General features: G+C 41.9%; 1 protein-coding gene across 1 annotated transcript; it reads right to left on the reverse strand.

Moving 5' to 3' along the window:
- Positions 1-2,412: 2,412 nt before the first annotated feature.
- On the reverse strand, positions 2,413-46,488 carry HSD11B2 (hydroxysteroid 11-beta dehydrogenase 2). Its single transcript, XM_069965923.1, has 5 exons — positions 46,109-46,488; positions 16,855-17,067; positions 12,669-12,854; positions 9,860-9,997; positions 2,413-7,326 (listed from the first exon to the last, which is right to left on the reverse strand). Exons 1-5 carry the CDS (start codon positions 46,383-46,385, stop codon positions 6,974-6,976), a joined length of 1,167 nt encoding a protein of 388 aa, XP_069822024.1. The 5' UTR covers positions 46,386-46,488; the 3' UTR covers positions 2,413-6,973.
- Positions 46,489-72,089: the final 25,601 nt, after the last annotated feature.

Consider the following 72,089-nt stretch of genomic DNA (forward strand, 5'->3'; position numbering starts at 1 on the left):
CTCTCTAGTTCCAACCAGCAAGTGACACGAATCTCAAATCACTATTCTTTTATTCAGGAGGTCACATGGTTTACCAGCCAATCACAGTTAGAGGTTTTTTTTGTTAAAGTCCTGCCTACTCCTAGTGCCTGTCCCTACCCCCTGCATGTTTATTGGCTGGAAAAAAGCGTCAGGTGATGTGGGAGGGCGACTCAAATTTTAACTGCGTTTTAGCACGAATATTCAACCATGGTCGAATACCTCGAATAGCTGTTCGATCGAATAGTATTTGCTCATCTCTAGTCATCAACACTTGGCCTGTGGTCTCATATATATTATATATTATACTTTGTTACTGCAAAATACAGCAGGTCTCCAACCTCAGCCTTAAAAAGCATTCCCACCATTGTCCTAACAGAGATGTCCCAGAATTGTTATTTCCTGGGGAATACAAGGATTTACTATAACATACAGATCAGGAGAGGTCAAGGGGCCTTTATAAATTCAGTGACTCACAGGTGGTGACTTCTCTCTTTGTAAATGTTATTTCCATTTTATCTCCATTTGGCCCAGACTGCCATGACAACTTCTGATAATTTTAGAGCTTAAAGTGTCACTGTCGTTAAAATTTTTTATTGCAGAAATCAATAGTACAGGCGATTTTAAGAAACTTTGTAATTGGGTTTATTAGCCGGAACATTTATTTTATCATGAAAAAGCAGTTTGAAGCTCTCCCCCCTGTCTTCATGGTTTTCCTATTGAGAAAGTAAAGGCAGCAAAAACAGGACAACAAAGAGTTAATTTACACTCACATTACGGTCTCTCTCCTCTGACAGTCACCACTGAGCTATCTGACCACTAATTAGGGCTCTGAATAGCTCCCCTGCTGTGCAATCCTTTGTTCTCGGCTCTCATCTGCCCGCTAATCTCACTCCTCCCCCCTCCCTACCCTCTTCATAGACCAGACAGATCCGACTGATGAAAAAACTGTCGAGATTTTTTGATTCTGAGGAGTGGATGACAGAAAGGAGAGGAGGGGGGGGACCTGGGAAAAGGCTTTTTACATGCAGATAATGGCAGATTTGGCTAATAAACCCAATTACAAAGTTTCTTAAAATCGCCTGGACTATTGATTTCTGAAATTTTTTTTTTAAAGGGGCAGTGCGGTGCTCAGAAATTAGTCACAGACTAACACACATTACAAAGTTATACAACTTTGTAATGTATGTTATGTCTGTGAATCACCCCGTTTCCCCGTGTCCCACCACCCCCACCCGTGTACCCGGAAGTGTGGTGCATTATACATTACCTGATCCGTGTCGAGGGCCGTCCGCCATTTTGTGCCAAACGTCATCCCTGCCGAATCCCTGCCGCCGCCCCCCCCCTCAGCCGCGTCACAACTGTGCTCAGCCGCGATTGGCTGAGCACAGTTATGCTCAGCCAATCGCGGCTGAGCATCGGATGATGCTGCAGAGGGTGACCGGCATTCGGGACAGTCAGAGCTGTTCGCCGTCCGCCCGAAGAAGACGTCACTCGCTGAAGATCGGAGACGGGTGTCGGCACGTGACAGGTGAGTATAGCGCACCACACTTCCGGGTACACGGGTGGGGGTGGTGGGACATGGGGAAGGGGGCCATTCACAGACATAACATACATTACAAAGTTGTATAACTTTGTAATGTGTGTTAGTCTGTGAATAATTCTTTACCACCACACTACCCCTTTAACGACAGTGACACTTTAATATTAAGGCATTCTTGACATCACGATTTTGCAGCCATCCCTGTGTATGAGCTGTGCAGAGCCTTTTTTTGTTACAAGGTGTCGGTGCAGAGATGGAGGATGCATGGCAAGCACACTTTTGTTTTTCTACTTGTGAAGAATCATTGGACTTTACTGTACAATAATAATACCGACCCATACCAAGTCATATCAGCAGCCAATATGATCTAGGCAATATGACTTCTTAAAGGAGAAGACTGGCCAAAATATTAAAGTATTGTTTTCCCCAAAAAAGTTAAACAAATCACCGATATACACTTATTACAGGAAATGCATATAAAGTGCTTTTTTCCCTGCACTTACTACTGCATCAAGGCTTCACTTCCTGGATAATATGGTGATGTCACAACCCGACTCCCAGAGCTGTGCAGGCTGTGGCTGCTGGAGAGGATGATGGCAGAGGGATGCTCAGTGTCCCTGCAGTGCCCTGTGTCCCTCAGTGTCCCCCTGCCCTCATCCTCTCCAGCAGCAACAGCCCACACAGCTCTGGGAGTCAGGTCGTGACATCACCATTTTATCCAGGAAGTGAAGCCTTTATGCATAGCATGACCATAGCCCTGGTCATATATAAGGCTACAGTATATAATATCAGTCAATGAAATGTAAACCTTTTTAGCCACTCATTAAGAGACAACATTTTGAAAACAAATGTGTGAAAAAATAAAAAAAACTTTATTTTTTTAGAAACTAGACAGACAATTTACAGAGAAAGGCAATACAATGATTTAGAAAAATAATCTCAATATTTGTAAAGCATAATAACAAATGCTACAACACAAACATTATTACATATTACACAAGTGTGATCTATTACCAAACCTATCGATCATTATTTTTGTAGTGAGTGGTTTCGTGCAGCAGTGCTGACATTGTAGATAAAAGAGAGGACATCACATTTATAGACTGGTTTATATGGTAACAGAAGATCTGTTTGTAATTTACAACACTATAAGGTTACTCAACTGGAGCTGTCCAAAAAGGTTTGGTATGATTGGTATGTCTTTATGGGAAAAGATTTAGTATAACTTCTAATTTATTGATTGGAATCTCAGATGTTTTCATGCTAAAAAAAATCCAGTCCATTGAGATACACTGTTTATTGGACTCCTTAAAGCGACTGTACCAGCAGGTACATCACTTTAAGATTTTTACATCAATAGACAGGCGCTGGTGTGGGGATGCCAGTGCCGCACTCCTGTTTTTGTACCGCAGCCCGTTTCCTGCACACGGCGCTGGTCTATTCCTGCTCACCCCCCGCCTGAAGCACTGGAGACGGACCTAGTGCGACGAAACCCCTCCCCTCTGTGATGCAGCTCCATTAATTCTAAAGGCATTGCATCATAGAAGGGAGGGCAGAACGTCAGGCCAGGCTGGTGCCAGGGAATAGACCGGTGCCGTAAGCAGGAACTAGGCCGCCATTCAAAAAAAAGACTGTGCCACCAGCATCCTTATGCCGGCGCCAGTCTATTGATGTAAAAATCTTAAAGCGATGTACTTGCTGGTACATTCGCTTTAACACAGAACTATCAGGGATTTCTATAAACCTGTTACAAGTTATACTAAATCTGTTCTCACAAAGATATATATCAGTCTGGGCAGTTCTTACTGCTTTATAACATGATGGTGATAGATTAGATAGCACATATCGAAAAGCTATAGGCTAAACTCTCCTGATCTCCCATACACATTCATGCTTGGTTGGGTGTGTGTTCTAAGTGGGGAGAAAGCTACTGCCTTTGGATTGGACCATTAAAATCCACAAATTTGTCCTACACTAATCCATGGTATATTAGGAGAATGGCTGCACAGAATTGCATTGTTCTGTTGAGCATGGCTGTCACCAAGTTATACTGCCCTCACATAGGGCAACAAAAACTTACTGACAGATTCACTTTAAGCCTCCACTATTCTGTTCAGCTCTGTATTGGCAATACTGTATACTAGAAGTATTACTAGGCATTCCCGAACAGAATTTCATATTTCACAGTAGACGGAATGAGGCCTTACCTTTATTTATTGTATGTTACACTGAATAATTATTATCTTTCTGTTTCAATGAAAGCCGTACACAAATATATCAGTACAAATTCCATAATACAATTATAGACAGGCCAGAACTGCCGCCCGAAACCAATTCTTACTAAATCACAGTAAAATTATCTGCTAAGTCTGTGTATAGTATAAATAACATGAATACATCTGATTGGTTGCTGTAATCTTATTGATATCATAACAGTAATATTTACTAAATAATCAGTATTTGCCCATTACCATAATCCAAAAGATAAAAAACAACTTGGACAGTAGAAAAATATACTTCATCATATTCTATTATTCTCATTTAAATTTAAAGGGCACCTATAATTTAAACAAAGTGAGATGTAATGGAAGGTCCAACAGCATCCGAGCGATAGAATCTTCAAGCGACATTTCGGCTCACAATGAGCCTTTGCAAAGATACTTGACAGAGGCTCATTGTCGAAACGTTGTATGTATGCTTGATTGCCCAATACAGACTTCTAACATTCTATAAGATGCTATTTGACCTACCATGACCTGTATCATCACCCACTGTTTGGCATTGTGGGTTTTCCAGCCTGCATTTCCAACCCTGCTCACAGAAGGGATTGATTGGTGCTGTTGGACTTTACCTATTTTTGGCTTCATGTCATAGTAACATGTCAGAGGTTTGTATCGGTAGAGTCTGGGTGCTAAGAACCTAGCCGAATGTTACAACAAAGGGGCAGACGTGCTCAGCAGCGTGTGCTCTGCTCCTTTATCTTCACTCTCTCTTATAAAGTAGCAGTAGACGGAATTATAATGGAGACTAATGAACTTCTGGTAGACGCGATTGCCAGAAGTTCTGTAGACTCCATTATAGTTCCATCCGCTGCTACATTAGGAGTGAGAGTGGAGATCAAGGTGCAGAGCATGCGCTGCTGAGTGCATCTGCCCCTTCATTCTTGCGATCGGTGGGGGTCTCAGCACCAGGACTCTCACTGATACAAACCTCTTACATGTCAGAATTTTGTTTAAATGATAGGTACCCTTGAAAGGGGTACTCCAACGTCAGGTGAAAAAAAAGGTACATAGGCATATAGCATTGCTCACCTCTCTGAGTTCTAAAACATAAAATGTCAACAGTTTTGTGGGTATGGAATCCTTTCCCCTACCATGTCCTTGTCACTACTTTCTGGTTGAACAGCATTCTCAGAACACACTGCTTCATCACAGTCCTCCCACCCTACAGCACTCCTGCCAGTTCCCTGCCCAGAGCTGCAGCATTTCAGAACACAGCAGACTACTGCTCTGCAGTAAGTAAATCTGCAGCACTTGCTGTATCCATTCCCTGTCTGCTTTTCTGCCTGTGGCATTGCTCAGCACAAAACATCACAGTGTGAACACACCTTATTATTCCCGAAATATCATAATAACATCACTTAGGGGATGGGGCTAGAGCTCAGAGACAAGATTTAACAAAGCCTTCTGAGGCATCAGAAAATAATGCCTCCTCTTGGGAGAGAGGAAAGAACCAGGTAACTGTTGAGACAATACCACATTGAAAATGAAAGAACTACACAACTCCCTTTCAGGGCTATTTTAAGCATGTGCATGTAGGCATAACACTATGTTAGTAAGTTAGATGTATTAGGGTAATAGTTGTATTTAAATACAATTTTCTGATACCAGAATACCCCTTTAGCATTCCCTATTCATGTCTGTTGTGGCTGACAGATACACTGTAACATCAGTCGATGGACTTGGGATTTTCTTCTTTAATTTAGTTGTTTTCTCCTACATGGATGATGCTGAGGTATAGGTATCTGACCATCTTAGGGTGGGTTCACATTGAGGAATTCTCACGGATAAACTCAGCGGAATTCCGCTGGCTGTACTTGCTCACGGACGCGCGCCTTTCCGCCGGCTCGATAGACACCATTCTATGGGCCGGATGATTCCGCATTCTGCCGAAAGAACTGACATGTCAATTCTTTTGGCGGAATGAGGAATCAGCCTGCCCATAGAATGGTGTCTATGGAGCCGGCGGAAAGGCGCGCGTCCATGAGCGCGTACAGCCGGCGGAATTCCGCGGAGTTTATCTGCGAGAATTCCTCAATGTGAACCCACCCATAGAAAGTATTAGGCACATTTATCTAACATGGTAATCTTTATCCCTGAAATGTTACATGGCTACTCAATGAAATTGTGCATGGGAAGTGTAGAAGTTCTATGACCTGAAGATTAGGGATGGTCCGAACCTGCCGAGGTTCGGGTTCGTACAAACCCGAGCTCTCAGCAATGATTCCCGCTGTCTTCCTGCTCCGTGGAGAGGGTGGATACAGCGGGAGGACCGCCCGGAAAACTGGCATACAGCCATAGCCATAGGCTGTATCCCAGTTTTCCAGGCGGTCCTCCCGCTGTATCCACCCGCTGTACGGAGCGGCCAGGTTCGGACCATCCTTACTGAAGATAATTCGGTTTTGGCGTTTGTTATGTCGGTTGTACTTAAAATGACTTGCAATTCTGAGAAGGCACTTTAAACTTTGTACACTTGCAATGATAGCCCTACTCATCACACTAAATAAATACAATGTCAGATGTTTAAATATAAAAGAAATATAACAATTATATCATGATTAAAATAGAAAGGCTAAATCTGATGTTAGATGGCCAATAGGATGCATTAACTGCCTATTATCTATGAGGGTTGTTAAATATGTAACAACATCTGAGGGTAAATATAATAGGCCAAGTTGGATTTTTCCAAGTCCAGTTTTATTGTTTCCTCCAAGATGGCTGTTGTTGGGGGCAGCTGACAGGTGCTTCCTCCTACCCTCGCCATACAGATTATAATGCACATTTTGCTTGGCCAAACAAGCATTTAGTGAGGTCAAAGCAGTTCACCACTGGGTAAAAGATCCTTCTACTGACTACCTAGCTTTAGTTGATAGCCGAATCCAGCTGCTTAGAAGCCAGAAATGAAGTAGAAGAGCACAGTACTAGTTATGTAAAAAAAATAAGAAGACAACAGTAAAATAATAACATAAAAATAAAAGAATAGTGGAAATTTTCACTGGAATGAGTAGCACATTGAAGGCAGAAAGGACCAGAGTTCTTCATTGCAAACTTTTTTGTGCTTGATGAAACATCACTGTATTGATTCCCAGAGAAATTATTTAAGAATGGAATTAGGTGGATCATGGAGTCTCTCTCATTCATTATTCTTCTGCTTTTGAAGGGCTCTTGGCATAGTCTTACTTTTTAGGAATATACTTTTAAAGAAGCTGTCACTGATACTGTGCGGTAAGTAAATTCCAATGAAATACAATAGCCATAGCTGTTTTCCAGCATAGTATTTAACTTTTGGGTTCTCGGACAGAACAGCGTCTACAATACTGTCTAATACAGGGCTGAAGTCAGGGCTTGCTGTATTTCCATACTTGAGAAACATATTTTGGGTTTCACAGATATATTCCTCACCATATTCTTGAAGCAATTCACTTGGTAGACTTGCCAGCAGTTTCTTGTGTTGGGTCTCCCAGTGAAGTTTATTGTCGTGAGCGCCTACAAATAACGACACAGACAAATATGTAAAAGTGAAAACAAGATACTGACTTCAAGGGGCATTCACATTTTATCCCGTTGTTCTCGATCCATAGCCCTACCAAACATTTTCAGGTTCAGCCCTCGAAAATGTTCAGCAGCCCCATAGCTCAGGATCAGTGGGGGTCGCAGGGGTAGGACCCCTACCTGTCAACTTGTCATCGCCAATCCAATGAACAGGAGATAACAAATTGAGCTGAGAATACCCCTTTAAATTTACACAACTTTTGTTAAGTCTTTTCTTGTCTCTGTCCTTACTCTCAACCATTAACTCATAATGTGGCTGAATTATACCCAAACATTGTGTCTTATTGAGATGACCTTTATGAAATGACCCTGTTAGTCCTGCTTGCTTGTTATGTTAGCCTGCGGCAGTGAAGTACAAAGCATGTTATTGTACAATATAGTGAAAATACGAGACAGCCAAATTATTGTCATTTCACATAGTAAATGTTTAACCAATTTCACTGCTATTAGATTAACCAGCCCGGTAATGTGGAAAGCAAAATGAGCATAAAGTGGTAAAACGGTACAGCGAATGCTTTATTGGATGCAAAAAAGTTTAAGGGTAGAAAACCGTGTGTTCCTGTCTACTGCCAGCAGTAATCGTGTTGCTGATACAAAAGTATCTCTAAATTTAAACTGATTTATTTTTTTTATATTAACCGGACTTAATAAAAGAGAGCTGTCTCCAAAGGGCATTTTACCTTAAATTACTTATTGTGTCTGGGCTACTGTCATATTTCATAGTCTGCCATCCCAATTAAGGTGTTCTGGGCAAATACAGTTTATTATTTGAGTTTATTGCAAATACAAGTAATAATATATCAAAGTACTGGGAAAACAGACATACAAAAATATGGAAGAAAACAAAAGTTACATGGGGTAACGTCCACATGGTCCTTGGTAAAATAAACAGTCTTCTTGGGATACACACAGAAGTAGTAACTGTATATCTGAGGTGTTTTTCCATCGAGCCCAATCCCTATGGAATGTGCCATTTTGTGAATGTGTTTGTTCTCTTACTATGATTGTAAATGGTATTTTAGACCAGTGGTCAAGTTACAATATTTATTGGTTCCAGGACAACCACTTTATGTTTTCAGTATGGAAAACTGGTAATTGGTCCAGTCATCCAAAAATCCAAGAAAATGTAAAGCTTAAAGAAAAATTAGGTAACTAATATGGAAAAAGTCCTTATATACATCAGTCAGAAAGAGCTACTGGAGACAGTAAAGCACTATGTAGAGGACAGAAGCTTTTTTATGGTCCTGTCTAAAGCTGGCGTCACCTGGTGTCTCCGTAGGAGCAGCTCATCCTGGCACAGGTAAAAAGCAGTAGAGGATATGTAGCATCCAGGGTCGGCGCCAGTAAAGGGCTTACCCGGGCAAGTTCCGGGGCCGGCAGCGCCTCTAGGGGCCCAGAGAGGCAGAGGAGCCCGGTGTTCTAATGTTCAGCCTGCTCACTGTAGTTCAGGGTGAGGGACTGAACATCAGAAGGCACATGACCACAAGGTCCACAACCTTACAAAGAGGAAGAGGGAGAAGACTGAGCTGTGTCTGTGTTAGGCAGTCAGTATCAGTGTCTGAGTGTGTCAGTGTCAGTCAGTGTCTATGTCAGTCATTGTCTGTCAGTCAGTCAGTGTCTGTGTCAGTCAGTGTCTGTGTCAATAATATGTATTTGTGTATGTTAGTGGTCTCTCAAGTGGATGGATGAGGGTCCCACTGAGGCTCTTCCGCCCGAGGGCCCGCAAAAACCTGGAGCCGGCCCTGGTAGTATCACACTGTACTGCAGATAGAAAATACTAAACAACCAATCACCGCATGCACTGCAGTAACACTGGTAAAATTCCCACTTTAGTTGGTGTGATGATCTAGTCATTCACAGATTTAGACTGTCTGTAGCATTGTATGTTGAGTATGATTTCAAGTTACAATGGCTCAGGACAGACAATTGTGTGTTGAAAATATAATCTGAAGCCTTTGTAACTTAAGGACCATTGTGTGGTGTTGTTTGTGTTCATGTGTGTTTATTTCTGTAATGGCTGGCATTCGTGTTTCACTGTGTTTGCACAGTATGTTCTTACTAAAAACCCTTCACTGAATGCCATGCTGCTGTGCTTTGTAGTGCAGTGGCCTGGTTGAGTAGTCCTGTATCATAAAAATTGTGGCCAGGTGCTGCATTTTACATCAGCCCTTGGAGAAACAGATGTAGAGATGACCCTCCTAGTCTTGTCAAGTGTTCACCACCCACCCAACTTCTCAGTCTGGTTACTGCAGCTTATATGTAGGGAGCGATAGTAAAGCAGAATGAGGCTGAGGTTAAACAATCCACCTGGTCCATTTATAGTCAAAGGGTTAAATAAATATAATCAATTGTACAGAAAATTTAGAAAAAAAAAAAGTTTCAGATATATCTGAAACTATGTCCTAAGTCCATTATTTTATGATTTTGGATCTGTATTTCAGAGAATAAGATTTGAATTCCTACATACCTGTTCTGTAGGACGCTGGCTGTATAACACTGACTTTCACTCCCCAGGACATTAGTTCATGACGAAATGTGTCCATGACTCTGCTCAAAGCAGCTTTGGAGGAGCCATAGGCAGCCAAAAATGGAAACGTGTGTTCGCCTAAAAGATCAAGGAGTTTTGAGTATGTCAATGTTATATAATAGTGCATAAAACAATTCACTGATATCAGACGCCTAGCATAATGAGAATATCCACCCCAAGACATTTATCTGACATCTCATAAATTCAGAAGACCACATTGTTGTTTTTTTTTTTAGCTCCGTCTAGTTAAGATTTTCAAAACAAAGTTGCTAGAATTTTCTGACACAGCAATTTAAGGAAATATTTATTGCATTGTCATGGTCATTGCGTAAAATGATGTCAGTTGCCAGCATCCTCAAGTCCTACAGATGGAACAACAACCTCTGCACCCTGTGCCACTGGTTAGTATGACCGACCCTGCTCACTTTAGGTGCAGAATTCTCCTAAGAATGAACTCCAAAAAAAGTCCATTGATTGGAATTATTTCTTAGGTTGGGTTCACACTATGTAAGACACAGGCCGTTCTGTGACTGGGCTGGGTCACAGAACGGCCGGTGTCAGTGAAGAATATCATTTTCACTGAAGATGATCTTCATTTCTATTGAATTGGGATGCTGGCGCTGCACTGTCCATTGTTTGACCTATCAGACTTGTGTGGCCGCTATTCAATGATTAGCGGCCGCACAAAACTAACATGTCAGTTTTCGCTGTGGCCGCCAGGGATCCCAGCTGAAGCGTATACTATGTGTATACGCTCAGGCCGGGATCCTATTGACTGCAGTGCAATATAAGTTTTATATTAATCATGGCCGTTGTTGCAAATCGGCAATAATGGCCGCGATCAATATAAAACTTACGTTATATTGATATTAATAAATATTTATTATATAGCCTTATAGTGTATATGTGTCTGTCTATCTATAATATATATATATATATATATATATATATATATATATATTTTTTTTTTTTTTTTTTTTTTTTTTCCTTTAAGAAATTGGCATGATGAAAGTGCCAGGAACACACAAGGTTCTTATCAAAGTCCAGCTCACATAAGCTGGACTGATAACAGCATGAATGAATGGGCAAAGCCTTAGTTTCCACTTACGGGTATGTTATATTAAAACTTTGCTAGCAATGGCTTTATGTCAATACCATGCATTATAAGGAATGATGACTAACACTGGCAGGCACTACCTGCCTTTCAGGTGTAAACCTTTGACCAGTTCACAAGCATCCATGGAAAACTAAACAAAGCATGTAGAGAGGCAAGTTGTAGGGCTTGTTGTACTGAATGTGCCAGTATGTACAGACAACTTATTAAGTCAAAGGAACTATTGTAATACATTATTTTCATATGAGAATGATAAGACCACATAAAATGCTAAAGGGGAGTTCTACCTAAAATCTCACCCTGACCGGCCATACAAGCATATAAGATAATGGTTCACATTGTTTCCCAGATTAGCCGAAAAGCGTCCTCTTGTATCTCCTGTGTTACTGTACAAGTGAAAAAGAAAAACGACCTAACTGCGTCAGTGAGCGCCGAGATTTTTTCTCACAATCTACTGGAGTATATTCTGCCATAAGCACCACCATGAGCAGAGTGCTGACTACCATGCCTCTAAGGTAGACAGCACTCTGCCTATAAGGGTCCTATTACTTAGGCTGAAGATGGCCTGATCAATACAGTAATGGGTCAAGGTGGGTAGAAAGGTTTGTAGTAAGCAGTCAGGGTCAAACACTGGAGAGGCAATATAGAGCAAGCATGAGTGTGGCTGATATAATAGGTGATTGGAAGGGGAAGCATTTATATGTGTGTTCTGGCCCTTTAAGAATCAGGAAGAGAGCACACATTCAACAGGCAGAGCTAAGCATGACAGTCACAGGAGCAGATGCATTATAGTGGAGAGGAGCACAGACCAGCCAGCATGTAATAAGGTTACCCAGTAGCTGTGCATGCTGGAATCAGTAGTACACCAGTGGGAGCGGACAACTGGAAAGGCAATGGCAATTCCTTCCACAATTGTTTTGTTTTCTACACGTTTTTGAAGACGACATCACGCCAGATTTTGGAACACAGTACATACTCTAAGGGGGAATTGATGAACTCCAGGGAGATGGCGCAGAGGCGTGGCCTCCTCCCGCGACAGACATACCATCATTTACGCCTGTGTGTAGCAGGTCTAGATTTCTGCGCCCACCATACAAGCACTCTGCTCTTCATAAATGTCTCCCTAAAGTTAAACTCCCCAATGCTGACATGTCCTTTGAATACTAAAATGCATCTGTAAGCCCAGTTTTTAACCCAAGTTTGATGTCCCACTTTTTAAAGCTCCCTGTTATGCTGGGTTCAACCTGGGCATAGATGGAACAATTTACGTACAACAATTAATTAACAACAAGTAATTTACGTACATATGAACAGTGTGAGCCAGGCCTTATGATGTAAGGGTATGTTCACACTGAATAAATCAGGCAGAATTCCGCCTGTCTCAGTGTTACACTGCTTGTCTATGAGAGAGCGTGCTCTCCTCCGCTGCCGCCGCTCTCTGCTTAAAGCAATGACATATCACTTTCTTGAGCAGAAAGCGGCGGCAGCAAAGGAGCGCGCGCTCTCCCACAGACAGCCTATGGCACACTGAGACAGGGATTCTGTGGCGGAATTCCGCCTGATTTACTCAGTGTGAACATACCCTAATTGCTGACTATTGCTATAGGTCAAGAAGGATGATGAGGACATAGTTACCTGCAGGGCTGCTAATAGTCACAATCCGTCCTTTGGAGGAACGTAGCATTGGTAATAGTGTTTTGGTAATTTCAAGTGTTCCAAAAAAGTTGACTTCCATACAGCCTCTGTAGGTGGACATGAGTGACAGCTCAGCATCTCCAAAGTGAGCACAGTACCCGGCATTATTCACCAGCGCCCACAGCCCTAAACAGCAAGAAGAAGAAAAAAACACAAACCTTAAAATGCCAGAAACCACAAAGGTTAAAGGGATTAGGAACTAGCAGGCCACAGTGTTTTTCCTTTACACCTGCTGGATAGAACTAGAATCTAAAAAGCATCTGACACTGTGCCATACTAAGTAATTGAATAGAAAAACTATATTAAGTTATAGGACAAGGAGTGATTAATGAATCATTCTCCCAGGGAAGAAATGCTGAAAAACAAGTTAGCAGTCCTGTCCTCGGTCTACCTCCTTAAGAAATGTTTACCCCTAAGGCTATGTTCACACAGAGCAAAAGGGGCGGATTACGCGAGGAAATATTTCTGCCTGAAATCAACTGACGCTGAATTCCGAGCAGAATATAAGCAGAATGTAAGCAGAATCCCTGCGTATTCCGCTAGGAAAGTGTTCAGCTCGTAATCAGCTCTTGACAAATTCAGCGCGGAATACTCGAGGAATCCGCGCTGAATCCGCATGCATTCAGCGCTGAAATTCAGCGAGTATTTGGCGAGTAAACTAGAGAATATATACTGGAATCCTCCTCCCCCCTTTTTCTCCATTTCCGCGCTGATTCAGCGCATAATTTCCGCTTGTATTACGCTTGTATTCCGCGCTGAAGACGCTCGCATTCCGCGCTGAAACTGAAAATCAGAGCCCCATTGGTTTGTATAGGCTTCCGCTAGCGGAAGAATGAACATGTTCATTCTTCTGGCGGACAGCGGATTAGCCGCGGAACGTTCAGTGCGCAAATTCCACCGTGTGAACTGCAGAGCAGAATTTCCATTCAACACAATGGAAATTAGCTTTGCACCTATTTTAACGGCTGAAATTTCATTATTATATCATAATATTTCATTATTATATCATAATATTTTTCTATCTATCTATATTCAGAACAAGCTTTTTTCAGTTACGCATATACAGAAGACAATGGACAAATAAAGAACATGAAGTATCAGTACAAATAGAAATAAAAGAAACCTGTCAATAGTTTCATGCTGCCCAAACCATAGGCAGTGTAAAGCACTGATAGGCTTCCCTATGACTAACATCTATGATTCACTGAGAACAGCTGAGCTAATCATAGTTGTGTCTTGTAGAGTTGTATCGGTGAGGTTCCCAATCATGACGGCATTCCCACCAGGACCGCCCTGATGACTTGGAGTTATGATTATTCTAAAACGTCACAGTCATTCTAAGTGAATCATAGATAATTTAGATAGGGTGACAGGTTCCCTTTAAGCTCTAGTCATTGTGCTATTAACATAAATGTACCATCAGGTATATCGTTGCTACTTTTTTACATTAATCCATCGGCACCAGCGTGGGGATGCCAGTAGCGTGGTCCTTTTTTTGAATTGCCACCAGATTCCCGCGCTTGGCGCCTTTCTTTTCCTGAGCACCCGTCTGCCCTGTAGCACAGAGGGGAGAGGGGTTCGGTGGGGCTCCAGGGAAGGTCAGTGCTTGGGAAAAGACCGACACCAAGCACGGAAACCAGGAAATAGATCAATTTTTAGCATCAGTAATCAGTAAAAGAAAATTTAGGTGACACGTTCCTTTTAAAGGGGTACTCAGGTTCCTAAAAAATTGCATGTTGCAGCACCTACTGTATATAAACCACAATAAAGAGCCTATTCTTCCCTAACCACACTCCCCCAGAGTCCTCATGTAGAGTCTTTTTTTCCCCCGGTGAATGTTTCCACCACCACTTCCTCGATGGACTCACCTTCACTGGCTCAAGCACGACAGCACTGTAGCCAGTGATTGATGGAGTGAGCTGTCACTGCCATGGTTAATTTCTCTCAGAAGCGGCAGTGGAAGTGTTAAGCGTTGGTCCCGAAGACGCTAGAATCTGTATGTTCTATATAAGTGCAGCAATATATAAAAAGGTTTAAAGGGCTGTACCCCTTTAATTTTAGAGGTATAATTATAAAAAAGGTGGACCTTTGCTCTACAAGTCCCCTATGCAATAAGTTGTCCATGCTTTCTTCTGTGATGATACATGACAGTCTGGTCACACAGATAGATAGCAATGTTTGTTCTCAGAATCAGTTCAATGCCCTCTGGGCAAGTCTGTGCATTGTGTAGGGATAGTTTATTAATAAGTAAAATAAATCAGCTGCCATCTCTATTAATGATTAAGAATGACCTGTCTTCTCAGAAGCATCCTGTCCTTTATTGTAAAGAACATGGTCAAATCTGAATGTAATATCTGCCTTGTTTATACTAAAAATAGACTTTGGGCAGCATGCTTGTTAGTACCATATGCTGTTGGGTTCCTACCAAAATAAGCACAACATCTGTATGGAATTCGTATATTCTCCCATTGTTTGTGTAGGTTTCTTCTGAGTAATCTAGTTTCCTCCCACACTTACTGTTAAAGGGGTATTCCAAGAAAAATTAACATTAGCAAGTAAGAGATCACGGGGAGGGGGGGTTCCGACCTCCAACTCCCCGCCCACTGGCAATCTCCGTATCGGCCCCCGGCTTCTGTGATATGAATAAAACCGTGGAACTGGCACAAGACTCGAGGCTCTATTTATTCCAATGGAGAGAGCCAAGTAAGCACTCTTACGGCTTACTCAGCTCTTTCTTATGGAAGTGCCGGAGAGAGACGAGTAAGTGCTCTTCTGGCTTACTTGTCTCTCTCTGGCACCTCCACAGAAATGAATAGAGCCGCAGGTCTCATGCCGTACCCATGGCTCTATTCATTACACAGAAGCCAGGTGCCGATACAGAGAATGCCAGAGGTCAAACCCCTTGTGATCACTTACTTGTCCCCTATTCTGTGGATAGGAGACAAGTTCTTTTTTTCTTTTAATAACTCTTTAAGCTAATTTTGAATTTTGACTATGATCCTTCTTCTATGGAGACTACGGGTCCATGTACAGCTCAGAACCACAAAATTAATAAAAAGAATAAACATTCATAACACATCCTAAAAGGGTCAAGTCCTAAATTTTGTTTGAACTTCCTGAATGTTAGGCGAAGCAAGGATCGAGCATTTTAGATTTCAATGATTGCTGTCATTTCAAACAACTTCCCTCTATTTGATTTAGCCTATGTGAGCCCTTACATTTCTGTAAATCACTACTTTTACCAAAATGATTCCTTACCAGAGCACATTTTGAGCATGCTCGAGTCCGATTGTTTGGCATTTGATTACCAGTGACTGAAGTTGCTGAACGTTAGGACTCGAGCATACTTGAGTTGCACTCATATCTATTCCTTACCCCAAAATAGCTCTAAAGTCTTGGCCATTAGATGTCTACCTTCCATTCAATATGCTGTCCACTGCCCATTGTTAGGTTCAAACATCTCTAGTAACAGAGAGACCAGGACAGAACAGGTTGGTTCAGGTCTTACCATGTGCCAAGTGCAAAACAGGGAGGTAGGGAAAGACTGTGTATCTACAAGCTACAGTATATACACTCTCCAGAGGATTTGTGCTTTCCATGCAAGGGAAATTAAAGTTTCCCTTTAATTCCAATATCAGACGTTTCACTACTTACTGTAATCCTGTCCTTGTTGTGCTGCTGCTGTTTTTTTCATCTGTTCAAACAGCACATTGCAAAAGCAGTGCATCAGTAACTCCTTCTTCCAATAAGCCCCAAATGCCATTAGTGTACTGTGTAAATCATCAGCCGAGCACAGTGCCAACCTCAGGCCACTTTTGCCAGCACTATATTATGGCATGGCAGGGAGGATGTACAAGGCTCCTCTTCCAGCATTGAGTCATGCACTTCTATCAGTCAAGGCAGATAGAGTTGGGGAGGGAGGCAGCTCAGCACAGCTTTTTTGACACTTGAGCTTTAAGCACGAGCTACAGCTGACAGGTTCCCTCCAATGTATTGCCAGTGTAAGTCTAACAGCCTTTTAAAAATGGCCTTGAAAAGTGTGATACAAATTTAAACTGGTCTGCATACATGTGCCAAAAACATTAGCATTGCATGTGTACATGGATGAGTATCCACCTATACATACCAGCTTCAGCTGTTTTCTCCCTTATTACTTGATGGGCTCTTTTTATGTCTTCAGATTTGGTCAAGTCCATTTGAATAATAGTTAACCTCTCTGAGCATCTCTTTTGGAGATCCTGAGCACCTGGGCTTTGCAGGTCCAGCACACTTGCAATCACTTTGAAGCCCATTTGATCCATTTTATAGGCAGCTGCATTTCCGAAACCTGAATCACATCCTGGAAAAATAAAATAATCTGCATAAGAAATGGGAAAGGGCCTAGTCTACTCAAGTTTAATGACAACCTTTACCACACATCTAAGGGGAAATGTGCCACTCCCAGTGCACCAATTCAGCCCCAGTCCGTCTGCTCTGCTGATACTCATTAGAAAGGGTAGGCCAGCCAAGGATTAAACTTCTAAGATTACGGAAATGGCACCAAGGATGAAGGTAAGAACTTACCTCCATCCTCAGCGCCCATGTGCTATAAGGACATAGTAGGTTAGATACTTCTAACCTGCTAATAGTTTTCCTTTATATCTTATTCAATGCATCCTGTGCTATAAATAAGTGTTAAATACTTTAAAAGCGCAAGGCATGTTGGTTGGCATTCCATGCAGATGTAAATGTTTTTAGCACCAGAATAATAAAGAATTGTTTTAGATTACTCATGTTTTGCTGGACTTTGCCATTAGGTGAGTACCAGTAGGCTGGGATCTAACAAATGCAAGTTTTGGTTGTATTTTTTGGGCTCATTTGCAATTAGCTCTGAGCCCAAGCGAAGCTATTGAGGGTCATAAATATGTTTTGGAAAATGTCAGGACTGCCATTGATTGTAGGCTTCAAGCACTGATTCCTTCATACGGTTTTGAATATGAGCGAATTTACAGTAGGAACAAAGCAAAGCGCTTCATTCCTATCTGTATTCCGCTCATTGAGCTGCAGGGCTTTGAAGTCATCTCCACTCCGTGACGCTCCTCCCCAGGTGCTGAAAAAAGATTGATCCAGTTCTTGGAAACTTCTCCCAGTTTTCCAGAACTGGATCTATCTTTTTCCCAGCACATAGGGAGGAACGGCATGGAGCGGAGAAGACTTCAAAGCTCTGCAGCTCAATGAGCGGAATACATTCGCTCATCCCTAGTTTTGAAGTTTGAAGAGAAATGTAACTCAGCTTGCAGAATTTATCATTTTCTTTGTTTCTTCTTTCCAACAAAGTGGACTGCTCTCAGATGACAGTAATATAAGTGCTTTTGATTCTGTAACCTATTGTGATATAGATTAGTAATTATTGTGACTGTGACTCTGGCTTGGCAAACCAAAGGTGTGGTCTAATATGTAAGCCTGCCAGGGCATAGTTCACATAGATGGAGGTTAGCCAGTTCCAGTCCTCCCATCTGGGAGGTATGCTATGCCACTTTTAATCCAACCTACAACACATGTAAATAAAAGACTAAAGAAAAGCTAGGGTTTCTCTGGTAACTACCAATACATGGAGATTAGCAGAATTACCCGCACATCATATTCAGTTCATAAATACCCAATGTCAAATATGAAGAGACAGTAATGTATTTTTCTTGAACAAATACCTTTCATGTGTTGACCTCAAAGTCTTATCTAATACATTCACGTAGTAAATCCTGTTGAAATCAAGTAACCACATAAAGATGCATTTTATTTACTTTCTCAGACATTGGAACCTCACCATAGGGGAAATAGTTGTGACATAGCAGTTTTCTTAGTTAAGCAACTATACTTGGTTGGTTTTAAAACTTTTAAAGGAGTCTAGAAAGTTTCTACTAAAACAGCGCCTCTATTGTGGACTGTTTCTGCTAAACTGCTCATACTGGCCATAGATTAGTTCTGATAAGAATTCACTTCTCACCTATGAGACTCTGGCTATGACCTTTCTTTGACCTTTGTTTTCACTGGAGATTGGTGGAGCATGAATACATGGCAGATGCTTCCCTAATCCAGTGTTGTTGTTCAATGGGTATTTGGACTAACAATAATTGTCTTACAATAATCCTATGTGGCCAGCAAATGTTTATCCAGATGTTTATAGGTATGACAAAATATTAATTTGGGCTGAATACACTGGGAACACTGGTGTATCCTGTCCAGGTAAGCAAACATTATTATATACCTGTTTCACAGCCAGTATTTGAGGTCAGGACGAGACTGAGCTGCAAAATTACATTCAGGGTGCGTTCACACGTACAGGACCCGCAGTATCAATGTAACTAAATTACTGAACACAGCATCATATCTGCACCATTAAATCTGCTGCATATCTGCTGCGGATCCTGTACGTGTGAATACACCCGTAAACAAGAGGGGTGCTGTTCAGGCAGCCATGTTTTTCTAAACCTGATCCTTAGGAGCTCTGCCTGCTATCAGTAAATAGAAATGACATAAGATAATGACATGACCTTTCAGAATTCTGAATATAAAACCTACAGTAACTCTACCTTGATAATCAATTCATACTGTAGCTTCAGTTATCTCCAGGAAATAATTTTACAATGGTATTTTGACAATAAATGTTGAGGCCATAGGTTCATGCTGACAGTTGATACCAAAACCAAGAGTTACCCTTTAACTCCATTGCAAGGCTTTGGCTCTTCGTGACACAAGTAGCTCTAATAAAACCTAACTTTATAACTCCATCTTTGCAGTAAAAAGGGGAATGAACTTCTTTTATCACGTCAGTTTTTCTTTTTCCTTCTAGTTTGTCATGTTTCTAATTTCACCGCCTGATGAACAACCTTGTCCATACAGGCTTGTTCAATGATCAACTATGGTAATAATTCTGTTGCACCTGTACAGGGATAGGGTGGATAGTTTTTAAGTGAGTTTTTTTTTTTTTTTTAAGATTAAAGAGGCACTGATGCAATTTTTTTTATGCAGTTGTGCTCCCTCCCTTCAAAAACAAGACCAAACATGGGAAGCCCCAGTCCTTTGTGTGCTCACAGACATGGCTTGGTACTGATTGACAGTCATTATAGTAATATAATATAATTATATATTAATTGCCCTCAGTTAATATACATCCTACATGATGAACAGGTTTATTTCCTTGCGACAGCGCGCAAAGGACTGGGACTGTGTTTGGTCTCTTTTTGAACAGACCAAAATACCAAAAGACTAAATATCAGCACGGAGGGCGCATGGATTAAAGGGGTACTCCGGCCTGGCGGCTTTTTTTTTTATATGGCCGGGAAGGAGGTGGCTGAGGGCAATGACGTCCACTCACCTCCCTGGTTCCAGCGGCGGGTCCCGTATTGCGGCGCTCTGGTCCCCGCTGCCCGGCCGCTACCTGGTGTCATGGGCTTGAGACGTGACATGGGCTTGAGACGTGACATTTCAAGTCCGCCCAGCCTGTCAGTAACAGAGGCGGTCACTGACTGGTTGAGCCGACTCGAAACGTCACATCTCAAGCCCACGTCAGACACCAGGAAGTGGCCGGGCAGCGGGGACCGGAGCACCGCAATACGGGACCCGCCGCTGGAATGGGAGGTGAGTGGACATCGTTGCCCTCAGCCTCCTCCTCCCCGGCCATATAAAAACAAAGCCCCCAGGCCGGAGTACCCCTTTAAAGTTTGGCTGTATGTATAATATTGTTTTTAACATAGAAAAAAAAATAAATAAATAAATAAAGTGAGTATATTGCAAAACCGCTTGCCATCACCTATTGATTTCTTAAAAAAAAAATTGGCAAAAATGGCTCTTTAAAATCAGAATTACATACAAAATCATATTAACATATTTCCAAACCAACTTAGTCTTCTTTAAAGGGAACTCCTCACCAGGATGGGTGAAATTTAACATTTCCCATTGGCGGGTGAGCTCAAGAATCTTCTTTAGGGTGCCTTCACATATACCGACTCGCAGTTTATTTAGTGCTGCGTGTTTATTGCAATGAAATCTGCTACGATAATGATTACTATGTAACTCAATGGCAATGTATTCCCACAGCAGCGTACTATGTGCATTTATTTGTACCATGCAGATTTTCTGTGGATAATAAACTGTGAGTCGGTACGTGTGAAGGCACCCTAATACTTATTGTTTGTTAATCTTCAAAAGGTATCCTACTCTTGGATTATCTGGACTGGCTAATGGGGATATTTGCTGTGATATATTGTGGCATACTGATACATCCCTATGAGAAGCTACCCAACACTTAATCAGAGCTACCCAATATTGCAATTATGTTACCCATTCTTTGTTTCATAGAAAAGGATCAAACCCTTCTGTTCTGACTGGGTCATCCACACAGAGCAATGGTCTTATAACTGGAGATGCCTAATCCTCTATACGTGTTGTCGAGACATTTCACTTTCTATTATCCCGGTATCCTTGTTCAGACCTCCACTAATCATTAGAATATGCCAGCCACTTCCTGACTTACTGCAATCTTCTTCCACTATCAAGAGACATGCGCCATTGTAAGTCTTTGGGGCTATCCCCTGCAATCGGATGAAGAGCACAGAAAGTCAGGGAATAATGTGTCCAGCTGTATGCATCTCCCACCTTATTTTAGGAATTGGTTAGGGGCTTGAACACTCAGACCTGACTGATCAAAACTTATGATGTCTCCCAACCTGTGGTCAATGTGTCATATTAATAAGAGCTCAGCAGTGTTGTGGTGCAGACTGTTTACCGACTAATGCTATAGTCCTACTATGTGAAAATTGCGGCAGTCTTTGTGGGCGGCCAATGTTTCAGAGATAAAAGACTTACGTCTATTGCTAATGATGGCTGTCTTTTTGCGCTGAAATGATGGCTGTCCGGAAAGATGGCTTTCACGTTGTGGAAACATAGTCCATATGTGACTAATATGTATTATAATAACTGGGTTTCCCAATTGAATAAATATTAGCATACATTCTTGAACGTTTCTACTAAAGTTTCACCGAAGTTTTTTTTTGTGTCCAAGTGGATGGAACCTATGTAGACAATGTAAAGGCTGATGTGAGCCATCAAACTGGCAAGTACTAGTGGGCCTACTAATGCCCCGCAAAGAACCGTAGCTTGATTTTATATATAAGCTGTGGGTATAGTGAAATCTAAAAACATTCCGGTTATAATACTGGGACTGGTTTCATAAAATTATATTCAGGGACAGATTGATGAAGAGAGTACAAGCAGGGTGGTTTGTTGAGAAAAGCAGCAGTGTTGTATGGACTGGAAAGTACAGTGTGTTCTGATCTCCAAGACGACACACAAGTTTTATTGTTAGGGTTCTGCTGCTGTTTAATAGGCTTTATAGCATGGCTAAAGATTAACTGTGATCTAGAGCTGTGTCACACGTGCAGGAGACATTTAAACTCCTTATGGGACAAACTGTAGATTGGTTTCTCAGGAGAGAAAAAATAATTCAGAAAAGATTTGTCTTGAGGGAATGTATCATCAGAAAATGTCCTATTGTTTACACGTATTTTTTAAAACAATTTTTCATAATGTTTTTTCTAACTTTCTATTATACTATACTTATTCTTTATTTTAAAATAATACTGAATACACCAAGCAGAAAATAAAGCTAGTAGATATATAAAACATCTATTGTAAATAGCTGTTCAGAGCTCATCCATTCAACGTTTATGTGAATAGGGTCTAGCATCACTGTGCCTATGCCCATGCTCGAAGAATATCCCTAAATATTGGTAAAACAACTCAGACTTGTATTGACTGTTGCCCTTTTGGCAGCGTATGTGTACATTTACTGACTTTCTATATGTTTCTGTGTATGCAAATTTATTTTTCAATAAAAATGATTAAAAAAAACCCCAGCTCAGACATGATGGCTGCCACAGTAAAAAGATAGGTAAAAAAAATCTAGGTGACACATTTTCTTGAAAACCTTCTTGATGGATCCCTTGACTGACAGGCTATGCCCCAATATCTGAGCCAGCTTGATAATATCCTAACCGACCAACCTTCTTGTTTCCCAGAGAAACAAGAGTCAAATGTGTCTGGTAGTCACTTTTACCCCTGTCATCATAGAATATAGATGCCTGTTCATCTGACCCAGACAAGAATGTTTACTATTTGCTAACTTTAGCATCATAATGACCTCAAGGCAGCAGGAAATCCCAAATTTACAGAAATTCTCAAAGTCATAAGACATCAAGGCTGTTTTCCATCCACTAGGCAAAAGGGGTTGTCCTGGGATGAAATAAAAAGTGATATATGGCTGGGAGTGCCTCATATAAATAATGTAGTAATACCTTCCCATGATTCCCTGCAGCTGTCACCCCAATGCCCTTGGTCCCTACTCACCACTACTTCTTCCTATCCACCAGTTGCTGTGAGGTCAACATTTCACAGGAACGAGGAAGAAATGACAAAAAGGGACCAGGAATATTTGCACTAAAGTTATTGTGGATTTAGGGGGTATTCACCCGTCCGCAATTTTGCGGATATTACAGAGGGAGAAGGTGAGTAATGGATTCATTTCTCACCCAGCATGATGTGTCAATATCATGCCAGCAGCAGGGAAACTCTTTGAATCGCAGTGGCACTGTAATAACAGGCAGGAACAAATCCATTACTCACTGTCCCCATCCGTAACGTCCGCAAAATTGCGGACGTTTGAATCCCCCCTGAGGAGCTGAGTATATATATATATATATATATATATATATATATATATATATATACTGTGTGTGTGTGTGTGTGTAATATGAAAATCTTGGCATTATTGTCAATTACTCAGTGTTTTATTTGGCTACTATAATGTTCTGCAAAATATATTGGTGCAATATGAATAAATTATTATTATTGTAATTATTGTATTGTTTCTATTTTAGAATACTAATGCTAATTGAGGTGTAAACCTGGGCTCACCCTTACACCAATAATGTATCTGCTGAACCTACCTATAACGTCCTTACTTTGTCTTACTATACCTATAATCTTGTCAATAATTCATGTTACTCTTGTTTATTACTAAGTTAAACTATATAATTGTCGTTGACAGTTGCATCTGCTTAAGTCTGTGAAGCATTGTTCCTTAGCAATATGTTGCAATAACAAAGTATGAACATTGTATATCACTGTATAATGTACAAGATTTTACCTTTAAGAGTATGATTAATTGGAGTCACATGTCTTTCTGTCCTATGTTTTGAGGACAGTAACAATAAAAGAATTGGAAATCTTTAACTTGTTTTAAAGGGAATCTTTAACCTCTATACTAGTACCACTTTCCACTGTAATCTTGGCATTAATGATATAAAGTTGATATAGAGATTACTGGTTTTCTCTGAAGTATAGGAAGTATCATCTTATTATTAGGCTTAGTGGCTAGACTAAAAGCTGCAAGATTTAAAGATTATTGTCAGGACAGGTCAGGGTACACATAGGTGATGCAGAGCACTGACACTGTCCCACGCCCACTGTCCATGCCTACTTGCCTCAATGTGTTCTAGGCAACACAGGACAACTTGGAGACTTCCCCTACGCTAATATAGGTGGAACAAGACACAAGACAAATACAAGACAGGGACAAATGTACACAATGGCAGGTAGTCAGGAAACTAGGGTCAAACCAGGACAGGCAAAAACTAATACAAAGACGCTAGGCAATGAAAAGAGTCAATGAGGCAAACAACTTGAAGACGACAATACAGACCAAGTCAGAAGACAATCACGTTGTCAAGAACACAAGCCAAAGTCAGGAAACTAATAAGTCAGGATAGCTAACTCATGATAGGAAGCGAGTCTAGACATGACCTGGTTTACACTCATCCGGCGGTGCGGCTGCACTTCCCTCCGGTGCAGGAGAAAAGCGCCAGAGGGAAACACATCTTTGAACTGATCCCATTGTTTTCGCCAGAGGGAAACGCATCTTTGAACTGATCCCATTGTTTTCAATGGGAAAGTTCAAAGCCTGCAGCGATTAAATAGTACCACCACATCGCCAGACATGTTGTGTGGCAGAAGGTATCTTGCAGTGTCCTGACGCACGGCCGGTCTGGTGTTTTAGTAGTCGCATCCATTGAAGTCTATGGAGCGCCAGAGGCCTGGCTGGTACCAATGCATGCATATATGCACTGTCCAGCTTTTGCCTCCGGCACTCCAAGGAAAGGTGTCCTCAGTCCCCCATTTACCCTTGTGACCCCAACCCTGCAGCAGAGTGCAACACCTTATAGGAGATGTCCCTATGTCCTGCTGCCCACAGTAGAAGGCTCTGATGTGAGTTGTCCAACCCCCTCCCCCCCAATAGTAGTTCACCTGCTCTAATGGCTCTGATGCTGCCTTCTGTAGCAGCTGACCTTATAGTAGATGGCCCCCTGTGAGGTGTACCACTAAAGTAGATAATCTACTTTAGAGGTCCATCTCACAGGGGGCCATCTACTCCTGTGTTGCTGCCCCCTATAATAGATTGCCCCGTATACGGAGGAAAAAACTGACCACAACTGATGTAATAAACTTATGGCAACTGATCACCAAAAGTTCTTAAAAAAATATGTCTGAGCAGCAGATCTAACCTGCTGCTTTTTTTGGGATTACCATAAAGGAAGATTTCTTGGAGCCAATGAGTGCCGCTTGCTTTTCCTTTCTGCTCTGTAAGTTTTGATGCATAAATACTGCCATTACAGTACCTGTCTGTAGTCAGCCCACAGGAATGGGAAACAGAGCTGTTCCGTGTTTCTGCTTTCTATGTTTGGACAAATCAGAATGTAGTTCTGCAGTTGTAGTAGCAGTAAGAACGTACAGATAAATCCACTGTTAGGTTATATTCTGGGTGATCTCATTCTCCACCGAGTCACCCCATTTAAGAGAAATTAGGATGTAACTTAGATTTCATCTAATAGCCTAGAGCCTCGGACTAGCGACTGCCAACTCATTAACTGAGCCATCCACAGGAGGTGAGGGCTGGCAGGACGCTCTGTACCACAGGTGATGGGATAATGCCTAGACAATTGCTGTACAGAGAGTTCTCTTGGCATGACAATTATAAATGGGGCATCCCTCCCTTCCTGATGAGATCAGTAGTTGCGAGGACTCCACCCCAAGCAGGTAAGGCAATATCCTCTTTAATGAAGACCTAAACTGTTACTGCTTGTGATAGAAGGTTTCAGACTAATTTACTGTTTGTCTCCTCTATTGTATTTTAGCGTTCCAGTAACCACGTGTTAGGGAGGTGCATGGGGCAAATTCTGAAGCAATTTATGTAGTAAAGAGTGAATATTATATAGAATTATAAAAGGCAGCACTAACAAGCTGCACTATATTTGTGGCAGAGAATCAGCAGTAGATCGCTGGTATCCTGATAGGGACCATCAACTTAATAATGTTTCAAACACCAGGAATGGGGTATAAAGATAGATCACACTAAAAAAACATGGACAGGTGTGTGGACAATGGGCTTGTCATACTCAGATGCAAAGGGTGGTAGGTCACACCTTAGATTCAGAACATAAGTTTCATTCTTGACACTGCATTGTAATTAAAGGCTTAAAAACAAATAGCTGCCAGGGAATCTGCGCCTTCTCCCTGGCGCAGCCTTCATAGATGTCGCCCATAGTTTATATCTGTTTAGACTTTAAGTGAGGCAAGGAGAGGAGGAGGCATTTCCACCTCCGGTGTTTGATTTATCACGATTTAAGCATAAATCATGGAATGAATGTACACCTGCTGAAGAAAATCTACACCTGCTCAAGAAAAGTCTTAGGCCTTATTCACACGTTCAGTATTGTTTTCAAGTCCATACAGTCCTCCCACTGTCCACCTGTACAATCCACTAAAAATTACAAATTGGGTGTCCGTTATGCATCCATATTTCCGTAAATCTGTTTTTCTTTACTGACTAGACAATACTAGTTAATAAAGTTGAGTAAGTTATACTCACCGCAGGTGATCGGGGTCCCATGGTGCCGCTCAAATCCAGCGCGTGCTCACATCAGCCGCTGCTGTGAATGCATTGAAGCATGTGACTTTCGGCGTTCAATCACAGGAGACAGAAGAAGAGTCACAGCAGCGGCTGACGTGAGCGTGCGCCGGATTTGAATGGCGCCGCATGGCACAGATCACCTGCAGTGAGTAAATGTGCCAAATGGGGGGGGGGGGGGAGTAATACATTTTTTTTGGTAACTGCTTCTTTAATTAATTAATGAATTCATTCATTCATCTCTTTCTGTTTGAAAGCACATGTGCTTCTGCAGTTCCTTCTTCCTGGTTGTGGTTGCTTAGAAACACAACCTTATTTTTTTACGGAAATGCGGAAATACGGATGCCAAACAGATTACAATCCATAAAAAATAGCAGATCCCATTGATTTCTATGAAAGAATGCATTAAAAAATCTGGGTCCGCATTAGGACCTGTCCTTTTCTTTCAGCATTGGTTTGCATCCTTGTAATCTACTGTGTGAATAGCCCAATAGACATCAATGTGCACTAACTCGAATACAGCCTGTAAATAAGGCCTTAGTCTTAACGACTCTTAGTAAATCCAGCGGGGTTTAAGATTGGCGTATGAGTATGCTGGTCTTCATAAATGTTACCCATAATGTGTCAAGCAAGCAGTCCTTTGTTTGTCATGTTTTCACTGTAATGTTTTTTTTACTTTATCCCTATCTGTTCTTTTAGTTAAAAACACAAATCAGAAGAATTTTTTAAGTTAATCATATTCAATGACCCTACAAACATTGAGAATGCTATGAAGTGTGACATCAGTGTTGGCCGCTGACAAGTGTAGTTTAAGTAGCTTCTAGTGGTGGAGGTCATGGAGGTAAGAATCACCAAGCTAGTAACTGTAATGAAAATCTGTGCAACTCCTACACAGTGTAAGAAATACTGTACATTCTGTACTGTCTGAATGACCGGTGAATGACGTTGAATATCTGAGTTGTATTTTAATGGATTATGATTATTATGTGCATAGTACATTATGTAGAAAAAAAATGATTCCGCCTAATTGCTATATTCTAGCCTGCTATTAGGCAATACCTAGAAGTTCTGGGATGTCTTCTCCTCTGTCTTGACAGTGAGTACAAGATTAGACAAGACAGTTTGTAGGTCAGAGATTTTATTATGAGCTGGAAAGGGACTCTCCCAAATAGATTAGTGGATCACTCAATGTAATTCATTCATGTTTCGATGATGTAACGCATAGGACTATCAACTCTAAATTCTTCATCCAAAGTTTAACTCCTAAAGGACCAAAAACTTTGGAGTGTTCATCTACCCATTTTAGAACAAATAGCAGGTTAGGCTGGGTTCACTCTTTGTTTTTGCAATTCATTTTGTTATCAGTTTTTGCAAAAAACACATGGAAAAACGGATGCATTTATGTGCATTTGTTTTGATTCGTTATTCCATTGATATCCATTATAAAAAAGAACGGATCAAAACGCATCTGTTTTTTAACGTACACAAAAATAAAGTCAGCTACGTTTTTGTGTATGTTAAAAAAAGGGATGCCTTTTGATCCTTTTTTTTATAATGGAAGTCAATAGAAAAACGGATAAAAACTGATAAACCCAAATGCAAAAATGGATGGAAAAACATAGTGTGAACCCAGCCTAGGGTCCTATTACACGGAGCGATTTTTAACGACTAACGATAAACGATCGCAAACGAGATTGTTTATCGTTAACCTGAAATCGTTCACCATATTACACAGAACGATGGTCGTTAGATACGATCGTTACTACAATCGTTATTGCGATCGTTACTATAATCGTTTACTCCTGCTGATCCCAGCAAAACAATAAACAATGTGCAATTACACTGAACGATTAGTGAAAAAATGCGGAACTTGAGCGAACGAATGTGGAATTACAGAGAACAATTAGCAAACAATTAACGATAATTTTAGGTTCAGATCTAAATCAACGATCAATGACGTATGAACGATTTTTCTATCGTTGCCTGCAATTACACAGAACGATTATTGTTTAAATTCGAACGATATAGTGATTTTTCGCACGATAATCGTCCAGTGTAATAGAGCCCCTATTCCACGGATCGACTATGAGGAGCAAACGAGCACTAATAGCGCTTGTTTTCTCCTCGTTTCCCCGCTCGCTGTTCCTGCTATTCCACATGGCAGCAGCAAGCGGGTGAGTACAGGGGGGGCCCGTGGGGAGAAGCGGGGGGGGGGGCTGCCTGGGTGATTGCTAGCATAGCATACAGCAGCGGTCTGCTGGGGCCGCTCCAATTCCACAGAGCGACGGCAGCAGATTGTTGCTGTAGGAGTCGTTTGTTTTTCAACATGTTGAAAAACAAACTACCGGAGCGATTAGCTGACATGAACGATGTTAGCTGATGGTTGCCTTCTATTCCACGGGACAATTAGCCACTACAGGAATATGTAGTGGCTAATAGTATTATAAGTGATAACCAGCATGGTTTTACTAAGGACAGAAGCTGTCAAACCAACCTAATATGTTTCTATGAAGAGGTAAGTAGAAGCCTGGATGGCGGCGCGGCTGTGGATATAGTGTACCTGGATTTTGCAAAAGCGTTTGACACAGTTCCTCATGGACGTCTGATGGGTAAGTTAAAGTCTATCGGTTTGGAAAATTTAATGTGTAACTGGATTGAAAACTGGCTTAATAATCGTACCCAGAGAGTGGTGGTCAATGATTCCTACTCCGAATGGTCCCCGGTAATAAGTGGTGTACCCCAAGGGTCAGTACTGGGCCCTCTTCTGTTTAACTTGTTTATTAATGATATTGAGAATGGAATTAACAGCAATGTTTCTATCTTTGCAGATGACACCAAGCTTTGTAGTACAGTACAGTCTATGGAGGATGTGCAGATGTTACAGGATGACTTAGACACACTGAGTGTTTGGGCGTCCACTTGGCAAATGAGGTTCAATGTGGATAAATGTAAAGTTATGCACCTGGGTACTAATAACCCGCATGCATCATATGTCCTGGGGGGAGTTACTCTGGGAGAGTCACTGATGGAGAAGGATCTGGGTGTACTTGTAGATAATAAACTACAGAACAGCACACAATGTCAGTCAGCTGCTTCTAAAGCCAGCAGGATATTGTCATGCATTAAAACCGGCATGGACTCACGGGACAGGGATATAATATTACCGCTTTATAAAGCTTTGGTGCGGCCTCATCTGGAGTATGCCGTCCAGTTTTGGAACCCGATTCATAAAAAGGATGTTCTAGAGCTGGAGAGGGTACAAAGACGGGCAACTAAACTAATAAGGGGAATGGAGCATCTTAGTTATGAGGAGAGATTAAAAGAATTACATTTGTTTAGTCTGGAGAAGAGACGTTTAAGGGGAGATATGATTAACTTATTTAAATATATAAATGGCCCCTACAAGAGATATGGGGAAAAGATGTTCCAGGTAAAACCCCCTCAAAGGACAAGAGGGCACTGCCTCCGCCTGGAGAAAAAAAGGTTCAATCTTCGGAGGCGACAAGCCTTCTTTACAATGAGAACTGTGAATCTGTGGAACAGTCTACCACAGGATCTGGTCACAGCAAAAACAGTAGAGGGCTTCAAAACAGGGCTAGACAAGTTCTTAGACCAAAATAATATAAATGCATATGTATAGAACCTATCACCCCTCCCCCTTCCCTGTATCCATCCCCTCCTTGGTTGAACTTGATGGACATGTGTCTTTTTTCAACCGTATTAACTATGTAACTATGTAACTATGTAATTATCTGCCGAATACTGCCGATAATCATGCCGTGGAATAGGGCCTTTAGATTCCTCTTACCTGTTGTTAGTTTCCCTTTAAAGAGCCGCTCTGGTTAAAGAGGACCTGTCACTCCCCGTGCCGGGGTGACAGGCTCCCGACCCCCCGCTAGAGCCCCCTATAAATACCTGATTGCACACGCTCCTGAGATGAGTCCGATGCCCATAGAGAATGAATGGAGCGTCGGACTCACCATTCATTCTCTATGAGCGTCGGACTCATCTCAGGAGCGCGCGTGCTGGGTTTCGGGCGCTGAAATCTCCGTCACTGGACCGGATCAAGAAGCGGGACCCGGCGCGATCAGGTAAGTATAGGGGGCTCTAGCGGGGAGTCGAGAGCCTGTCACCCCGGCACGGGGGGTGACAGGCTCCCTTTAAGTTTTTTTTTCCCTGGCAGTAATGTACCATGCTTAACTATGCAGGCTAACGCCCCTCTCATTGGGTGGCTTTATCTTTTGCTTTATCTCTCCTACCTGCTCACATAACTCCCTATATCCCACAGCTTTTGCTGTGTGGACCAAAGCGTGCTTTCTAGAATGAGCACACCTCAAGCACACTCGGGCTTGTCCAAACCCATAAGCTCTGCATTTGATTACTGGTGGATGAAGAAGGTGGATGCAGCCCTAAAGGGGTTATCCAGCGCTACAAAAACATGGCCACTTTTCCCCCTACTGTTGTCTCCAGTTCAGGTGCAATTTGCAATTAAGCTCCATTTACTGTAATGGAACTGAGTTTCAACACCCAACCCAATCTGGAGACAACAGTTGGGGGAAAGTGGCCATGTTTTTGTAGCGCTGGATAACCCCTTAAGGAGTCCAGGAAAACATGGCTGCAAGTGACATCCGATCCACTCAACAGCAGCTGTAAGATATGGATAGTCACAAACGTGGTCACATGAGCATGTAGAGGGACTGAAATGGCATTATAGTCTCATAGAAGATAAACAAGGTATGTTACTGCTGTGGAAGGAGAATTTCTCTTTACCTGGTGTGGTCATTAATTTTTTAGATGCTTTTTTAGTACTTTGATTTAACTATTTATTAATATTTACTGGCGTACTAACTTTTAAAAATATGTGCAGACTTTTCTTTAGGGTAAAGTAATAGTAAGTTTAAACAGCCTTTCACAAGAGACAGCTCTGGTGATACACAGAGCCTATACAGCTTTGGATAGTTTAATTCTGTTAATACTCTGCACCATATCTCAGGGCCCCTAAACAGGCAATGGTTTGAGGATCTCTCAGAGAACACTTATGGTGATGCCTAATGCACTGACTATAATTTTAGGCGACAGAAATTCATTCCAGATCTGACCTGGTATAGATTTACCCTACTCTGCTGGTGTAAATTGTAGTAAATTCAGCACACAGGAGACAATGGCCCCTCTATGCCTATTTGCTGAGCACAATGCAGACCCAGCAAAAAGACACTCATTTTTGTGTAAATTACTGTTAGCTCAAAAAGAAGCCATAGAAAACACTACTAAACTGTATGTGACATTGTCCTTATAAAACAGGGTCCCTCCACTACTGCACCCATATGCCTTAGAACAATACAGCACATAGAAAAGGTTGTAAAAAGCAGACTAGAGATGAGCGAACCTTGAGCATGCTCGAGTCTATCCGAACCCGAACATTCGGCATTTGATTAGCGGTGGCTGCTGAAGTTGGATAAAGCCCTAAGGCTATGTGGAAAACATGGATATAGTCATTGGCTGTATCCAGGTTTTCCAGACAACCTTAGAGCTTTATCCAAGTTCAGCAGCCACCGCTAATCAAATCCTGAAAGTTCAGGTTCGGATAAACTCGAACCCGAACCAGGTTCGCTCATCTCTACAGACAACCTCTTAAAGTAATTTCAGACAAACAGGACCCAAACGATGCGTTTCATTACCTTACTACCATTTTATTCCAATTTTTGTAGCACTACCCTTTATAGAAGTGAGCGCTCCATTTTGTCTGATACAAAGCCACAAATCCCCTCCCGTAATAATAGGCATAAGTCATCTTATTGTGTAAAATGAGACTGCATATACATTCATGTAGCCTCTGTTACCTGTGAGATTAGCATTACTCATTGAACAATGTCTTCATTACCTACAGAGCCTGCAGTCACTGGAGAATAAAAGAAGAGTGTGATGGTATTTGGTGCTAAAGGTAATAGCAGTAACATAGAAGTAAATTCTTGGAATCTGTAGCAGCAGCAATTATATTCTCACATCCAGTTCCTAGACAGAATACCCCTTGGAAATGAGCCAAAAACTATCAACAAACACAGCATGTTGGCTGCGGGCCATCATACCATTCCCGACTGAATGAGTATTTACACTTTGCGCTTTCAGACATTTCTACAACCTTGTTGTGGCAAGTTAGCTAAAACCATCGCTTTCTGTCTCGTTATACTGAGGTCTCTATACAGTAACACAGAAGACGGTAGACTAGACTGCAGTCAGGATGCACCAGGAGAGCATGATTCTGCAGGTGCTTTGTACTGAAATTGATCAAAGTTTAATCATACATAATAAATAATCAGATGAGACTGGGACCTTGGTTTCATTCATACAGGCGGCCAACACACAACTCTTAAAGTGCTACATATACACTGGGTACAGAGTGATTGCTGTAAACTTGTGGATATTAAAAGAGCTATCTGAATGATGACTGCCCCATGGAAACAGCATGACAATAAGGGGCAAAGAGCAACAGGGCAAAGAGCAACTAGTGGATTTTGGCCCATTTTCTACATATAAAAATAGCTTTGGGGCTACTTGTGGAATACAAGACACAATTCTCTTGTACACATTGGGGGAGATTTATCAAACAGGTGTAAAGTAGAATTGTCTTAGTTGCCCCTAGCAATCAATCAGATTCCACCTTTAATTTTTTTTTTAAATCTGTATGGAATGAAAGGTGGTATCTGATTGGTTGCTAGGGGCAACTAAGACAATTCTACTTTACACCTGTTTGATAAATCTCCCCTATTATGTCATAATTATACATATGGGGATTGGATAGAATAGCTATCACACCCCTATTTTTACAAAGTCAGTTTGAACTCCTCCTGACACACCTGCCGAATGGTAGCCAAAAAACCATCTTTGCCCTGTTGTCGCTTTTTACATATTGTTGCCTTTTCTTTTTGAATTTGCATTCCACTCTGCAGTAAGATGAGGGGCCTAGTTTTATCTGGCTTTCGACCACAGCTAATTCTGTCTGTAGATGTTTTGCCAGTCTTTTCATATGATATGTGATCAAGGAAACAGTAGACTACAACACACCCATCAACTCAGCAACTCAGGTCACAGATGTCACTGCCAGAAGTGCACCAACAATCATTGGAACTCTGTTATATCATCCTTCAGATTTATGTCAGGTGAGTCTGGAGGTGTCTAACCTGACTATTTAAAAATCGGAGTGTCCTAGTTACTTACAATCCCTGTACAATCCCTGTACAATCCCTCTATTTGCTAGTGACTAATAACCCCTTTAAGACTTTTTTGATAACTCTTCTCCATAGTGTCCTCATGTAAAGAGTCATACTTTTTTGTCAATCTACATGGATGATACTGCAATATAGTCGGATCAACATTGACTTCCAATTTCCTTTTTGCACTATCCTAGACAAAAAGCTCTATAAATTAAAGGGGATCTGAATACACTGTAAATGAAGTTCAGGGTCAATGGCAAATAATAGTGACCGTGGCTTGGAGTATCTGTGCACTAACTTTGCACCACCTCTCCATCCCTCCACCCCACCCTCTTTCCTATTCCTCTGCAGTGAAAACTGCACAGGTGCCTTAACGATCCAGCCCATGTGCCGTGCTGACACAGGTGATGAATAGTAGAAAATCTGCCTGGGGCATTCCTAATGATGAAGAGGGTGGGGAGGAGGGACAGAGAGGTTGTGCCAGCCTAATGCATACACAATCTAGGCCACAGCCGTTGGGCACGAGGCTGCAAGTTTGAAAGTAGTTTTTTAGGACAATAACTGCATCACCTGCCGAACGGACCCCAGGACAGATCTTGGATTAAAAGCTATCTGAAGTGACAAGCGGGTTTTTTTTTTTTTTTGGGGGGGGGGGGGGGGGGGTCAGATTGTGGGTACAGAGTCACTTTAAAGGGTTGTCAGAAATCTAAAAATCTATTCCAAAAGGAAAGACTAGCCATCTGCAGACAGCTGCTTCGAGGTTATTGCCTCTTGTCAGGGTGAGAGGCCTATAAGTGTGGGATCAAAGGGATGATAACTCTCCTTAAGAGAATTTTGGCTTTACATATATCCATAGTCAATGTTCTAAGACTCCTAGATGAAGTGAAGTGCTGACTTGAGGGAACGCCAAATTCCCAAGGCAGTAAGTAAGCTATTTTGCATATCCTTTTTTCCCAGAAGTCCTAGCAGAGCAAGAATGGCCTTTGAATCTCTATACGTTTCTCTGATGCTTTCCATAAGAGATTTAGTATCCCTTTGATTCCTTTTATTCAGAAATGCACTGTCAGGATTTAGGGTAATATTAAGTAACATCTATAATGAGCATAAAACACAGGGTAATAAACTTTAGTTGGCAGCAGTCTCAGATCTACCATGAAACTGCTTACCGGCAGTCATCTAGATATGAAAAATACAACCTTTGTGTTCCAGCAGCGGCAGCAGCACCTTGGTTCGAGTTCAGTTCAGGGCCCAGCTGGAAGCTAAGGTTAATGGGAGAGCATAATGGCTGTGTGCCAACTAGAGCAACAACCTGGGCATGGAATATGATATTTTTATACAGGGTGTGCCAAGCATTACAGCTTTACCAGGAAATGAAACAACTTGATTCAAGGATATAAAAAGTTAAAATGTAGATATTTAAGGGAACCTGTCAGCTAGAAAAGACATCCTAAACTGGCTCCATATGTGGTGAGACTATTAATACCCTTATTGTACTAGTCAGATGCTGCAAAAAAATATGCTTTTATATCTCTGCTCTGAAGTGTCATAGAGGTGTAGTCATAGCACTGGGATGCAAAAAAGTGCCTGGCCACAACTCTATGACATTTTAGAGCAGTGAGAAAAATTATTTTTTTAGGTTATTGCAGCCTTAGACAACTAAAATATAGGTATGGCTGGTCTCACTGCTTTCATAGCTATGTAGCCATTTAAGCAGTCTGGGGCATCTTTTTAGCTGACAGTTTTCCTTTAAAGGGATTGGCCACTTTATATTAAAATAGTTCAGTGTACAGAATTAGGCCCCCTTCACACGTCCGGAAAAACCATCCGGATTTCCTATCAGGAAATCCGGACGGATTTCCGGACCCATAGACTTTAATTGGTCACGGACACCCTTCCGGATTTTTTCCGGAAGGGTGTCCGTTCCGGAAAATATATCCGGAAAAAATAGGACATGTCCTATTTTTGTCCGGAATTCCGTTCCGGACGCCCCCATAGAAGGCTATGGGGGCGCCGGAATCACGGGCACTTTCCTGATGTACATCAGGAAAGTGCCCGTGATTCCGGATGGTTGACAGCCTGCCGGCACCCCCGCTGCCCGAACGCCGCGCCGCCACCACCCAAGGGATCCCTGCACCCGGACATCAGCTGCCGCCGCCTGGTGACCCCGCAGCGCCGCATCGCATCAGCCCGCCGCCGCCGCCGCCCGATGACCCAGCGCCGTATCGCATCACGCCGCCGCCCGCTGACCCCGCATCGCATCACCCCGCCGCCCTCTGACCCCGCATCGCATTACCCCGCCGCGCCGCATCGCCCCGCCGCCCGCTGACCCCGCATCGCATTACCCCTCCGCGCCGCATCGCCCCGCCGCCGTATCGCATCACCCCGCCGCTGCCGCCCGATGACCCCGCCGCCGCATGACATCACCCCGCCGATGACCCCGCCGCATCGCATCATCACCGCCGCCGCCGCCCGATGACCGCGCCGCATCGCATCACCCCGCCGCCACCCCGACCTCTGTTCCCCTCCCTCTCCGAGTCCGCAGCAGCTTGCACCCGCCCGCCCGGGACTCCCACCAGCTGCCGCCGCTGTTCTTCCGCCGCCGACAGGTGAGATACACAGCCCTCTCCCCCCCAATACTAAAACTCCCAACATGTCCTGCTAACAGGCCATGATGGGAGTTGTACTTCTGCAGCCTGTGGCCATCCAGGTTGCAGGAGTACAACTCTCATCATGTCCCTGTTGACAGGTCATGATGGGAGTTGTACTTCTGCAGCCTGTGGCCATCTAGGTTGCAGAAGTACAACTCTCATCATGCCCCTGTTGGAAACACTTTTTTTTTACTCATCAGGAAATCCTGAAGGTTTTTCCTGATGGTTTCCTGATGGTAAAAACGGATTACTGTCAGGAAATCCTGATACTATCCTGATGACATTTGAGGTCTCCTGATCAGGATTTCCTGACAGTAAAAACTGACACGGACGTGTGAATGGGGCCTTAGTAAGTACTCACAGCACTTACTGTCAGGAGCTCCCTATGTACCTCATAGAGCTAACATCAGACTCCCCTCCTCCAGGCTGTGCTGCCATGCTCTGCGGTGAGTCTGTCCATAAGATGGCTTACATGGAGGAGCATGTGACCATGCCCCGCCCCCCAGTGTCCAATGCTGAGCCTGTATATGCCTATGGAGGACACTAGGGGGGGGGCATGGTCACATGCTCCTCCATGTCAGGGAGCTGCTGTCAGTATATACAGTGAGTACACTTACTAATGCTGTACACTGAACTATTTTACTATAAAGTGGCCAATCCCTTTAGGCATTTCAAATTTTAATTAAAATAACCAAATAGCCATGAATCACACATTGTAGTTATACCACCACTGAGTTATCAATGACACATTGCAAATTGTGTTTAAAGAATGTAGATACCATATTCCATTGCAATAAATTAAAAGAAAAAAAAAGAGAGCTGATGGACAGAAATATTATGGGAATAACATGTACAGGAACATTATGGGTACATTATAGCCAGATACGGTTCAGGGAAGAAAAAGAGTGCTGCACCTCACACCTATGGCCGATACTAGTACCTCTCGGCTGCATAAAAAACATCTGAATTCTGTATGTGAATTGATCAAGCCATACTGCCCCATGTACCGCGTGCAGGTATCTGATACACATGGCTCCCTACACTAAGTCCACACTGTGTTGGTCAGCGATCACCACCCCCGCAGGCGTGCACAGTCAGGGAAGGGAGGCCATGGAACGGCCCTGCAACCCCCATGCCACAGGACCAGACCCAAAATTGCCACACCAAAACCCAGCCAGCACCACCGGCGGAGGAAGCTGCCCCCAAACAGCACAAGTCTGGATAAGGTATTGCACTCACCATAGCTATCAAAGATAGAATGGGACAGACAGGAGGGATTAAAACCATGAGCACTCAGGTGTCTCCTGCTAATTACGGTCATGTGGGTCTCACCAGGAGGAGTGCAAAACACAGAGAAAAGAGAGAAACAAAATACGGTTCAGGGTTGGCGGTCGCTGACCGACACGGTGTGGAGTTAGAGTAGGGACCCGTGTGGACCAGAGGACTTGCGCGGTGGTACACGGGGCAATATGGCTTGATCAATTCATATACAGACACTCTGGTGTTGATTTTTAATATAGGCCTAGCGGCATTAGTATCAGCCATAGATGGGATGTGCAGCCGTTCCATTCTCTCCAGTTCGTGTTTCACAGTTCTCCCTCTCTGAACAGCTAGCACTCCTTTATAAGACCCACATGACCAAAATTAGTAGGATATGCCTGTGCTCACATGTCTGGACCTTATGTCTTCCCCATTCTGTGAGAGCAGCAATGGTAAGTGTAATACCATATCCATACTTGTGTCGTTTGGGGGCAGCCTTCCCGCCGGTGGTGCTGGCTGGGTCTTGGTGGGGCTTTTTGGGTCTGGTCCTGTGACATTGGGGTTGCAGGGCCGTTCCATGGCCTCCCTTCCCTGCATGTGCATGCTTTGCGGGGTTGGTGGTCGCTGACCGACACGGTGTGGAGTTAGCGTAGGGACCCGTGTGGACCAGAGGACCTGCGCGGTGGTACACGGGGCAATATGGCTTGATCAATTCATATACAGACACTCTGGTGTTGATTTTTAACCCCTTAAGGTCAAAGCCAATTTTCGTTTTTGCGCTTTAGCTTTTTCCATTTTATGTTTAAAAGTCCATAGCGCTTGCATTTTTTCACCTAGAGACTTATATGAGCGCTTATTTTTTGCGACACCAATTGTACTTTGCAAAGACAGGCATTATTTTTCCATACAATATGCTGCAAAACCGGAAAAAAATCATTTGCGCTGTCAAATTGAAAAAAAAAACGAATTTGTTTTGATTTCGGGGAGTTTTGCATTTACGCCGTTCGTCCTATGGTAAAACTGACTTGTTATGCATGTTCCTCAAGTTGTTACAATTACAACGGTATGTAACATGTATAACCTTTATATTATGATGGCCTGTAAAAAATCCAAACCATTGTTAACAAATATACGTTCCTTAAAATCGCTCCATTCCCAGGCTTATAGCGCTTTTATCCTTTGGTCTATGGGGCTGTGTCAGGTGTCATTTTTTGTGCCATGATGCGTTCTTTCTATTGGTTTCTTGATTGCGCAAATACGACTTTTTGATCACTTTTTATTAAATTTTTTCTGGATTTGATGCGACCAAAAATGCACAATTTTGCACTTTAGAATTTTTTTGCGCTGACGCCGTTTACCGTGCGAGATCAGGAATGTGATTAATTAATAGTTTGGGCGATTACGCGCGCGGCGATACCAAATATGTTTATTTGTTTATTTATTAATTAATATTTATAAAATGGGAAAAGGGGGGTGATTTGGACTTTTATTAGGGGAGGGGATTTTTTATTAATTAAAACACATTTTTACTTTTTTTTTTTTATAAACTAGAAGCCCCCCTGGGGGACTTGTATATAGACAGCACTGATCTCTCATAGAGATCAATGCTGTGTATATACACAGCAAAGATCATTGTAATCGGTGATAGATTGCTATGGCCTGCTGCAGTCCACAGCAATCTATTGCCGAGCCGGGATCAGCGTCATTCCGACGCTGAGACCCGGGCCGGCCAGAAGAACGGGTCTCCCCCGTACGATAGCATCGCGGGGGGGGAGATCCGTCCCACTAGACACCAGGGACGTGCAGTACAAAGCACTTCAATGCAGCTGTCAGGTTTGACAGCTGCATTGAAGTGCTTAATTAGCCGGCGCGGCAACGGGACCCGCGCCGGCTAATAGAGGCACTGCCCGGCTGCAGATTGCAGCCGGGATCGGTGCCGTTCAGAGCGGGGTCCCGGCGGGACCCCGCTCTGAACACCCCCTGCGGCACCATGACGTACCAGGTACGTCATGGGACGCTAAGGGGTTAATATAGGCCTAGCGGCATTAGTATCAGCTATAGATGGGATATGCAGCCGTTCCATTATCTCCAGTTCGTACATTATAGCCAGAGTCAGTATGAAAGCAATATGGACGGGAACAATATAGATGCCCTTAAAGGACAACTCCCACGGGACCCAAAAAAACAAATCACAAACACACACAGACACCATACTCACCATCCCTCCGGTGACGATCGCCACTCGATTCGCCCGCCGTCCGCCTCATCGTCACCTGTGTCCGCCGTCCAGTGATGTCTCTCACTTCCGGGTCCTTGGGAGAGAAAAGGCTGCCAGTGTGCCAATCAGGGCTGAGCAAGCTGGAAGCCATGTGATGTGCTCCAGCCAATGAAAAGGCTGCTGGTGCGCATATGTACCAGCAGCCTTTTCTCTCCCATTCACTTTCCATGAAAACGCCAAGGAGGAAGAAGACCTGGACCGCCCCCCGGCTCTGACGTCGTTGTCACCACATGGCGCCCGGGAGAAGAGGACCGTGACGACCGTAATCGGTAATGTATACATTCTTTAACTTCCGGGGGATGGGGGGGTCGGAAAGTGGGGGAAGGGAGCCAGACCGGTTATTTAACCACATTACAAAGTTATATAACTTTGTAATGTGTGTTAAATAAGCCAAAAAATTTTTTTGTGGGAGTTGTCCTTTAAGATCTACCATAAAACAGATCACCAATGGAGATGAGCGAACCGGGATCGCGTTCGTGTCGATCCGAACCCGAACGTTCAGTATTTGATTAGCAGTGGCTGCTGAACTTGGATAAAGCTCTAAGGTTGTCTGGAAAACATGGATACAGCCAATAACTATATCCATGTTTTCCACATAGCCTTAGGGCTTTATGCAACTTCAGCAGCCACTGCTAATCAAATGCCGAAAGTTTGGGTTCGGATCAAGTCAAGCATGCTCGAGGTTCGCTCATCTCTAATCACCAACCTAGTAGTATATACTGTAACTCTTATGGTGATATATCATGAATATTTCAGATCCCCCAAAGGTTTTTATACAGGGAGTGGCACTGCCTCAGGAAATAGCCTGTACAGTATCAGTTCTCTGCATATAAAACATTACACAGAGCAGGGTTCAGGGAAGTGATAACTTTGGCCGCATCTCTACAGATTTTACAGCCAGATCTCTCACTCTCCATACACCTCCACTGGGAAACATAAATGCCTTGGCTCAATAAGCTTAGCTTGTAGTCAGTTGTTTCTCATGTTATAATATAGAGAATTGTGCACCAGAGACAGATAATAGTTATGTAAAGTTACTGCAATAATGTTGGCGTATTGCCTCTTGATTTTAAAACCAGGCGAATTAGAATCCATCTTATGTATGGATCTATGTAGCTCTGGGGCGAATAGAGTCATGACTGATGAATAGTCCACGGCCAAGTCACTATTTCTTGTAGGTGTCTGAACACTCTTTGCACTTGTGTGGACCAGTTCTCATCCCAACTTTTTTTTTTTTTTACTGAACTGAAAACTGAACCATTAATCTCATTTTGCAATATGCAGTAAGGTAAAATAACAACTTTAGTTGCTGGAGAATAAAATATTTTAAAGTTTTGTAATATTCTTGTACTTTGTATTTAAATTACTTGTTATTAAGACCTTCATGATGTTTAATGCCCATATATTATCTGCAAATAGATAGATAGATCATTGAGTGATAGCCTATCCACAAGGTAATCTATCATTAGTTGGGTAAGCCATGGTGCCCAGATGTAGGCCAAGTGTACAAAGCCAGAAGCCTTTGCTCAAACATTATGTTGAAACCATGCCAGGTTACTGATGCTCAACTTCAAATTACAGTGAATGGGAGTTCGGTTGCAGTAACCCAGCATGGCCACTGCACACTGTATGGAGCTAAGTCACCATGCTTATCAGCTATTGAGGGCCTATCCTAAACTGTACCTCCATATGACTCCAGTTTTATCCAAATCTGACAAAAGAAAAGAAAATCCCTACATGCTCCTTTAGATTCCACATTGCTTCTACTGGATGATATCTCTATACAAGACAGAGGCTGACAGTCTGTGTGGCAGCCTGTATGGGCGGCATATAAGATTCACCACTGCATGGCAGATTATCTTAATCAAAATAATTTTCAGCGTATGGCACCCAATAGAACATTGTGCAGTGGTGCACTGGGGAGACACTACAGCCCTATAGAATGCTGTATCCCCTGCACAAAGCTTGTGTTCATAGTTGGAATCCATTATAAGTTTCTGTATGTAATCAATGGCTGCATTTCCTGCCCAGAATTTGTAATAGGAAATAATTCTGTTTATTTCACATCCGCTGCTAGAATAGTATTACACTTTGATGGTAATAGGTATATTCTGTAAGCTTTCTGTAAACTAAAGCATATGTGAGAATAGAAAAAGCATTGATTTCTGAATACAGAACAATCATTTAATATGCTTGCATATTGGATGGATATGTTACTTGGCTGGAATATAATAACTAAATGATTAAATGCCATTGTATCAGTCATTCCTATGCAGTACATTTCATGCAGTTATGAATAAGAAGCCACCTCTTTGCCTAGTAATTATAATATTGTCTCAACTATTTCTAATCTATTTAAACTTTTAGGCTATGTTCACACATACTATTTCCGTCAGTCTTTTGGTCAATCTTTTTTTTTTAACCAAAATCAGGGGTGGAACAGCCAGGGCAAAATTATAATGGGAACGTTTGCACAGTTTCCGTTATTTCAACCCACTGGTTTTGGTGAAAAAAAAAAAAAAAATACCACACACAATCTGAGGGCAGGTGTGGAGCTGTTTTTGAAAGATAGTAGGCATTTGTTTTTTAAATTAATGCTGGATAACTCCTGTTCGCTTCATATCCGGTACAGAGCTGAAGGTCTTGTAAGACAGGTATTAGGGAGATATCAGTAGTGGATTACAATAGGGGTGTTTCGGGCGGTAGCCCGGGGCCCTGAGCTCCTGGGGGGCCCATGACCACCCAAAAAGACTTATACTTTCAGTGGTGTACTGTCTCCGGGCTACCCTTCCGCCATGATTTGCAAAAAAATCACTGTTTTTTAATGGCAATTTTGCACAAATCAGGACATCATGACATTATCTATACTGTACTATGAACGCAAGGCTAGTGCTTCCATAGTTACAGTGGGGTCGGGGGGGGCCCAGGCTTGGTGAACAGCCCGGGGCCTATGGTAAAGTTAATCCGCCCCTGGGAGATATAAGGAACCTTCCATGCCCCTCATCACCTCTTATAAACTTTAATCATTGTATATGGACCTCATAGATTCTCTTTAAAGGGGTAGTGGGGTGCTAAAAAATTATTCACAGAATAACACACATTACAAAGTTTTGCAACTTTGTAATGTATGTTATGTCTGTGAATCGCCCCCTTCCCCGTGTCCCACCACCTCCGCCCATGTACCCGGAAGTGTGTGGTGCATTATACATTACCTGATCCGTGTCGAGGCCTTTGTAATGTGTGTTATTCTGTGAATAATTTTTTAGCGCCGCACTACCCCTTTAAAGTGTACCTAATGCTTTGGAGCCGCGGCAGGATAGACTGAAAAAATCCTGCAGGTGGGCGGCCCTTCTTCTTCTGCTCTCCTCCTTGTTGTGCTGCCCTTTCTGCTACAGCTTCTACTGAGCTCCAATATTAGTATACCAATGTGGGACAGAATGATGTAGTATTTCACGCTTGTCTGCCCACAAATGGAATGGATACTTTGGTAAAGCTGACCAAACCTAACCACAACTTGACTATGGTCAACTCTCTGTGGTCGCACTATGGGTATGCTAAACTATACTTCACAACACCTTCATGATGGTGCCTCATGGTGCACATGTGGCATATAGCAGTTTTCCGATGGAAACCCGTCCTTTTGTAACCTACTTATTATTACAGGGTAATTTTTATGGGATTTTATGGAAAAGTCTGGCAAAAAGGACAATTTTATCTATTGATATTTAGGGATAAACATAAAAAAATGTTATGATTCTCTTCAGAGCAGCAAAATTGCAATGTATGAAGGGAAAGTGTCCAATATATTAAAAGGCTGTTCTACTCTTGATCTCTTAGAGGACACTTTCTTTAAAAAATGTTGTCCAGCGAAAATCTTTTCCTTTCAAATCAACTCGTGTCAGAAAGTTATATAGATTTGTAATTTATTTCTATTAAAAAATCTCCAGTGTTCCCATACTTATCACCTGCTGTATGTCCTGCGGGAAATATTTTATTTTCAATCTGACACAGTGCTCTCTGCTGACATCTTTGGGCGAGACAGGAACTGTTCAGAGCAGAAGAGGTTTTCTATAGAGATGTCAGCAGAGATCACTGTGTCAGATTGAAAATAAAACAATATTACCTGCAGGACATATAGTAGCTAATTAGTATGTGAAAACTTGAGATTTTTTAATAGAAAGTAAATTACAAATCTGTATAACCCCTTTAATGCCCTATTGAAACATTGAGTGCATGCTCAACACAGCCCATTAAACAACCCTCCAAGCAACTCTAAAGGGCTGTGGATGACTTGCTAGAAGGGATAGCTTGCTGGAAGATATCTAAATATAGTAGAAGTAGTAACCTATTTTCTAATCTTATAACTAATACTATAATACCATCACCTTATTTCTGCTCTGCACTCTGGTCAACAATTATTAACTATTCATTTTGACCAAACTTTAACTTTTAATTATGAAACATTATATGGCTTTTATATAATCCTATGTTGTCCTGACCTGGCCCTTGCAAATGGTAACCACAGCATACATATTAATTCATCTCAAAGTCCATGTTTACATGGAAATATAACAATCACATATTGTTCAACCAGTCGTTAACACCTAAAAAGCAGGACAAATTTCGGAAGGTGCCCAGAACCCTCAGGCTGATAGATTCTGAGCTCTCCTTTGGTCCGTCACACCCCTTACAGTAAAAGTCTCATTGGCCATTATGTACACACAAAGTCATGTGCAGTGTGAGTTTACATGACACCATTCAAACTAAGACGATAGAATAGTCACTGAGAAAGCAATGTGCTCTACCTATTGTCACGTCTTATATAGTATATAAATGCAAACATTCTTCATATAAATAACAGTCTGTGGTAAGAAATTCAGTCATTCTTTTTACAGACATTTGATCATTGGGGGTACATGTGCTGAAACACCCACTGTTCACTTAAACGAAGGGATAAAAGCAGTGAGTTGAGCACTGTGCCCTTCCGTTTCTGCTTAGCCAAGCATGTGGTGTATGGATTTCTAGAAAGTCTTATGGACTTTCTATTAATCTGTACAGTTCACACATCATCCCTCGAAGAGCCAGCCAAGCAGTGGCAAGCAAGATCAAAGGGGCAAAAGCTCAGCAGATCCCTTCTGTGCCTTAGTTTTAGTAATAGTTAGGAGTCTCAGCCCTAGGACCCCCACTAATCAGAACAGATTAGATATTTAGCATTGGTAAGTAATAAACTCTAAGCAAAGTTACCTGACACTTCAACTGTACAAATTCCTATATTGTGCACTTCTACTACATACAGTTTAATCAGGAATCTTAATATAAAGTGTACTGCTTAGTCAAAATAGTACAAGCAAAAATGAGAAACCTAATGATATATCTTATTAGAAAAAAGCAGCTTTTTATCCAATTATTAGACCACTCTCCACCACCCCCTCTGCTTTCTACAGTGACCAGTCACAGGTAAAAATCTTTAGACACAAGGCACATCTTGTAGAGACAAGATGGATATATAGATTTTCAGATTCACTGAAGTATTAGGATACAGCTGCTGCCCATAGAATTCTATAAAGAGGGGAGGTAGAGGAAAGAGCAGCTGCAGAGGAAGATAGTAACACACACAGATGATGCTGCTACTTCTAGTAAGTGTTCCATCTCAACCTAGTGCAGGATTTACAGCTGTACTGCTTAGTACTGTTCCCTCTAGGAGTATAATAAGAAGGGATTTTGTCTAATAAGATATATTCCAAAGTTTCTACTTTTAGCTTATACAGTTGACTTATGAAGAATTGTTTATAAGTAGAGGTGTACTTTAAAGGGTCACTAACCTGGAAGCACTGTACCTTAAAAATATAAAATATTACAATATGGAGACAAGAAGTAGTGATTGGTCAAACATTGTTGCATTCAACTGCACCAAAACTGTAAAGAACATACAGTAGATGTGGCTAAGTTCCAAGAGCTTTTGCACCTTTCCACAGGTGACTTACCTGTAATGAATACAGCCTTGCCTGCTACTGGCAACATTCTCCTTGGAGAGGCAATATTTAGGACATACCAACATGCAGAACTGAGAAGGACTATTCCCAGAATGATTGGTAGATACAAGTGGCAGAACCATTCAAAAATCACCAAAAGGAAGAAATACACCAAGAGAGCAGGGGTAAGAACCATGTCAGAATGGGAAAATTTAAAATAAACCAAAAGGGAGAAAAAGAGCCAGACAGAGCCATATGCCCACAAGGAAGGGGAGGTGGACAGATCCATAGTAGACAGTTGTATGTAGAAGAGAAGAAAGTCTTAAGGGTCTAGCAAGTGTTGAGTTGAGGGACAGAACTTCTGCACCAGGCGTACGGAGAACTGAGTAGTACAGTACACATGCACCACTAGCAGTCTATTTATAAAAGAGCAGCCAGTACAGAAGGGAGGGAGTGGCCAGCTCTAATCTCTACTCCAATGATTTCATGTTAACAAGAATTCACTGGACTCTTTTCCTTTTACCACTTATTTGCAGATACTAACTTCTCGTAGTGTACTTCTAGGGGGAAGGAGGAGGGTTGCATTATAGTATTCCCACACACTCTTCGCACCCATGCCAGAAAACTGCAGCCTTGTACTAAGGAGCTTACTTATGTTCCTGCAATTCTGATAACTGCAGACTGTAAGAGTTCTCGTTGTGTGAAATTCTAGCTAGTTACGTTGTGACTTTGCACTTAGGTGAGTACAATTCAGAGATCACCCAGAAGGATGAGTTCACAGAGAGGCCTTCCAGAAGCAGCGAAAAGCTTACACTAAGTGAACTCCACTAAAAGGACAGGCTGGCTGGCACACATGGTGCGGCTTCATTTGCTTTGTGCAGGTGATGGGGAAACGCTGCTGCTGTCGCTTGCCAGACTTCAGCCAACACGGTACAACAATACTCTACTAGCAGACTTCAGCCAGTGAGATTCCCAGGAGCTGGAGCCAGTTTGAAGGTTTAATTCCAGTTTGGACAGCTGCTGCTGCTGCTTTCTAAGAAGAGACTGAAAATGCTGAGTGTGGAAAGCTGTGAAGTACACAGGATGATGAACTTTACTTTGTGTGATATACTCCAGCTTGTTACCATGTTATAAGATGATATCCTTTAAGAAATGTTTTTATGCTGATATACATCTATATAAATGTATGTGTGCATATGTTTTCCTTTCTGCGTCTATAGGGTTAATATGTGTGGTAACATGTTGGAAGGCAGGTGGGCTGAGGTATGAGTCCGTTCTTATTCCATACACTTAATATACAGCGGGGGTGTAAGCTGACACTATTTTTTGGCTGCTGTGTTAATGTTAATTTTCACATGATTTAGAAACAGATTTAACTTTTACAATTATCTCACCCGGTAAATAGTAAAACCTCTGGAGATGGTTCCATAGTCTGCAGCGTATTTTGTTTAGTTTCATGTGTCCTATTGCAGTTAATGGTATGCTCGGTTCATTGCTGAATTGGTGGATTTTGGACATGGGCTACATCTATGATACTAGGTATTTAGAGGCTATACAGAGAAAGAAGGAAGAAGGTTTAGGCTAAGAATTGAGGATTTGCACTACAGATTCCGTTTTACTCTATAAGACTATGTTCACACTACATAAAAAAACACGGCCGCATTTCATAACAACGGCCATAGTTGAGCAAACAACGGCTGTTATTTGTGAAATAGGGCCGTGTTTTTTTACGTAGTGTGAACATAGCCTAATACTGTGCATTCGGATGGGTTTTTAAATCCTCATCCACATGTAGCTTAAAAATATCTATGCACAAAAGTAAACATGCTTTGGATACTCCCATCCAGTTTGCTGCATATCTTGCGGAAAAGCCACAGATTTTTACCACAAATTTAACCCTTTTACACGCATTGGGGGAAATCCATGGTGAACCCACAATAAAATGTAACATATACAGATGTTGCTGCAGAGATATCACAGATTTGCATCAAGACTTGTGGCAAAGAACTAGAAACCTGTTCTCCACATTTATCCACAACTGTACCATGTATATTATTTATTTTTTCCATCATCATCATATAGTACACAATTACATTTTGCATTAGATACATTGATGATAATATATAGCATCAATATTGTTTAATGTTCTCAATAAAGGCCAATTGTATTTTACTGTATTGTTACATAAACCTAGTATGGAGTAGGTTACAGTCCAATGGAAAACCACCTAGCAGCTCTAACAAATGACAGTAAATCATAGAAATGAATGGCTGACCATGTGATACATGAAAAGGGTCCTCCATGGCAGAAGTTGCTCTTACCTAGTCACTTCCTACTCTGGTAAATCAAAGGGAGGGGGCTGAAGCATAAGCATTCCAAGGAGTCAAGGGGCAATTCATAGCATCACCAGTTACTTTCATGGGCCATACAATAAACAGGGATGCATAACTGTATATAACTGTATAAGAGCAGAGACTCCTTTCAAAATGACAGGAGTTCCTACTGTCTAATGAGGTTCTTCCGAAATAGCAGAAGATGCACCAGCATGTGGTGCAAGTTCTTCTCTTGAGCTGGTGTGGTAACCCAGGGGTGCTAGATAGAACTTGCAAGGGCAGGTGTTGCATTAATGCTCCAGCACTTGTCACAGGGCTCAGAACGATAAATGCCCTCCCTTGATCCCAAAACATTAAGGTGCTGGTGTAGTCTAGAGAAAACACAAAGTCTAGCATGAACTTAAACAGGTTGCAGCTTTTACTGAACTTTTCTTAAAGTACAGTACACTTTATAGTGTCTGTGTTAACAAGGTGCAGATAATAGCTTGGGAGTTCGCTGGCAATATCCTGTTATAATACTATGAACATTGGACTCACTGCTTGTAGGCTATGTTCACATTACGTATCTTTCCGGCCGTAGTGTTAACCCCGAATATACGCACATAGTTTTGAGGTTGATGCGTTTGCTTGAAAGTATACGATATACGCCCGCACAGTGCACACTACGTATGAGCTTACGGCCGGATCATATACGGCGCCTTGAAAAATGAACAAGACCATTGTTTGAGGACGGAAATGTTCTAACTCACGGCCGTGGATTTCCATGCGGTCCCGTACGAAGTACTTATTTTAGCCAAATTGAACTTGATTTTTAAAACCAAAAGGTTCTGTGTGTTTTATTGGGCTGGGCGAAGATTTCCAAGAAAATGACCTGTTTTAGATCGCTTCGAAACAAGCTAGGGAAGCATAACTCTACTACGGGCATATGTTCGCGGTTCGCCCGCATGTTCGCAATCCGGCGCCATGTCTATTTTTCCCATGGCCGTACTTTCAGCCGCACGTGTACGGCTGCATACGAACTACGGCCGGACTCATACGTAGTGTGAACATAGCCTTAACCTAAATATAAAGGTTTTCGGCACAGTCTGTTATTACTTGGAAAAATAGCCTTGACTTGAGAGTTTAGATTTGAAAGACACTGGGCTACCTTAAAGGGGAACTTCACATAAGGAAAACTTGTTTCTATTAAAAGTACAAGTTATACAGATGTGTCTTTATAATGTATTACCATATCTGTACGGTTCTGCCACACTAGTAGCTGTTTGAAATCCAAGAAGTGAAGAAAAATGACCTCTGTGCCAATTCACATTGCCTCCTGCTCTCCCCCTTAGGAGAAAAATCTTCCATGCCTCTGTCTCACACTGTGTGTGTTTGCTAGGCACAGGCTGATGATGCAGACAGGAGGCAGGGAGTGATGTCACAGGAGGCTTGACTGGATCCCCCAATCCCTTGAGTGATTCACCATCTCTGACCGGCCAGAAGCACCTGCTGCACTGATTTAGCAGATTGTGCAGGTCTGCAGTGAAATTAGGGCTGTGTTCACACATGTTGGAGTTTCATTGCAGTACTGCAGCGTATTCACAAAAATGATGCAGTAACACAATTACATGATGCTAAATGGCAGAAAGGATCAGGGCCAGCACTGCCAAACAAACAAGGCATAAACAGTACATCACATGTAAGATAGTATTGGGTAAACTCCTTATTGTTGGGCTCAACTTTAAAGATAAAAGATGCTTGATCATAATATGTGCGCGGAAATGAAAAGAGAAAAAAAATATTCAAAAAGTTCTTTACTTTATTCCAGTATCAGCGTTATAGGTAGTAACAGTGTGCTGTGTGGTGTTATAGGTAGTAACTGTGTGCTGTGTGGTGTTACAGATAGTAACTGTGTGCTGTGTGGGTGGGACCACAATGAAATGATAAAATACTGTAAATAATTCAGTAACACACTGAAACTGCAATGTGTAAACACAGCCTAGATGTTCTGCAACAGATCCGGGTGGGGAATGGGCAGGGAGTTTGGGAGGGAAAGCATTGCAATCTGGAACCAGTACTGCATTCTGGGAACTGCTCAACCAGGAAGTACAGAAACACAATACAGAACAACCCCCCCCCCCCCCCCCCCCCCCCCCCCCAAACAAATGGATTTTTGGTAGTTTCATAACTGGGATAGACAGGTAAGTAATGCTGTATGCTTCTGCAGAAGTTTCATTTTTTAACCTCTACCTGGAGTTCCCCTTTAATTGCAAACCACACCTGAACTGGAGATAAGAGTGGGGCAAAAGTGGCCATGTTTTTGTAGCACCGGATACCCCCTTTAAACTAAGCCTATTGTGCCAGGTGCTTTCTACAATGTCTAATATCTATTCCATAACTACATTGTCTAAAGCAGTGCTTCTCTATTCCAGTCCTCAGGCCTCACCAACAGGCCATGTTTTGAGGATATCCCATACAAAGGACACCTGTGCTAATACCTGATGCACTGAGTATAATTATATCACCTGTGAAATACTAAGGAAATCCTCAAAACATGACCTGTTGGTGAGGCCTGAGGACTGGAATTGAGAAGCACTGGTGTAAAGAAGGGCTTCCCAAATCAAGTCCTAGGGATCCCATCAGGCCATCTTTTCAGGATTTCCCTAGTCTTTCACAGGTGACATACCTATAGTCAATGCATCAGGCATTGACTATAGATATGTCCCCTATCTCTTATATGTATACCACCTTGGATACCACGTCCCTGTGTAGCAGCTTTCTCAGCTGCTACACAGGGACGTTGTATTCAAGGTGGTTTACATTGTATGGATATACTGTATATTTGTTATTAATTAATTATGGTATTGCTCCACATGCCTTATCTCTGTATATAGTCCCACTCTGTTTGTTCATTGAGTACAATTTGTAGTAGTTAGGCAAAATCTGTATTGTAGGCTTTTGCCGCTATTTTGTTTTAGATGTTTTTATCCATGTAGCTGGTTGTCATAAAGCTATACAGTATGCCAAGCGCACCCCAGGACTGCGCTTGACTCACAATATATCCTATATAACTATACTATACTATATTCTTACTTTTTTTTTTTGTATAGGTCTCCACAACTGGACACAGTATTTCAGATGTGGTCTCACTAGAGCGCTATACAGCGGGATCACAATCTCCCTTTTCCTCCTAGTTGAGGGAGATTGAGATCCGCTGTATAGAGCTCTAAATTTTAGGTACAAGTGGCATGCAGGACATCTTACAGTGCAGTACAGTCTGTACTGTATGTTAACTTAACAGGTCTATCTTTTATTGTATTTTTACATAATAAAAAAAAGTACCACTTCAGGGCGCAGGTATTTTGGACACTGAGTGCATAGTGGTTTAAGGACGTATGCACCAGGGCTGTGGAGTCGGAGTTGTGAAGTCGGAACTAGTTTTGGCTGGAGTAGGAGTCAGAAAAAATGTACCGAAACCCACTCCAGCTTAAAAAAAAAAATAGAACAATTTAAAATTGAGTTTTGATGTTTTATATATATTAAGAGCAACATTCTAATAGGACACTGGCCTATTAGGGGGGTCGAGAAAAAGTTGTCAGTCACTATTTGGCAGTTTGTATCTGAGCTGGAAGAGTCCATTGTGTGGGGGAGATCTGTGCTGGTCTCTTCCTGGATGCTGGATGACTGTATATGTGCAGCAGTGTAATATGAAGATATCCTGTGTAATATAGAGGGGAAGGAGAAAACATAAGTAGTGCAGCAGTAACCTCTGTCCTCATTGTGGTGTTTTTCTTCAGTGTTCTATGGCTGCAGCTGTGTGTGTGTGTATATGCTATGGCTGCAGCAGGCTGTGTGTGTGTCTGTGTGTATGCTATGGCTGCAGCAGGCTGTGTGTGGGTGTCTGTGTATGCTGTGGCTCCAGCAGGTTGTGTGTGTGTGGCTGTGTGTGTTTGTGTGCTATGGCTGCAGCAGGCTGTGTGTGGGTGTCTGTGTGTGTGCTATGGCTGCAGCAGGTTGTGTGTGTGTGTGTGTGTGTGTGCGCTTTGGCGTGCCCCACACCCACAGTGAACCCTCTATATCACTGTGTATGACTTCATTATGTCAGTATGTGTGACCCCCTCTATATCACTATGTGTGACTTCTCTATATCACTACAGTATGTGTGACCCTTTCTATATCACTATGGCTGACATCTATATTACAGGTATCTGGCATTGTTAGTAGTGTTTCTGTGTGTATGTTGAATATTTAGTTAGAAACATAGAAGACTGTCAGCAGGAAACGACCACCTGGTCCATCTAGTCTAGTTGTGAGTAGTTCAGGACATGGAGGCTGGAGACTTGCTGTATCCTCTGCACACACAGAAGAATCTGCTTTTTATACAGTATTCCTTTATTCACCCAGAAGTCGCCCCAGGATCATTTAGGACATTAGGGAGAAGCTGCTGAGCCAGTGTGATAAATAACTCCCCTGGTATATGACCGGCCATTTATGAAGGAGCAGAGTCAGAGTCGGGAGTCGGTCCTGATAAAATTCAGGAGTCAGAGTTGGAGTCGGAGCTGCGGCTTATCGACTCCACAGCCCTGGTATTCACAAAGAAAATAAAGAAACTAATAATTCACCCTCAAAATCTTTGCTGAATCCACTGATAAAATTGCATTGATTTGAAAATGAGGAAGTGTTTTTTCTTCCAATTTTTAAGTCACATGTTTAACCCCTAGACGACCAAGGACGTACGGGTACGTCCTGAGCAGAGCGCGCTTCATAGCAGGGGGGGCGGCTGAAATCAGCAGCCAGCACCTCACTGTTAACGACACGCTGCAGCAATCGCGCTGCAGCGTGCCAACAACTCCTTAAACGCTGCGATAGCGGCGCGGCCACGACGTTTAAGTGTAAGTGACAGGGGGAGTCCCCTGTCACTTACCGATCGGGCCCCCAGCAGTGTGACTGCGTGGGTCCCGATAGTTAAAACGTACCACCGGAGGTCTCTTACCTGCCTCCATGCGGTCCGATCAGCTAATTAAAATCACTAATACACTACCCCAAAGCCCCTCCCCCAATAAAAGTTGAAATCACCCCCCTTTCCCATTATATAAATAAAACATATAAAAATAAATAAATAAATATATTATACCGTAGCGTGCGTAATTGTCCGATCTAATAAAATATATACCTATAGAGTAATAGTATCATGTCGCTTTTACCATATAGTGCATTACGTAGACACAGGAACCCCCCAAACGTTACCATATTGCATTCTTTTTTATGATTTTACCTATTTATATCTTCATAAATAATAATTTTGGGGTTCCGTCATACATGTTATGGTAAAATGAATGACGCCATTACACAGTACAACTATTCCTGTACCAAATAAGCCCTTACATGGCCTTGTAGATAGAAAACTGAGAGTGCTAGAGCTCTTAGGGGGGGGGGGGGGGGGGGAACGAAAGCGCAATAAAAAAAATGTGCGCGGTCCACTGGGTTATTTACGGCTTGGTCCTCAAAGGGTTAAAGAGTCACATGTAATATAAGAAAACACAGGCAATAAAAAAAACAGGCATTCAGGCATTTTCAGGCATTCTTTGTGGCTTTTTATTAGACAAAAAACAGCATCCAAAATTTCTGTATAGAGGAACCCTAAGGCTACGTTAACACAACGTAGTTTTCGAGGTCTCAAAATGACAGCTGTCCAAAAATACCACCAAAAAACATTGTGTGAACACAGCCTAAAACTCTTTGAACTTTGCTTAGGTTTAGACACATCATGTAAGGTTGTGCTTGGATTTACAATTGTGGCACATTTCACTTTCTACCCATGACATATTATACACATGCACCTGTTTTTTTTTATGCCTGTGTACATGGGACAGACTTTTGTCAATTTTCAAGCAAAATTGGATTAAACTGCCAGAATGGAAGATTGCGGAATGTTATTTAGCCATGCAACTGGTCTTGTCTTGTCTTATAATTGATACACATATAGAGTGGTACCTCAGTTCTTAAAGGGGAGCTCCAGGTAGAGGTTAAAAAAATGAAACTTCTGCAGAAGCATATAGCATTACTTACCTATCTATCCCAGTTTTGAAACTACCAAAACTCCATTTGTTTTGGGTGTTTTGTTCTCTATTATGTTTTTGTACTTCCTTGTTGAGCAGTTCCCAGAATGCAGTACTGGTTCCAGAATGCAATGTTTTCCCTTAGCTGTTCATCACAGTCCTCCATCCTGCCCATTCCCCGCCCAAAGCTGTTGCAGAACATCTAGGCTGTGTTCACAAATTGCAGTTTCGTTGTGTTACTGAATTATTTGCAGTAATTTATCATTTCATTGTGATCCCAGCCACACAGCACACAGTTACTACCTGTAACACCACACAGCACGCTGTATTCTCTACCTGTAACACCACACAGCACACTGTATTCTCTACCTGTAACACCACACAGCACACAGTTACTACCTGTAACACCACACAGCACGCTGTATTCTCTACCTGTAACACTACACAGCACGCTGTATTCTCTACCTGTAACACCACACAGCACACTGTATTATCTACCTGTAACACCACACAGCACACTGTATTCTCTGCCTGTAACACCACACAGCACTGTATTCTCTACCTGTAACACCACACAGCATGCTGTATTCTCTACCTGTAACACCACACAGCATGCTGTATTCTCTACCAGTAACACCACACAGCACACTGTATTCTCTACCTGTAACAACACACAGCACGCTGTATTCTCTGCCTGTAATACCACACAGCACGCTGTATTCTCTACCTGTAACACCACACAGCACACTGTATTCTCTACCTGTAACACAACACAGCGAACTGTATTCTCTACCTGTAACACCACACAGCACGCTGTATTCTCTACCTGTAACACCACACAGCACACAGTTACTACCTGTAACAACACACAGCACGCTGTATTCTCTGCCTGTAATACCACACAGCGCACTGTATTCTCTGCCTGTAACACCACACAGCACGCTGTATTCTCTGCCTGTAATACCACACAGCACGCTGTATTCTCTGCCTGTAACACCACACAGCATGCTGTATTCTCTACCTGTAACACCACACAGCATGCTGTATTCTCTACCTGTAACACCACACAGTACGCTGTATTCTCTACCTGTAACACCACACAGCACTGTATTCTCTACCTGTAAAACCACACAGCACGCTGTATTCTCTACCTGTAACACCACACAGCACGCTGTATTCTCTACCTGTAAAACCACACAGCACTGTATTCTCTACCTGTAAAACCACACAGCACTGTATTCTCTACCTGTAAAACCACTCAGCACGCTGTATTCTCTACCTGTAACAGTACACAGCACGCTGTATTCTCTACCTGTAACAGTACACAGCACGCTGTATTCTCTACCTGTAACACTACACAGCACGCTGTATTCTCTACCTGTAACAGTACACAGCACGCTGTATTCTCTACCTGTAACACTACACAGCACGCTGTATTCTCTACCTGTAACACAACACAGCAACCTGTATTCTCTATCTGTAACACCACACAGCACACTCTATTCTCTACCTGTAACACCACACAGCAACCTGTATTCTCTACCTGTAAAACCACACAGCACGCTGTATTCTCTACCTGTAACGCTGATATTGGAATAAAGTAAAGAATATTGTGAATTAAAATTATTTCTTTTCTTTTTCACACACATATTATGATCAAGCATCTTTTATCTTTGAAGCTGAACCCCACAATAAGGAGTTTATCCAATACCATCTTAAATGGGATATACTGTTTATGCTTTGTTTTTTCTCCAGGTGGAATTTGCAGTGCCGGCTCTGATCCTCTCTGCCGTTTAGCATCATTTACTTGTGTTACTGCATGATTTTTGTGAATACGCTGCAGTACGGCAGATTTTTGCACAATCAGTGAAATCAGTGCAGCAGCTGCTTCTGGCTGGTCAGAAATGGTGAAACACTCAGGGGATTGGGCAATGCAGCCAAGCCTCCTATAAGATCAGGCCCCTGTCTGCATCATCAGCCTGTGCTCAGCAAACACATACAATGTGAGACAAAGGCATGGGATATTTATCTCCTAAGGTGGGAGAGCAATGGGAGCAGGAGACAATGTGAATTGACACAAAGGCCATGTGTGGCAGAACCGCACAGATATGGTAATACATTGAATAGACACAAATATATAACTTTTAATGCACTTTTAATAGAAAACAAGTTTTCCTTATGTGGAGTTCCCCTTTAAGCTCCATTTACTTTAAGGGAACTGAGTTTCAAACCCCACCCAATATGGAGACAAGAGCGGGGCAAAAGTTGCCATGTTTTTGTAGCGCTGGATAACCCCTTTAATGTGTCTTCATAAAAACAGATAGAATATTGTGAATGCTATTCACATCTGTGGATTTACAACTTTTGGCTGGGTTCACACTACATATATTTCAGTCAGTATTGTGGTCCTCATATTGCAACCAAAACCAGGAGTGGATTAAAAACACAGAAAGGCTCTGTCCACACAATGTTGAAATTGAGTGGATGGCCGCCATATAACAGTAAATAACTGCCATTATTTCAATATAACAGCCGTTGTTTTAAAATAACAGCAAATATTTGCCATTATATGGCGGCCATCCACTCAATTTCAACATTGTGTGGACAGATCCTTTCTGTGTTTTCAATCCACTCCTGGTTTTGGTTGCAATATGAGGACCACAATACTGATTGAAATATACGTAGTGTGAACCCAGCCATACAGTGGATAATTGTTGCCTAAAATAAGCACACGGAGGATGTAAATGTAATATTGTTACACCCAAGTCACAACATATTGTCACATACTATCATGGGGATCCTTAGGCGGAGTTTATAATGTTGTTGAAATAAATTCTAAGAATAAATATTCTGCATTCCACCTCAGTATACGTTCAGTAACACATTCAATACCTCTTATTTCAAGCACCATAAGTCTCATTTAATTTTCTTTAAAGAGTCTTGTTATGTATTACGTATTTTCTTTGAAAAGGCCTCATGGCAACTGAATTTAATTTTTTAATATAGTAAGGAAAAATGTAGATAAAAAAAAAAGAGAAAAGAATTGCCGACATCAGCGCAAGTGAGGAGACTGGCACTGAGGTAGTGGTGGTACTGGAGTACTGTGCCACCACCAGAGGTCACACCAACACCTGTATTAATGCCACGGCTGCCGGGTGCTGCACTTTTAACTGTCAGTGTGGCGCTCTGACTGTTATACTACCTGTTGCGGTGGTGGTGGTGGGGGTGCTAACTGCAGGCAGGCCTACCTACTGTGTGTGAACTTTTCTCTCTGTCTCCCTCTAACAACTTTTAATCCTGCAGCGCTGTGTCTAATGGCCGGGGCTTACATTTGTATATGCATTAGGCTGGCACAACCTCTCTGTCTCTCCTCCCCACCCTCCTCATCATTAGGAATGCTCCAGGCAGATTGCTTCCTATTCCCCACCTGTGAGTATAATGAACATGGGCTGGATCGTTAATACACCTGTGCAAAGCTCAAACAGCAGTAAATGTTCCTGGAGCATTCCTAATGATGAGGAGGGTGGGGAGGATGGACGGAGAGGTGGTGCTAGCCTAATACATATACAAATGTAAGCCCCGGCCATTAGACACAGCGCTGCAGGATTAAAATTTGTTTTTATGACAATAACTGCATCACCTGCTGAACGGACCCCAGGACAGATCTTGGATTAAAAGCAGCTATCCGAAGGTACAAGTGGTTTGGGGGGGACAGATTGTGGGTACAGAGTCGCTTTAATAGATAACAACAATAGAGTGAATTGTTAGTCTCACCATGGGCAGTGACATATGAAAAGTTATGTTTGAGTGGAATACCCCTTTAATCATAAACAATATTTAACAGCTGCAGGTATTGTATTTCAATATCACATTGTATTTTGTTCCCAGAGAACTTGTTTCAGGTTACCTTATTTAAAAGCAATTATCCAGTGTCATTATTGGTTGAGAACACAAAGACAATTACCTGTCTGTTTCCTATAAAGACATTTCTTTGTCTTGTTATACATAATGTACGATACAATATGTTCATACGCTCAACCTGCCTTACAAGGTATCCATGATGTGTACAATGCAATAAACGTGTCCACATGGGGAACAGAGAGTACTAGCTGACTGTTTACAGTTGTCATAATAACATGACGGAAAGTAGGTCAGTTCAGGTATGACCTCATGTTGAAGTAGCATCTTCCTGACTGGAAGCCACCCCTATCCCTGGTTGTACAAGATGAGCCAGAAAGAAGATACAATGCACATAATAATAGGACAGTCCAATACATAAAGTAAAGTACATTTTTTTGGAATGTGTTAGACACCCTAAATTATAGTGGTCTGATCTGGAGGCCCAAGTTAGGCCAGACTTAATGGTCATCAATGGTCAGGGTAAATGGTCATCAATTCATTCAAACACACAAGAAGAGAGAAGGCATTAGAAAAATATTAGGGTTTTGCTTTGTGTTAGTTTAATTACACACTATATTCAAAGATTAAAGTCATTTGACGGTATTATGCTTAGAATGAATCCAATAAACCATGTATTATGTCTCAGAATATAATTAGTAGGGAAGCCAGACTTTTGGATCCCAATCTGGGCTATTATACAGGCTATGACACAAGATCAACATATATGTACTTTAAAGGGGTGCTCTGGAGGAAAAAAAAAAGTTTTACAGATTTGTAAATTTCTTCTGTTTAAAAATCTCAAGCCTGCCAGTACTTATCAACTGCTGAACGTCCTGAATAGAAATGAGCAAACCTCGAGCATGCTCGAGTCTATCCAAACCCGAGCTTTCGGCATTTGATTAGCAGTGGTTGCTGAACTTGGATAAAGCCCTAAGGCTATGTGGAAAACATGGATATAGTCATTGGCTGTATCCATGTTTTCCAGACAACCTTAGAGCTTTATCCAACTTCAGCAGCCACTGCTAATCAAATGCCGAACGTTCGGGTTCGGATGGACTCGAACCCGAACCCGGTTCACTCATCTCTAGTCCTGAACAAAGTGGTGTATTTTTCCAGTCTCACAAAAATAGAAAAAAAGCCAGCTCACCTGGTTAGTGCACGACCAAAATGGAAAAGAAGCACACATCTAACATTTTTCTGGCCACAGGCCCCTTAACAGTAGGTAACATGTTAGATCCATGCTTCTGATTGTTTTTTCTATATGGATTTTCACTATTTGGATTTTTAAAGTTTCTACATCAGTTTCTACTTCATCATTTTTCTATTCTTTCCAGTCAGACACAGTGCTCTCTGCTGCCACCTCTGTTCATGTTAGGAACTGTCGTCAGGATTTATAAGTGGCTAGGGGAGATAGAGGCAAATAGTGGGGTGTTACGATCACGGGTAAAATGGGAGAAAGTAATTGGGATTAGACACTGGCAATTTTGGCAAGAAGTGTATATGTTGGCCAAAAATAATCTCACAGATAGAAGACATAAGATTGTTCAATTTTTTATTACACATAGAATTTATTACACGAGGAAAGATATTGGACGTTGGAATAGAGGGGGGAACACGGAATGCTCTCGATGTGATATGGAGGGCGCGGATTTGGAACACCACTGTTGGAGTTGTAGAAAGTTAAGTAATTATTGGAAGGGGGTATTTAGTAGTATTAAAACAATTTTTGATGTGAATATTGAGGAAGACTACACATGTGCACTGCTGGGTTATATAGAAATTCAGGGAGATAATGTATTAAAGGGAGTGGTATATAAAATTCTGTTTGCTGCACGAATGATGATTGTTAAAAAATGGATATCACCAGAACCCCCAAGTATGAAAGAATGGAGGGATCTAGTAAACAACATTTTGAGATACGAAGTCTGGCATAATAAGGGTAAAAAGAATGGGTCAAAAATAACAGGGCTTGTAGAAAAGTGGAATAGATATTGGAGAACTTATTGCCCCTAAGATATGGAAAGGTGATCTGTGGTGGGTTTTTTCCCTTTTTTTTTTTCTTCTCTTCCTTTGGCGATGGGGGTGGGGGGGGGAGGGTAGAGGGAAGGTATGGGTTGGTGAGGTAAAAAACAAAAGGAATGCTGTGTAACCGGAGGGGATGTCCGCTGGATGCCTGAGGACTAAAAGGAGGTAGGTATTAAAGGGTATAGTGAGTGGGTGGTCTCGCTGTCTCCCCTGATGGTTGTCCCTAGGTCGGTGGGGTTTAAATGTGAATGGAAATGTAAAAGCAAGAATGATTAGAATTGTTGACTACTTAAAGGTCCCCTAGCTAGGGGTTGTACAGCTGGCATCAAAAAATAAGTAACAGACTACTCCCAGGGGGTGAATGGGACTGGATCCCACAGTGGCGAGTCCAGAAAATCATGGGCGCCAATTGTAAGGGGAGACCAGTAGAAGGAGCAAGTCCTGCATAATAAATGGGGAGTTGGATCCTGGGTTGATTGTGTTGAGTGTCCGTGGGCTCGGGGGGAGCCTGTCTTCTCGAGAAGGGGATGGGTCCTCTCAGGCGAACGGAGAAGTGTATTAGGAAGGATGGGTTCCCGGGAGTAGGAGACGAAGCTGTAAGTGGGGTAGTTAATGGAGGTTAAAAAACTGTAGATATTGGAAGAAGGTTGTTGGATGGAGAGGTTGTAGAGCCGGTCTGGGCGGACCCTTGGGGAAGACGGCGAGAATAGGATAGTGATACATGTAAGGGGTGGAGTGGTAGTATCATAAGAAGGTAGAGATAGTTGGTAGTTGAAAAGGCAACTCTAGGGGGCATCCCCTGGCGGGATATTATGCGGAATGGAATGGGAAGTATAAAGATAAAGGAAGACTTCTACGTTGGATGAGCCCTCACCATTTAAGGGGTTTGGGAGGATAAAGGGGTGGGTAAGGGAAAGGGGGGAAAAAAATAATAATGTATATATTATGTGGGATAAGATTGTATAACATTTTGTATGGAAATAAAGAATATTTAATATAAAAAAAAAAATAATACTAAAGAGTCACTGTCGTTAACTTTTTTTTTTTTGCGGAAATCAATGGTCCAGGCGATTTTGGGAAACTTTGTAATTGTTTTTTTTAAGGAAAATATGCCATTATCTGCATTTAAAAAGCCTTTTCCCAGGTCCCCCCTCCTCTGCTTTCTGTCATCCACTGCTCAGAATCAGGAAATCTCAACAGTTTTTTTATCAGTGGATCCTGTCTGAGCTATGGAGAGGGGAGGAGGAAGGAGCGATATTAGTTGGCAGCAGAGAGCAGAGAACAAAGGATTACACAGGGGGGATCTATTCAGAGTGCTATTCAGAGGTCAGAGAGGTCAGTGGTGACATCAGAGTAGAGAGCCTGGTCATGTAGCTGTAACTTAACTCTTTGTTGTCCTGTTTTGGTGCCTCATCTCACTCTCTCCATAGGAACACAATGAAGACAGGGGGAGAGCTTCAAACCGCTTTTTCATGACAAAAATTCATTTTTCAGCTAATAAACCCAGTTGCGGGGTTTCTTACGGTCGCCTGTACTATTGGTTTCTGCAAAAGATAAATAAATAAATAAATGATGACAGTGACACTTTAAGTATATAGCTATATGCATTCTGAACCTTCTGACATCATTTCTAAGTATATATTTTTTCATGCTTCTTACGTGCTCCCTCCTTTCTGCAGGATTAAGGATGAGTGATTGGGATGGTCCAATTACTGGGAGCCCTATCGATCACAGTATCCATTGGACCACTCCATTTAACTTTATGGGCTGGATGATAGCTGACGTTAAAAAACCATCAGTATTAAAATATGATTTAGAACAAGAATGGTGGTTAATCACCTAATTTTACAACCCATTGATGGACATTTATGAAAGTTCCGCCAGAGGTGTAGTCCAAGGGGAAGGCACAGATTTGCACCTTCTCCCTGGTGTACGCCTGTTATATCCCCCGCAGGGGGGGATTGGGGGTGCGGTAAGGAAGGGAGCAGGCGTACATTCTGAACCACATTTGTTGCGCCGGGAGCTCCTCTTTCCCGAGCTGGTTCACTGGGGGGTGCATGCCTCTTAGCAAATGTGGACGGGCGTGGGCCTCTTAGTGAATCAGTCTGGAAATTATATAATATAATTTAAGACCGGCGTATGAGAACACTAGTCTTGATAAATCCCCAACCCCCCATGGTGTACAACTATGTCATCATTCCTATTTCAAAGACTTATCTATAATCTGAAAGGCACTTACTTGTATCAATAGTCATATTTTTTTTTTCATAACCTTAACCAGATCTTTGGAGATGCTTTTAATGGCCCCAAACTGCGTAACATAGCCCTTGGTCAAAATACAACTTAAACCTGTTCTCCAACAAAAATTGAATGACCAGTAATACTACATTCTCCTCTGTCATGTAACTTTCCCACACTACTTTATGAACTTAATGCATGTAAAGCCAGAGCTGACAACTAGTAAACTGCATTATTAGCGTTCCTTATATTTCTATAGGACATCTCCATTTTATGCAACCAGCACTTGTACCTCTTCCTCCCTCATCTACTACAGATTATAACCCCAGGCTAGGTGCTCGGTCTATACATTTACTTTTTTTTATTGGAATACATTTTTTAGGGCTATGCAAAAAAAGGCTTGGGTTCACAAAATAACAAAAGATCATATAATAGCAAGGTATCCAAATGATTCTAATAGTTTAGATATTGTTGGCGCAATCCCACAAACCAACTGCAAATCTTTTGTAGCGTGCACCCCATATTGTAAATTTTTGGGGTATTCCCAGATGATCTGAAGGAATCCATGGTGCCCAAATTTAAAAGGGAACCTTGGGCCCCATTCATATTCTATAAGAGGATTCTGAAGCTGCCAAACACAGTCCGTGCACATGCAAGAGGAATTCCATTACAAAAAGCAACAATAAAATATACAATACTCTATATAAGCCCTTTACTTATTATTTTTTAAACATTTTTCCAGCTACAACAATGCTTTGTTTTCCCAAGTTTCACATAAGTGACAACAGGAAGGATCAGCCATTGTATCTCCAGGAAGCTTGACTGTGACTATGCTTGCAGAGCATGGATCTAGTAGAGCCATTCACAGCAGCAATATATCAGTCTTGATGTTGATCATAAAGGCCTTGGGCAATGTATAAAATATTATTGTTTGGTTCGGTAGTACGTGTCACAGCTTGTTGACGTCATTACACTAACCACTAGTTTCTTTTCCTATTCATAAGACTTGTTTTACCTGAGATGATAAAATCAAGCAAAGCTTTAAAAAAAAAAAAAAAGGAACTGTCGTCAGCAGTTTGGCCAGAGCTGACACAGAAGCCGGGGCTGAGGGAACACAGAAGGCACGTGTCACCTGGAGCAGACATACCCATGTACTGGAGGCTCTTGGCCTGCCTCCGGTGCATCAGAAGACTGTGTGAGCATACGTATAAAACAGCGAAAATATCAGGAACCGGCCCACAGATTTAAAAAAAAAAAGGACCAGACAGGCTAAATGAGTACTGCAGCGCTAATAAGGTCATATGGAAAACTTAATATATGAATTCATGTAGTACATTCGCAGTTAAGTGTACAATACTCATATACTACACTGCACTATGATCAGCCTACACTACAAGCTAATATTCTGCATTCTTCATTATGTTTCACACTTTTGAGCCCTGTTATCCTTTGCTATTGGACAGTATGTAGAAAAAGTATCATTTATATAAACTGAATTAGAGAGGATCATACATGGGTTAACTGTGCAAAAACGATTCAAATATTTAAAGCCATACTGTATTATAAATAAAAAATGTTGTGCAAACTCCCAGTAAAAAACCCCATCAAGTTCAACCTCTAACCCTATGAAATTGTATTGATCTAGAGATTAATCAATGGAGTGATGTATACTTTTTTTTGCCATAGTTTAGTCTGTGTTTACTGTTTTATTATGAAAAAACTGATAAATGACGTTATATAAAAAAAAAATCAGCAGAGTGGTTTTATTTACTGAGAAACACAATATTTTTCTCCCAATTGAAATAACAAAGAAAAGACAGCCTCAAATCAAAAGAGATGGTAAGGGTATGTAGGGCTGGGTTCCCACACAGTATATTTCAGGCCATGTTCACATGGCGTAAGAGACTGGCTGTTCCATGACCCACCTGGGTCATGGAGCGGCCGGTCACTGAAAAGATCATCCCGGCCAGTACCGCAATACCAGCTGGATGATCTTTCGGCCCGCAGAGTTCTGATGCGGGCAGATGCCCCACTGCACGCTATTAAGCTTGAGGCCGGAGCCGCTCACTTCATAGTGTGCACCGACATGGTTTTCCACGGCCACTATTCACTGAATAGCGGCCACAGAAAACTGAAATGTCAGTTGTTTGCGGTGCCGCTTGGCAGTTTTTTTTACTGTTTTATGGCGGCCATCCACTCAATTTCAACATTGTGTGAACAGAGCCTTTCTGTGTTTTCAATCCACTCCTGGTTGAGGCTGCAAAATACTGACCAAATACTGACTGAAATATACTGTGTGTGAACCTAGCCAGAAACAGCATAAACTTTTCACCTAATCCAGCAAAGATGAAACTGAAACAATTAAAAAAAGGATGAAAGTTTGCCCAAATTTGATCTAGTTGGTATATTCTGTGTCTACCCCCCCCCCCCCTTTGTTTTTCTTTCTTTCTTCATTGGTTTATGTGGAGAGGGTTGGAATGGGAAATTGCATTTAGCAAATTCGTTTGAATGGACCTTTGGATAATGCTTATTGTAGTTGTCAATTTGCAAAAAAATTTGATGTAGTTTTCTTTTGTAAACATATTTTTTATAATGATTAAAAAGAATAAAGAAATTTAAAAAAAAATATTTACTATACTAAAAATATATTCAGGTCAGAATTTATCATTCACTCTAGGGCTATGTTCACACTAGTTTTTTTCCTCTCAGTTTCTTAAAAGAAAAAAATGAAATCTATTATTTCGCTGTCTGGGCAATGACGGCTGCTGGAACATTATTCTAGTTTAGGTGGACTAATTGGCTTTAGGGTTTGTCTTTAATTGAAAAGTCCATTGAATTTAATAGAAAAAACTGGTGAAGGGACACTGAAAAAAGAAAAACTGTGTGAACAACTAAAAAATAACGTCCGCTTTTTGCAATAAATGTCGGAAAATAATTGTCACGATCATTATTTTGATGTCCGCGCATACAAAATGCTTTATTTTATACACTGTGTGCATTGGACGTCTGTCATTCCGTTGACATTGAAGTCAATTAAATCGTAACAAAAACAGACGTCTTTTTATATAGAAAAAGCAGACGAATGTTCTGTTGTTTTTTTTTTATAGTAGTGTTACCATAACCTAGGTGTTTACTTTAGTAAAGATGGAATCATTGTCCTACAAATCCCAAAATTATATTATTAAAATTAAAAAATATAACTTTACGAGGACATATACATTTCAACAGGTTTTTAATTATTTTTTTTACATTTCTTTTTAGAAAATGTCATAAAAAGAAAACTAAAATGTGATCATCCATTATTTGATTCTCAGAAAATCCAGTCAACCCTGACAAAGTTACTGAGATATTTTTTATATTTTAAACATTAGAATGGTGTAGGTGATTGGGATGGTGCAATTATCATCGCCTTTGTTGGTAAAGCCTGGCAACATATGGCTGACAAATGGGTGGTGCATAATGATGATAGATACCTAAAACATGGATTTACAGAATCATCACACCCAACCTTAACCAAAATAGAGCAATTTAGTACATAGGGAATACAATTGTCTAAATTTGATCGAATACTACACTATTTGGAATACCCGTTTTCGATCGAGTATCCGCCCAAAAATGCAGTAAAAATTTGTTTCTCCTCCCACCTCTGGCACTTTTTTCTAGCCAATAATCAAGCGGTGGGGAGACAGGCCCTAGGAGCATGCTGGCATTGCAAGAACAGCATCTACATTCATTGACTCATGTAACGACGTTAAAAAAAGACTTGCGGCACTCATGATCTTCATATAAACACTTTATTCCGCCAAGTAAGAGCGGACCATTTCCTGCACCTCTTTGCATTTCCTCTCGGCCACGGAGGTGCGGGAAATGGCCCTAGCTCTATACACACCCCATGTTACCTGGTGGAATAAAGTGTTTATATTAAGATGGTGAGTGCCGCAAGTCTTCTCTTTTTTCGTTGTGTGAATAGATGGCTATGAACTTTCATTAATTGCAGTGCACCACCTGAATGATATGAGCCTTCAGCGTTATGTATCTGCGGTAGTTCCGTGGAGCCATTGTTTATAGCATGTGTGTATGGGGAGGGCCGAAATAACTACCTTCTTCTGTGCATGAATCCTTACTCATGTGACCTCCAGAGTATAAGAACTTGGGACTTCCTGCTTGTCATCTTAAAGGTTGGCGGGGAGAGAGGCTGGAGCAGAGAGAGTGAGGATTTATCCGATTATAGGCAGGAAAGACCACAAAATCTCTTTTTAGGGCTACCACTATACACAGCACAGCATTTATCTGTGGATAATCTACAAACATGCATGCAGTTGCTGCTACTGTGAAGAATAGGCTGCAGTGTATCTACTTCCTTCTTCAGTGTTCAGTGAAGGTAGTTGAGTGGATAGATTTTGGAGTAGGGGCAGTGAGCATTTTCAAAGTTTGTAGGCAGGAAAAGCCCTTATCAGGGCTACTACACAGCACAGTCAGCATATGGCTGCTTCCTCCATTAACAGTGCATAGACTGTCTAGCAGCATATCAGATAGTGACACAGTCAGTCATGCAGCTTATGTTCATTCATTATGTTCATGTTCATTCTTCAGCGCGTACAGAGCAGGAGCGCGCGCCTCCCATAGACTCCCATTATGAGCGGGAGGCTAACGGCATTCCGCGGCGGACAATTCCGTCGCGGAATTCCGCTACCTTTGCTCAGTGGGAACGGGGCCTTAGGCTGAATTGATGCTATCAATGTTCTTAGGAGGTGGAAAGCTTTGTAAAAACACATCATAGTGGTCCCATGAAAATGTTCCACAAAGACATTCATAATATTACATTAGTGTTACATAGTTCGCTTTTTGGACAAGACATTCAGGTTACTGTATCCTAAAAAAGCCTTGTGATACATACACAGATGCCTTTAAATTGAATCCAAACCGTCCCCTATCATTGTATAATACAGCATCATGCAGAAAATCACCTTAATTGTCATGTGTATTTGTTTTCGAAATCCTTGTTTGTTCACTTATACAAGGTAAAAAATCAATATTTAATTAAATACTTGCTTAAGATCCTATGATATATAATTAACAAGAGAGAATACAGTCATCAAATTCAGGCCGGTCAACCCATGACAAGTTCTAACAGTTTACCAGTGTGAGCCCAAACAGTCTCAAGTAAAGTTCACCAACTTTTCAACCTCTGATATCTATTATGGACCTGTCACCTTAATGTTTTCTTTTATTATTATTATTATTATTATTATTATTATTATGGTTTTTAACAGGTAAAAGTTATAATTTTTATACTGAAAAAGGTATGCAACTTTTCTTTGTTTTCTTTAAATATAAGGCTATATTCCCACTACAATGGGCATTGTTGTCAAAGAAAGCACATACTGGATGGGATATTCTCCTACATCAGTACTGGAGCCTCCTTGTGATCATGCAGGGAAGCAGAACAGGACCTCATCTAAAATTGCTCTATGATCATGCTTATAATGCTTTTATTTTTTGGTCTATGGGGCTGTATAAGATGCCATTTTTTGCACCATGATCTGTACTTTCTATCCATACCTTGTTTGTGTCTATTTGACTTTTTGATCACTTTTTATCACAATTTTTCTGCATTTGACGCAACCAAAAATGCACAATTTAGCACTTTGCATTTTTTTGCGCTTACGCTGTTTACCATGCAAGATTAGGAATGTGATAATTTAATAGTTTGGGCAATTACACACGCGGTGATACCAAACATGTTTATTTATTTATTTTTATATATAAAATTGGAAAAGGGGGGTGATTCAGACTTTTATTAGGGGAGGGGATTTTTATTAATAAAAAAAAAATAATTTTTTACACTCTAACTAGAAGTCCCCCTGGGCGACTTCTAGTATTACTACACTAATCTCTCATTGAGATCTATACAGTATATATGTACTGCATAGATCAATGAGATTGTTGATCTAGTGCTCTCGCCTGCTGCAGCCAGGAACAATAGATCCCCATTACGGTGCAAACCCTCAGCCAGACTAGATGGAGGGACCACTCCTCTGCGATCGCATTGGGGGGGGGGGAGCGGGGGGCATCCCGCCACTACACTGCCAGTGCAGGAGGGGCCACGGGAAGCTGCGGTGGGGCTGTCGAGGTGATCGCTAGCTCGTACGGGCATCCCATAGAGGATAGTGGCAGTGTGCTGCCGCTGCTCTTCTTCTATGGAGCGACGGCAGCAGATCGCTGCTGCCACAGTCGTTTGTTATTCAACATGGTTGAAAGACAAACAACTACAACGATCAGCCGACATCAGCTTTGATGGCATGATAGGAAATGTAGTATTGCAACAGCTGGAGGGCCCCAGTTTGGAGACCCATAGGCTATATGTCTTTCATCAGGCTCTGGCAGGCATGTTGGACCCATATTTGCTTTGGTAAACCATCTACTTATCCCATACTTTCTCCATACTTCCACATATAGTACAGATTATATTAATTACTTAGGTATTAGACATATAGGAGGAGGTTTATCAAATTGGTGTAAAGTAGAATTGGCCCAGTTGCCCCTAGCAACCAATCAGATTCTACCTTTCAATTTCCAAAGAATCTGTGAGGAAAGAAAAGTGGAATCTGATTGGCTGCTAGGGACAACTGAGCCAGTTTTATCTCCCCAATAAATAAAAATAAATCCTAACTTTTACTGTCTTTCTTTACCCCGAGGAATTCGCTACTTGGGATGGAACATGTGAGCACTCAATAATTCCAACCCCTACCTTCTTACCTACGATTTTACTATTTGTGATTTTTGACTTTTTTTTCTCAGCACTTGCATCTTAAATTTTTGGAATTGCAGGTATTTCTGCTTGAGTTGTACAGTACATTGTTATATATTAGTCTCATTGCAGTTTCTGTACCGATAGTTAATGGAGGGTGTTGACTTTTCCTATGACAATTTGTACTTTTTAATTGATTTTAACATTTGATTGTACTTACATGTTGTTGTTTATTCTTAAAAAAGATTGTTATTTTATTTATTTGAGTGCACCCTCATTTGCATAAACATACGCTAGGGTTTTGGGGTTTTAAAGTATTTGCATGATTTCATTAACTGGCTACTTCCCGCATGTGAACCATGAAACACGTGAACCCTGTCGGCAAGCAGGTTTCCAGTATGTGCTATATCAATTAAAATGTTGTTTTAATTATAGGATGCCTCACAGAAATTGCACCATCAAGAAAATATTGCGTTGCAAACATAGATTGCTGTATGTCCTCACAGGCTCACAACCTTAGGTCCTGGGAATTCACAGCGGATCTCTACTGCATCAGTGTCCCATAGAGACACTGTGTGACACTGAGGCAGGCGGGATTCCATCGCAGAGAGATCCCCCGCAGCTTGAGCCCGCTCGCGGACTTTCCATCGTCATTCGGGAGTTTGCACGTACCCTAAGAGTGGTCTTTTAGGGGTGTACACAAGGGGATGGTTTTAAGGTTTTAATCGCTTCCTTGAGTTCCTTTCAACTGTATGGGTATCCACAAGACAACCATACAGTTGAATTGAACACTGCAGTGCACAGCTGTGGTGAGCGTCGCTTTTATTTGCATAGGTGCTTCTAATGCACTTTTAGTTACAGAGTATCATTTTGCTTGGGTGGTAGGAGCCAAGGTGTGAACTGCATAGAAAGTTACAAAAATACACAGCACTTGCAGATGCTATTCCAAGGTTTTATTATCCCATGTGCGAAAAGACAACATTTCTGTTTTCTCTATGCAAAACGTTTTCAAGTTGTGAGTACACACATGCCCCTTCCAGGGAGTTTATACACTGCAACACAGGTGCTCATAATCAATCAGTTAACTATTAAGGCCCTAATACACAAAGGGGGGGATTTACAAGTATGCTGGTCTTATATAAGGCCCCGTCCCCTTTTTCCCAGGCAGGTTTTACTAAGAGGCGCACACCTCTTCGTGAATGCGGCCGGCGCAAATCTAAGCCCGACTCACCAAATCTACACCTGCGAGGCGGGGTAAATCATGATAAACGAGGTGCGGGAGGTGGCCACGCCTCCTCACCACCTCATCATGCCCCCGCAAGCTCCGCCAGCCCGTCCATTGGGCAAGCAAGGCGTACGGGAGACATATACAACAGGGAGAAGGGGCGAATCTGCACCATCTCCCTGGCGTACACCTGTGGTGTACGCTTCGTAAATCCCCCCAAAGTGATTATCGGCCTGATTATCACGATATTTGTTGGTATTTAATATATCAAACTTTGGTTTGTTCTACACATGTTTGTATCTGATATTACTGAGTGTTTGACACTAGGGGAGAGATTTAGCAACCAATCAGATTCCACCGTTTTTCATTTTTCAAAGAATCTGTGAGGAATAAAAGTGGAATCTGAATAGTTGCTCGGGTAAACTAAGACAATTCTGTGAACGCACCCATAGGCTATGTTCACATGTAAGAGACCAGCCGTTCCATGACCCGTCCGGGTCACGGAATGGCTGGTCTGTGAAATGATCGTCCCGGTTGGTACTGCAGTACCGGCCGGATGATCTTTATGGCCACAGAGTTCTGATGCGGGTACATCCATGCGTGCCTACATCAGAACTCTCCACTGCTCACTGCGGAGCAAGGGGCCGGAGCCGCTCACTCCACAGTGTGCACTGACATGGTTTTCTACGCCTACTATTCAATAAATAGCGGCCGCAGAAAACTGACATGTCAGCTGTTTGTGGCGCTGCTAGGGATCCTGACCGGAGTGTATACCATGTGTATACGCTCCGGCCAGGATCCCATAGAAAGAAAGGCAACGTATATTTCAGTAATAATCACGGCCGTTGTATAACAGCCACGATTTTACAAAAATATAGCCTTCGGGTGCATTCACACATACAGGATCCGCAGCAGATCTGCAGCAGATTTGACAGTGCAGATTTATTGCTGTGTTCATTCATTTAGTCAAATGTGCTGCGGATCTGCAGCAGAAAACCCGCTGCGATACTGTATGTGTGAAGCTACCCTCACACTAGTTTGATAAATCTCCCCCTAAGGGTATAAACCCACACACCGTATAAGCAGCGTATTTACTGCTGCGATACGCAGAAAATACGCAGCAAACACGCAGCAAAAACGCAGCAGATTATATCTAAATAACTGAACACAGCATCAAATCTGTACCAACAAATCTGCTGCGTATTTGCTGCGTATTTGTTGCGTATCTGCTGTGTATACGGTGTGTGGGTTTGTACCCTAAGGGTAGCTTCACACACACACACCGCATCGCAGCAGATTTTCTACTGCGGATCCGCAGCAGATACGCAGCAGATTTGATCTAAATAACTGGGCACAGCATAAAATCTGCACCATCAAATCTGCTGCGGATCAGCGGATAATCTGACAGATTATCTGCCAAAAATTTGAAGCCAGATCTTTGTTTATAGTCCGTTCCTGGCTTTGGCTTCAAATCTTTGGCAGA

The sequence above is a fragment of the Dendropsophus ebraccatus genome, chromosome 4 (assembly GCF_027789765.1).
Source record: "Dendropsophus ebraccatus isolate aDenEbr1 chromosome 4, aDenEbr1.pat, whole genome shotgun sequence".
Lineage (NCBI taxonomy): Eukaryota > Metazoa > Chordata > Amphibia > Anura > Hylidae > Dendropsophus > Dendropsophus ebraccatus.

Excerpts from the sequence above, each read along its gene's own strand:
- HSD11B2 (XM_069965923.1), bottom strand. The coding sequence starts at position 46,385 with ATGGATCTGTCCACCTCCCCTTCCTTGTGGGCATATGGCTCTGTCTGG. Across the intron at positions 9,998-12,668 it reads GACTATTAGCAGCCCTGCAG|GCGAACACACGTTTCCATTT; the intron begins GTAACTATGTCC and ends TTGATCTTTTAG. Across the intron at positions 7,327-9,859 it reads GCCAGCGTCCTACAGAACAG|GCGCTCACGACAATAAACTT; the intron begins GTATGTAGGAAT and ends CGTTATTTGTAG.